The following is a 72,089-nucleotide window of genomic DNA, read 5'->3' on the forward strand; positions in this document are numbered from 1 at the left end:
AAATGGGATTCAAAGTTGTCTGGCTCCTGGTAATGGGTCTATGGCTCATATACTAGCTTAATCCTATTCAAAGTTTGGGTCCCACTGGGCGTGCCAGAAAAAGAACTGTTGCCTCTTAATTTGACCTTAAACTTGAACAGCCTTATGAGAAATTTAGTGATGGGGGACCGATTACGTGAAACTCAATGAATGACCTCTGGGTTTGAGAAGTTGGCTCTTCATATAGTTGGGGGAGAAAAGGGGAAAGAGGAAACTTTAAAGCAAATGATCTACACTAGTTAGGCGATACAGCAAAGCATTTCAAAACAATATCAATAGCATATAAAACTCAGAGATATGCAGTTTTGAATCTCATTCAACAATCTACATGCCTAGAACCATTTGAGAGTAATTCAACAAGAACTTATTAAATATAAAATGACATTTAATTATTCATCTAATATATAACAAGTCTCATGACATAGTTTAATTTGGAAAGTCTCACAGTGAATATCACAAATGTTAATGAACTAAAAAACAACACAGCAGTTAATATATTAGGCTTCAAATAAAATCACCACAAAGGCCATAGTCACAATCTAGCACACTTATCATTCACCAAATTTCATTAACATAAAGACTTCTTAATGAGCCAAAGTTTTTAAAACTCTCTAAAATTTTGAACCCTCTAAACAAGGAAAACATAAGCCATAAATAGATCCCCCCACTCAACTAACAACTCACAGCATCTACAACCTTCCATCAATCGCTTTTGACCAGAAAACCTATCTTGGAACCCTGCAAGATCATACCCAACAAAATCACTCCTGAAGTTGTTATTTCTGCCATATCATGGTGACCCCTACACCTTCCCAACAAGAAAATTGTGATACAAATCACAGCCTGATTAATGAGCTCTCATGGAGGACACACGACAGCTCAGGGGAGAACCAAAAATGAGTGCAGAGAGACCATCTGATCATGCAATGCAGAGACACCAACTATCTTTACCTTTACGTGATGGATGGTGGGGATGAGAGGAGTGCCATCTCATAAAAACCTGAGCCACGCAGCAAATCTGCATTCTCCCAAACTCTGAATGAGAAGAGGGAGTGATCAAAAGCAACGCCGAGATGACACCTAGCTCGCATAGCTAGAAAATCAAAAGGAGCGGGTGCCATTTGATCAAAATGTTGCCTATGGATGACTTCAAAATAATGTTAACTGATCTACAAAACTTTCTCCCACAAAACTTCAAGGTTGGCATGTCGGCTTCTACTGGAGCCTCAACCGAGACATGCACTATGCTTGCCTGAGAGGCTGGTGTTTAGGCACAGAATAGGTGTTGAATAGTATCAAGACAATATTCCTAGATCCCATTATTGTGTCTATAGTGCTAGGTTTCTGAGTATTAAGATAATTTAAAATAACTTATTGTGCATTTCATATGGTTATAGAATGGTTGTATTCATGACTTTTTAGTTCTCTACCATTGATAGTGTTTACATTCATGAGCTAAAACAGTGCAGAGTATTTTTTTTTCTTTGGAGACTATTATACAGGTAGAAAGAATGGATCTGCATCACTTTCCATTGACAGAACTCTTCAAAGGGAAAGAATAAAAAAAATTCTCTCAAAGTCATCTTAATAGTGATGATCTGCAACGTTGTGGTTCTTTCCATTTTCATATTCGTTGGCCTACATTCAATTTTCAAAAATAGCATACATGGTGGTGAGGTAAGTGAAGAAAGCCATATAGAGTTGAACGAATAATGAAGAAAGTAGAATTGTCATATGTTCCTCTCGATATTAAATTGTAAACTTGCAACAAAAAATACTCTTATAGGAAATCCATTACGAGGAATGTTAGTCATGAAGTGGTTTAGCCTAAAGATAGAAATGAAAAGTTATTGGGTTGCATGGAAAGCTTGAATAAGCAACATGAATTATCAATTAAGATTTTAGTCCAAATTTAAATAGATGATTGATGATTTAGATAGTTAATCAAATTATATTATAAGGATGTTCATCTTGTCATTGTGTTTAATATTAAAAAAATTTGTTATGTTTAGTTTAAGTGGAGAAGAGTCCCAATATTATAAGGATGTTCATCTTGTCATTGTGTTTAATATTAAACAAAAATTGTTATGATTAGTTTAAGTGGAGAAGGGTCCCAACTTGTTATAAATTTGAATAAAAAATCATCTAAATTAAAAACATAAAAACAAAACTGATTTGGAGATCAAGCCTTCACAACACCATGGATCAATTGAGACAAAACATGAACAATAAACAAACCAAAAGCTATTTCAAAGATAGAGAAATAGTGTTACCCCAAGGGCAACCAAAAGACTAAAACAAAATGAAACAACCTTGTGAACGTTAACATCAAACTACCTAAAGTAAGCAACAATCTACCCAAAACAAGCTGGGAACATTAGAAACTAGCTTTTGCATTTTTAACTTCCTTTTTACTTCTGTGGCCAACCATCCAACCAAAAATCTTCATAAAATTTGAAGAATGAGCACCACTAGTAGAAAACTGAGAGGCTAGTAATGAAACAGTAGGAACAAAAAATTCCCTAACAAACTATGCAAAAGGCACACCTTAGAAGAAACTTTAAAAAGAAAAACCGAAGAAAATCTAACATTAAACCTTAAGGGTTCCAATAACACCCTAAACAAGCTCTGAACAAATAAAATGAGGAGCAACGTATAAGAAAAATAACCAACAGGTTCAGCATCCAAATGAGAAAAAACCCAAACCTACATAAGCACCAACCGCATCAAAACAAATTGAAGAAATGACCTCAAGGGCCTCTACATAGGATGTAATCCACAAAGAGAGAGCAGGAGAGGCTGATAAAGGTTGAGCCTTAGAATGACATGAATAGAGAAGAGATTAAACCCCTTCTACTCCCCCCCCCCCCCCAAAAAAAAAACATCTAGATGATTAGGGGAAAGAACAAAAACTTGGGCAAAGAATACCCCCAAATAAAGATTTGCAGAGACCTTACATGGAAAGCAACATCGTAAAATAAAATATCTATGGAGAGGCATTTGGAGATTAGAGTAGAAAAGAACCTCTATTAGCCAAGTCCCTGAAAAACTCAATACACATCCCTAGTAGAAAGAAAAGGCACAAATGAATCTAATAGAAAAGGCAACAACCAACACACCCCCACTACAAATAGATACAACCTCTAGCTAGGATGTACAAACACCAATAAAATAGAATACCCTAGAAACAAATATCCAAGCCACTAAACTACCACACAAGGGTCCAAAACTCCTCTACCAAAAGCAAAGTGACTAGAAATAGAGCGATCGAGCAAAGTACCACAACCTCTCACATAGAAATAAACTATAGGAACTTGATCAAAAAAGTCTAGGACAAAGGAATAAGGCCCATGAAGGGAAACCAAAAAAGACATAACCAACAAAAATATGGGATAAATCCTAAACCATCACTACAAATAGGTTCACCACAACAATACCATCCCCACACTTGACCAAAACATCCACCGAAGACCCTAGCAAGCTAAGCCCAAAGGGAGAAGATCTGGGTCATCATTGTCATTGCCCACAACTTCCAAAATCAACTACCAAATCATATCTATACCAAAAAGACATGATACAAATAAGATACACAATCACAGTCAACCAGAAGCCAAATCGGTTGACAACATAGAACTCAAAACACCATAAAGATGAATTGGAACACTGCACAAACCAAATTAACATGTCCTCCAAGTAGCAACATGGAGAACCACATATCAGAGAACCACCAAGAATTATCCATACCAATTCTAATAAACACCCTATTGTTAGCAACAACAACTAACATGACCATGTGAACACTAGAGGACCTATAAACTTGATAGTGCAACATACATATATCATAAACATTATATCTAGAACCTATAATATCCCTTCATATGCCTCCAAAAGAATTACTAATTCATGTATGTATAAACATCTCTTCTTTAAATAAAATTACCAGACTTGGTCAAATAGATTTATTTACTATGGAGAGCGGGAGCAAAAGAGCGGGAATGATGAGGGTTTCAAATGGTTCTGATGCAGAGGATGAGGAAGATGATGGTGTCAAGGGTGATGGAGAGTTTCTTCCCCCCTTCTTCTATAGTTTCATGTCACAGTCATGGGTTGTTCTCGGTTGGGCCCTTGACGTTTTTGAGTTGGAGCAGGGGGGAGGTCTTTAGTTCTGCGAGAGATGTGGAGGAGCACTTTGAGGAAGAGTCGACTCTTTTTTGTTTGGGCTCGAGGAGAGATGGTGTGAAGGGGTGTGGTAGCTATGATGGGACCCTATACCCATCTGTGGGGTTATGCTTATCACTTTGAGAGTTTGACATTTGAGGAGGATTCCCCTTTGGAGTTGTTGCGGGTGGTCATGTGGTAGTGGTGGCGCTTGGGGGTGGAGGAACTTTTCCCATCTATTGGTGTGGTAGTAGTGTTTGGGACCCTGGAGGAGTTGGTGTTGTTGTTTCTGAAGGTCCTCCTTTCCCTTTGGGGTCTGTCAAGGAGGGCTTCATTCTGTTCTAGTTTTGGGTTTTGGGGTTGCAAGGGGCCTTGGATCTCTCTCTATCTTTCCCCCTTGTCCTATTCATATCACTTTTCTCTTAGCCTTTTATGGTGTTTCCAACCATTCCTATAGAGGCGGCCACATATTTTATGGAGGTAGAGATAGTGGGGTCTAGAGATCACCGGTTTCCTATAGAGGTGGAGATGGAGGTTGTGGTGTCTTTTGGTAGGAGTAAGGGGGAGACTGTGGTTGTCCTTTTTGTAGCAGGCCTTCTTCTAGGTTTATGCTTTTAATTTTTCTATCCCCTTTGATCCCTATTGAGGTGGTGATGCTAGGGAGTCTTTTAATTCTAGATCCAAGTGTTGTCTTTCTATTCAAGGTTTTGGTTGCCTGCTCAAATCTTTTTTGCCCAGTTGATCCTTATAGGTTTATTTTTTGGTTGTTGGGATTTATCTCGAGTTATGAAGTTATTGGTGGCTTCATCTTGGCATTTTTTGTGCCTTTTTAAGGTTGTGGTATCCTTTTAAAACCCACAGGTAGGCTAGATCCTATTTATTTTCAAAGGCCTAGCCTAGTTTCTTGTTGTCTCTTCTTTTGGTTAAGGGCTAGCTTTTCTTTTGGAGACCTGAGATCTTTGTTGTAGGTTAAGGGTATCTTGGATAACCCCTCTATGTTGGTTTTGGGAGCCATTTTAAAACCCAGTCTGAAGGTTAGGAGAGCCTTTCAAAACCCTTTGAGTCCAGATTAGGAATGTTTACATATCTATTGTAATCTGGTGTCTTTGAAGATTATGGGTGCTTGGATTTACCCATGGTATCATTTGAAGGTTAAGGGAGCCTTAGTAAAACCCTTGAGTGTTCTTAAGTGCTATAGTTTGTTTTTGTAGCTGTTTCGATGCTACCAGCATGATTTAAGTGTCTAGTTAGCTTTCTTTGTTTGGGGTGGTGTTGGTGTGATGCTGGTGTTAGTCAATTGTGTTGGTTTATGGCTATGGTCTTTTATAGATTATATCTCTAAGCATCTTGCTTCATTGGGTTCTAGATCCCGATAAAATCTAGTGGGTTTTAGGTCCCTTCAAAACCTATTGTAAGGGGTTTCAGGTCCCCTCAAAACCTATTTTCCCTTAATCAAAAACATCTCTTCTTTAAATAACGTGACACTCAATCATGATTAGGAAATAAATAAATGTTAAATCAATGAATTCAATCATCAACTAACCATGGAATTGGTTAGTTATTAAAACTAGAATTATGTTAATCAACTCTAATTGATAGATTTTCTAATAATGAAGGAATACAATTAGAGGAGCAAACAAGAGACATGACATGATATTGTGCCTCACATCATAAGCAATGTATAAAATCAAGCTCCAAACATTCTCAAGAGCATTGATGTATTTTTATCTATTTTGTATATATCTGATTGGATAGCTTGATCTAAGCATTTGACCTCAACTCAAGAATCAATTGCATAAGGAATACATTCAATAATAAAGAAGGTGCCACTATTTATGCAAGCATTCAAAGATCAACTAGATATGGCATCTTTAGCATTAAATAGATCTTCATAATTCCAATATCCTAAAGATTTAAGGGCAGAGGCCAAATATCAAAGCATATGACCACACTCTATATAATATATGTGCAACCCTATTTCCACTACCTAATAATATTATAATATTTAGAACTACATGACAACCATCATTACATATATAGGTAGATATACCAAATATAGAATTCCCACTGTTGGAAGAAATATATCAATTGCATAAGCATGTCATGTAGCAGGAATAGCATCAATTATTCATCACCACAAGTGGTAAATTAATACTAAACATACAAAGCATTCCCTATTAGTGTATACCAAACATTGACATTCATTCAATATCACTATGTGTGTGTGTGTGTTAGAACTGGCAATTTATATCTTGTGTAACATCTTTACTTGATTCTAATTGCAACTATTGGATAAAGTAAGAAATAAAAATTAGGTAATTGTCTCATCTATTTGAGATAGCTTAAAAGGGGAAATTACAAGTGGTATCAAAGCACACAATCCTATCAACCTATGAAAAAATAAAAATGGGAGAACTCAACACCAAGATGGACTAGTTTATGAAGGAGAAACACAAAACACAACAACAAATGACACATATGCTACAAGTACTATCACAAGATATGAATCGTAATAAAAAAATAGTCTATAAAGGAGAATAAAAAGACCATACTACAAATATTAGACAGGTATGATTCTAGCCTTCATTAAGGTGGATCAAAGAAACATAGAGCCAACACTAGTAGAGCTACAAAATTAATTCTACCAAGATTGTGTTGATTGTATATTGGAAACCAAAATATCTATCAAAGATATATGGATATAAGGATGGAACATCTACCAAAAAGAGATCATCATTCAGTATGGAAGAAGATAGGGAAGGCCCAACTACATCATTTTAGTGGATCAAATGAAACTATGACAAGAGAATGGGTACAAAATGTTGATACATATTTTTAATTAAACCCTATGATGAAAGAAGAAATGATTAAATTTGCAAACCCTACATCTAGAAGGATTCACACATGAATGGTACTATCAAGGCATGATAACCATAAATCATGCTCAAATCACTTCATACATGGAGTTTATAGAATGCTGAATGATTTGACAATAAAGACCCAGAGCTATACTTCAAAGAGTTAGCACTATTAAAATAAGGAGGATCTATGGAGGAATACATAAAAAACTTTCAAAGACTCTTAGTACTTGTCAACAACATATCAATAAGGAGGTTGGTTGCATTATTTATAGATGGAAAAAACTCCTCAAAGGATGGATAAGGGCTCTAAACCTAGTTACATTACAACAAGGTATGAGACCAAAGTTTACTTTAGTGGCAATTATTCACCAATGGTGAATATTTCACGTTGGCCACCTAGAAAATGGTGAATATATTGTACCGATGAGGGGTGGGCATGTTGCCCGGACTTTAAAATATTTGTCAAATGCATGACCCAATCGCCCATTGTTTTATGTAATTAATTGTATCTCTATCAAGATTTCACCAATAGAATCTGTGTTTTCCAAACAGTAAATTCAATATTCTTGCCTACACTTTATGAGGTTGTCTTAATAGATGGCCATAATTCGCCAATAGACATATAAAAATTTATTGGCCAGGAGGACCCAAGTCACTTGGAATTTTGCGAAATCATTTATCAATTCACCCCAATTTTTGCAAACTCTATTATAATTGCCAATTAATTGGATGACCCATAATCACCTCAAAAATTACATAAGACATGTTATAGTTAAGTGTGATTCACCAAATATTTGTATACCATATAAAATTCATGCTGAAATCACCAAATAAGGATTGGTATAAATATAGTCAAAGATCAGTTTTATTTCTACATAATTTGGTCGGTTCTGAGCTCTTGATTCGGATTACTAGCGAAGTTTTAGACCAGGAACAACCATTGTTGCTGACTGCATTGGCAACTACTAGTGACCTAAAGGTAAGTGATCATATTTTTAGAGTGTTATAATATTATTCTGAATACATCTCTATTTGTTTGCATTCTTGAGTTCAATATGTAGTTCTCTTAGGAACTTACCCAAAAATTTGAATTTGAAACAACTTTCTTGCACCCCCGAATCTGGATTCATTCCTTCCAAATTGCCCATAATCAACTTCATGATACAACTATCAAAACTAGCAAAGGCCACAATGGTACTAATATTCCCTATCTGATTAAATCCCCTGTCCAACTCCTATGCATGCTCGATCATCTTTTCCCGACTTCCACCAATCCTATTCTTTAGACGATCCTCCCATTTCCACATGATATCTCAAGTCTGAACCAGAGCATATCCTCTAGGGAAAACAACTATGGATGGTTGATGCTAACCAATCCCCTACCTTGGAAGTGGAGATGAATCTCCACCCTCCATGACACCTATCTTCCTTAATTTCAATAGCTTCCTAAAAGGGAAAAACCATGGTTAAAATTTGTTTCTTTTTCTTTCTTTCTTTTATTAAAAACATTCATTTATTCATATATTAAAACCTTTCATTCTTGGTAGTGCTCAAACGTGTCTCTAAGTCTATTCCAAGGACTTTTTGAAGAAATCTATGTTCCTCACAACTTCAGCCCAGAATAGAGCTTATGTCATCGATTAAAATTAATTAAGTATAGACTTAGAGTTAATTAAGTATACAATTTATAATAATTTAATTAATTTTTAGACAATGCTCAGACGTGTCTCTATTTCGGTGACTTTTTGAAGAAACCTTTGTCATTCAGAACTTTGGGCTGAAATAGAGCTTATGCCACTGATCTGTGATCATCCAATGATCATTAAGTTGATCGATTAATTTAATATTTAAATCTAACTAATGAATAAATTTATACTTTGTTTATTTCATTTTATTTGCATGTATTTTTAGTTCTTTATTGGTTAATTGTTGAATTAGTTTGTAGATATAGGGTTAGTGGTTGGATCTTTAGGGTTTACAAATAGGTCAATATTTAGCATACATAGATGTATGTACCTATTATGTGATAGTTACATATATATACATTTTTATATAATGATGTTATAGACGATTATGGATGTATTTATGATGAGTATATGTATTTATTTTAATCCATATTCTTGTGAATATGATGCTATAGATTATGACCTAACCTTTATATTGAAAATGTCACAAGATTGAGAGGGGGGTGAATTAGTCTAAACCAAATCCTAAACTTCTTTAATCACAAGTACTTATCAATTATCATTAACAAATTAAACATCAATACGAGATGAAACAAAAAAAAACCAAACACATGAAAACCATAATTTTTACCTGGAAAACCCAGTGTGGGAAAAACCATAGCAAGAATCACACTCGTAATATAAATATAATAAAAATTAAAATTAATAACTTTCATATTTTACCCCATCTTGCACTTCCTTTGATATCAACGGTCCAGATCTCTACACAATTGCACATTTAGATCAAGATGCTCTTTCACCTTAACTCCGCAGCCCCATTGCACACATGGCCCATGGGCCTTGATGACGTCAGGATCTTCTTAAGTGGACTAATAAAATTATGCATGCTAGAGGTCAAAGGACACGTCAAAAAGGGTTGGCCCAATCTATCCTCCTCATTAATTAAGTATACAATTTATAATAGTTAATTAGACAATGCTCAGACCTATCTCTATTCTGATGAATTTTTGAAGAAACCTTTGTCCTTTAGAACTTTGACCCAAAATAGAGCTTATGTTGTTAATCTGCAATCATCCAACAATCATTAATTTGATTGATTAATTAATTACAAACTTATAGTTAACTAGCACTTGCAGCTCATTGTATGGATAGACGAAAGAAATTTAAAGATAAAATGTAATATAGTTTAATGTTACAAGTGAATAAATGTAGGTAGCCTGGGAAAGGCCATCTGCAGCTGCAGATGGCCTTTGAAAATCCCTTTAGCTACCTCCTCTTATTTGAAAGTCCCTTAGCTACAAAGCGATCTGTTGTGCTGCTATAAACACAACCTTACTAAAACATTCTCCACCTAGTGTCATTAAACCTATATCTTATGTACACATAGGAAACATCTACATATAGGCATTCCATTTCTGATATTATTCTTGAACAAGTGTAGAGGGAAATATAGTAGCCTATTCATGAACTAATTGAAAAACTACTGAAAGAAAGTGTACATTCTTTCACCATGAAACCATCCTACACACTAGACAAGACAAAGCCCCGTTTCTAGTTCTACTCTCCCTAGAGATGAGAAAATTACAGAATCCTTCTTTATGACCTTGATATTCCTTTTATAATCATAAGGAATGAAAAAAGATATTGACCTTTTACAAGAATGTGTAACATGTATTGCAATATCATAAAACCTCCAGACCAATATTCATGAAAGCTTTGGTTTAGAGACATAGAAAGCTTCCATGAATGTTAACTAGCTTCTGAGCCATGCCACTATCATACAATTTTGGTTATTGATGCAAACAATACCAAGATATAAGATTCTCATTGCATTTCTTGGTAGGGGAGAACTTTGAGAGTTTTGATCAAGTAGGGATGCTTGACTCCAAAACTGTATCTCATGTGTCTTCACCCAACTTTCTCTCTGCATTCTACCCATTATAAGGGGGACATGGAAGTTGCTAGAGAGATTGAAATTATTTGCAACTATAGCCAAAGCCTACAGTTGCACTTGAGCCTTTTAATAAACCTTTGGTTATCTTTGGAAATTTTAATAACCCTCTTCCTACAAGGTAAGTCATTAATTTTCTTTACTTCATGGCATCTACAAACCTTCAGCCATATCTCCTTATGCCAGAATTTAGCTGCACCTTCTATGCACTTTATTTTAAAACCTCTGCAAGCAAAACAACACTTCCTAAAAATTTATATATATGAAATGTCTATCTTCTATATTCTAAAATGCATCATGCAAATAATGACCCTATTTCTCGATTTGTGAAGTGGCAGCAATTGACTACTAGGTCTATAGTTTGGATAATTCCATATACTAGATTAATCTATTTGAGATGTACTTTTCACCCATTCCACAAGAAATCTTTCATTCCAATAGTCCTGACACCTGTACATGACTCACAAACCTCAACACAGATTAATACTGGTAGCTTCTCATTGAATATTAAATATGTTCTATCCTCCATATTTTTCATCCTCTGACACACGCAATGTTTTGAGCTTTCTATGCAATAGGATAGCAAAGAATCCTCAATCAAGAATTCATACATGCCAAAAAGTAGATTTCTAAAAGATTTCATATAGATTTGTAGGACACTTATAGATAATATGTGATGTGTTTTCTACATTAGTGTTTTTTCTCGAATTAGTAATGGAAGAGTAGCCTTGATTATTCTACATTTTTTATGTGATTGAAAAAACATTCGCCAATGTAATTATTATTTTCCCTCAAAAATTATGAATGATTCGCCTTAATTTTTCCACATTTTCATGCAATATGAACAAAATCACCAATGTAATTATTATTTTTCCCCAAAAATAATGAAATATTCACCTTAATTTTTTTTAAAAATTCATGCAAAAGAAAAAGATTTGCCAATAAAATTAATATTTTTTCCCAAAAAGAATGAAAAATTTGACTTAATTTTCATAAAATTCTTATGCAACTGAGAAAAATTCACCAATGGAATTTTAATATTTTTCCCCTATTTAAAAAAAAATTGCCCAAAAAAAATAATATTTTCCCCCAAAATATTGAAAGATTCGCCAAGATTTTACACCTTTATCTAGGGAGGGGTTTCTTAAAGTTATCCCTATATGAGACAGCTCAAGATATGGAAACAAACACAAAATTAGAAAAGATAAAAGTTCCAGACCATGAAGAAAGTACAAACAAAGAAGAAAAAATTTGTTTTACATGCAAACAACCATGGAGACCAAATCATAATTGTTGAGGAAAATGGAAGATCCATTATATAGAAGTAAGATCCATCAACAAAGGGAAGGATAGTATCAACACTCAATCCAAAATACCTAAAGTAGCCATCCAAAATTAAAAAAGGAGAGAGTGTTATTACCGACATGTCTACACCAAATTTCAGCTCCTTTAAGGTCAAAGAGACTTTACAAGGACAAAACATTGTCATCCTGATAGATAGTGGAGCCACCCATAACTTCATTAGTTCAACATTGGTGAAAAAGAAAAACCTTGAAACTAAAATCATGAAGGGTTCAAAGTACTGGTAGAAAACGGTTACCACATGCCTTGTACAACCAGGGTACCTCCATTTAAGATTAGTATTAACAATGTCACTGTCACTGAAGACTTTTATATTGTGGACTTAGGATATGTCAATGCTATCCTCAATATCTAGTGGATGTTGAATATCAAAGAATACTCACAAAATTTTCAAACAATAAAATTCAAATTTGAAGACAATGGTCAAAAGACCATTTTCCATGGCTTAGCTAATGGAACTTCTTGAGTAGTATTAGCCTAAATAATGGAAAAGTATTTTTAGAAAGGGGGATGTGGCATGGGTAGCACAACATTTAATCTCCACCAAGGTAATGAACAACAAAACCAATTATTGAGATGATGATGATCTCCAAGTCATTCTAAACAAACATAATCTAGTTTTGGGGAAGATGCCACCAGATAGGCCACCACATTGAGGGTTTGAGCATACTATCTAACTAGAAGAAGAAGCCAAACCCATGATCACCACCCCATACAAGCATCTCAAAAGGTTTAAATATAAAAAATAAATAACTATCAAGGAACTTCTTGATATGGGGTACATAAGGCCAAGTTCAAGTCCATTTACATTGTCCATGGTTTTGGTTATGAAAAAAGATGGAACCTTCAGGATAGATATCCAATACCCACGATCAATGAGTTGTTGGATGAATTGCATGGGGCATTTTATTTCTCAAAAATTGACTTAAGGTTAGATTATCATCAAATAAGGGTGATAGAAGAAGACGTCCACAAAACCACACTCTGATGTCACTTTCATCATTATGAATTTTTAGTTATGCCCTTTGGACTCACCAATGCACCAAAGACCTTCCAATCTTGCATGAATCACATTTTTAACAAGCACTTAAGGAAATTCCTACTCATGTTCTTTGATAATATCCTCATATACTGTAAAACCTGGGAAGATCATCTAAAGCTCTTGGATGAAGTTTTGAGAATATTAGAGGCACACTCCCTATATACGAAAGAGTCCAAATGCAAATTTGGACTGACCGAGATATTATATCTAGGTCACATCATTAGTGAGAAAGGAGTTCAAGTACACCAAGAGAAGATACAAACCATCTTAGATTGGCCCTAGCCTAAAAATCTTATAGAGTTATGAGGATTCTAGGGCCTATGCAATTATTATAGGAGATTTGTCAAAGTGTTCTTTCCTATGAGAACACCATTAACTAATTTAACCATAAAAGTATCTTGCAAATGGAAAGAAGAGACACAAAATATATTTGACACATTAAAGGAATCCAAGAGAAATTTTACAATCTTAGCACTCCCCAATTTTAATCAACCCTTTGTCTTGGAATGTGATGCATCAAGAGAAGGAATAGGAGTGGTTTGTATGCAAAATGTGCATCCCATAGGTTTTGAAAGTAGAAATATAAATATAACAATGAACAATTATACTCCACCTATAACAAAGAGATGCTTTTCATCATGCACACATTAAACAAATTCTATAAATATTTAATTGATTCCAAGTTTGTGGTATGAACCAATCATAATAGCCTTAAATATTTCTTTGAGAAAAAATATCTCAATGAGAGAAAACAAAAGTGGGTCAATAAAATTCAAGCATATGACTTTGATATAGAATATATCAAGGGAAAAACAAATGTGGTTGTCGATGGACTATCTAGGAAGCCAACTATTAATTCCTTATCCATATTATCGAATGATTGAAAAATCCATCTACTAGCAAAATACTCCAAAAATACATTCACAAGAAACCTATTGGAAGGGAAAATGCAAGAAGATCAATATCAAGTCATTGATGGCCTCATATTATACAAAGGAATAATATATCTAATGCATGAATCTAAACTCAAAGGGAAGATTTTTAAAACTTTCCATGAAGCACCCATGATTGGACACCCATGTTATTTAAAAACATATAAACAAATAAGACAAAGATACTCTTGGAAGGGATTGAAAATGATGTGGTTAAATTCATAAAGGAATGTCCTACATGCCAACATAATAAGGATGAACAACCTTTCCTCTCAAATCTACTTCAACCTCTATCTATTCGTAAAGAAAAATGGGAGTGTATATCAATGGATTTCATCACTAGCCTTCCAAAGGTAATGGGTAAAGACTATATCTTTGTAGTAATGGACTGCTTAAATAAATATGTACACTTCTTTGTCATCTCATCTGAATTTAATGCACACCAAGTAGCTGAATTATTCTTTAGAAAAATGATCTAACTTCATGGACTACCTAAGAGCATAGTAAGTGACAAAAATAGTAGGTTCCTCAGCATGTTTTGAACCGAATTATTCAAGCTAGTAGGCATCGAGTGAACTCTACATACCAGATACCATCCCCAAATGGATAGACAAACAAAGATTGAACTAACAAATAGGTAGAAGGGTATCTAACCAATTATGTAGCATGACAATAGAGAACATGGATCAAATGGCTCCATTTGGGTGACTATTATTACAATACAACATACTACATGTCAATAGGAATGTCACCTTTTAAAGCCTTGTATGTATATGATGCATCATCCTACCTAGAACTGAATCTGGGAGTTAGTAAGGTACCTAAGGAAAAGAAATGGATTTAAGAAGGCCAAGATATCCTTAAAACTCTTAAAGACAATATGCAAAATCCTCAAAATCAACAAAAATTATACGCAGACAAATAAAGGATGGAGAGAAGTTTTGAGATAGGGGAATTGGTATACCTTCGGCTCCAACCATATGGGTAATCCACTCTAAAGAAAAGTATGCCAAAGAAATTAAAGCCTAGATTCTATAGCTCTTATAAGGTAATAAAAAGGATCGAACAAGTAGCTTACCAACTGGGATTACCCTTATAGAAAGATACATAACATTTTCTATGTACCTTTCCTTAAAAATATTCTCGGATAGAGAATCATAGCATCCAAATAAATACTACCATTAGATGAGGATAAGAAATTAATTTATTATAGATATGAACAAACAAACCTAAAGAAATAGAATTTTTAAAAGTTACCTCACTAAATGGAAAAATATTCCCATAGAAGATGCAACTTGGGAGAATGAACGAATTCTTGAACATCTAAGTATTGAATTGCTAAAGGAAAAGCAATCTTAAGGAGGAGAGGTTGTAATATCCCTTCATACACCTCCAATAGAATTACTGAGTCATGTGTATTAACATCTCTTCTTTAAAGAATGTGACACACAATCATGATTAGGAAATAAATAAATGTTAAATCAAGGAATTAAATCATCAACTAAACATTCCATTGGTTAGTTATTCAAACTAGAACTATGCTAATCAAATTTGATTGATTGATTTGTTAATAATGAAGGAATGTGATTAGTAGAGAAAACAAGAGACGAGGCTTGAAACTGTACCTCCTCACATCATAAGAAAACTATAAAATCAAGCTCCAAACATTCTCTACTTCTATATCTTTTGTATATATTTAATTGGATAGCTCATTCTAAGCATTTGACCTCAAGTTAAGAACTAGTTGCATAAGGAATGCATTCAATAATAGAGAAGGCACCACTATTTATGCAAGCATTCAAAAGGTCAACTAGAGACAACATCGTCAACAATAGATACATCTTCATAATTCCAATATCGTGAAGACAACAAGGTCAAAGGCCAAATATTGAAGCATATAACTACAGACTATATAATAGATACAACCCTATTTCCACTACTTGATAATATTGGGATATTCAAGTTTGTGTTACAACCATCATTGTATATATAGATAGATATATCAAATATAGGAATCCAGCTACTAGAAGCAATATATCAATTGCATATGCATATCATGTATTAGACATGGCATCAATTATTTATTACCACAAGTGGTAAATCATTAAACATACATAGAATTCCCCATCAATTTATATCAAACATTGCCATTCATTCCATATAAATTTGTACATAATCATATATATATATATATATATATATATATATATATAGAGAGAGAGAGAGAGAGAGAGAGAGAGAGAGAGAGAGAGAGAGAGAGAGAGAGAGAGAGAGAGAGAGAGAGAGCTGGCAATTGATATCTTGTATAGCATCTTTACTTGATTCTAATTGCAACTATTGGATAAAGTAAGAAATCAGAATTAAGTAATTATCTTGGCTTTCTTAGATATCCAAAAAGGGTACATTATAGAACCACACTCCATAACCTTCACTTACTAGAGGAGTGCAAAGCATTCTTTTGCAAGGGAATTAAAACTCTTTCTTGCATTAATATAGTTTCTTGGATATTGAAACTTCCACTACACCAACCTTTAAGAAACACCTAAAACTTAATATCACTACCAGATCACACAACAACATCAAAACATCCACTTTTGGACTATCTACAACATCCACACAATGGACAATCACATCAATGGCAATACAACACAACTCAAGTTTCAAACACACATTTCCACAACATTTCAATTTTTAGAGTAACTTGTTAGTTATATGCTTATAGAGAAAAATAGAACTCTAACTACTCTATTTATTAACATCCACCAAATAGTTTAGAAAGATGAGCGAGAGAGGGAAAGAGAGGGTTTAGGAGTTGAGAGAGATGCAGGGGAGGCAGAGATAAATGATGACGATGGGGAGGATGGATGCTTTGACCAATCCTCTCTATTCTTGTCCTTGTGCTTTTTGGAGGTTTCTGGATGGGTGGCTACTATGGTGGGCTACCCTTGGTATATTTTGGATGCATTGGGGTTTGTTGGACGCAATCATCCTCTCTTAATAGGCTATGGATCCTACTCAGTGGCACTCCCCTTGGTTCTGGGGGTTGATGGATGTCGTCAACCTCTTCATGATCCTTATCCCCTTGGTGTGGTCTTTCTCCCCAGTCTTGGGGGTTTGATGTTTTCAGGTTTTCCCTTGCCTCCTCACTATTTGGAGCTTTCTAGGATATAGTTTGGCCTTACATATGCCATTGGACCTTTGTGTCTAATGAGTATTTGTGGGGTGTGAGGCATGGCGCTTGTTGTTGTGGAACTTTTGTTGGCCCTCTCTTTGTTGGTGTTGTGGGGGGTTTCTTGGTCCCCAGTTTTTGCCGTAGTACTTTTGGTTGTCTTTTGTGATTTTTTGTGAGGTGGTCTCTTCCTAGTGGATGTGTGCCAAAAGGCTTCTTTTGGAATTTTTCTCAGTTGCGTGTGTGGCTGAGAGTTAGATGGTGGATTTGGTGGGTTTTCTATCCCCACTATGATTGTTGGAAACACCTTTCTTGGGGGTTTCTAATGGTTGCCTCTCCTTTTGGTGGAAATGGAAGTGTAGTATTCCTTTTTGGGTGGTGGCACTTGTGTTCTCTCTCATTCTTTTTAGGGATTTTATGGGTCCTTTCAATTGGTGTTTTATTTTTTATGTTATTCATGTTTTCAATCTTTATGGTTTTCGGTGTGGTGAGGATGTTGTCCCTCCTATCGACCAAATGGATGCTAGCAATTTTCAAGGGCTCGTTTTGGACATGATTTGTTCTTGGTTAAGGTACGGTTTGGAGGGTGTTCTATTTGTCAATTTGGCTACTATTCTTTGATGGGCTCTGTCCTGTTTGGCTTCTATGGAGGTGAAGCCTACCCCTATTAAGGTGGGCTCTATGTTGACGGCTACATTGAGGGAATGGCATTCTTGGCTCCCATTGTTCTCTTTCATGTTCCTTATTGAGGTGGGAGCATCTTTGATAGATGAGGGTATCTGCTTGTGGAGGGAGGATGATGGTCATTCTCTTAGGTATTCTCTCAATGGTTGTTGCTCGGCTATGAGATGGAGGTCAGTTTGGGATGCCTATTGTGGTATCATCTCCTCATTTTCTACTATTGTGCTTTCCTCTCTCATTGAGGTGGAGAGAGGTCTGGCAGCTAAGGGGTGGTTTTATTATTGGAACTCCTAGTTTGGATGTTATTGGATGGTTCAAGGTACCATTTCTAGACCCTGTGTGAAGGTTTGGGGAACCTAGTTAAATACCCTCTTTTGTATCCCCTCTCTTGTTTCTAGTGTAATCCACTCTTGTCTCTCTATTTGTTTTGCTTCTGGAGCAAAGGTATGGGGTCCTTTTGAAATCCCTTGAAGGTTTATGGGTCCTTTGAAAACCCTTGTTTGAATGTTGTTCTCCCTTGGAGACTATTGCCTTCCTCTTTGTGCTAAGGTTCAGGGTCCTTTCAAAGCCCTGCTTATCTCTATATGGGTTAGGGCCCTTTCCTTGCTTACCTTAATCAAAACATAAAATCTTGTGCTCAACCCTTTTTCCAATTTGTTTGAAAATACATAGCTAGAAAAGATATTTGCAATAATTATATAATTAAAATAAAACTAAATATTCAAACCCTCACCATGCTAAGCTCCAAAATTCCTCATAAGAGTAGTTACGACCGCTATACCATAAGAAAAATAAAATTCACTCTAAACCAACTAAATACTCTACAAAACTATAAGTGAATGATGCTTTATTGGAAATTATTATTGATATGCCTATCAAGACATGAATTGAATTCTAATTGCATTGTTGCTTAGCATCCATTGAACTGTAATGCTCAACCTTCAACAAATTACTATAATTTTCTTACCATCATCAACACCAAAAGTAAAGAGAATAGAAAGTCACTAAAAATACACACAACTAAAAAATATTTGCAATAATGATATGAAATAAAGTATATAAAATGATAGTAAACTTTCAAATTCGTGTCATAGAAAGCTCCAAATTCACTCTTAAGACCGTCCATAACCTCTACACCATAAGCAAAAAAGTGTGTTCTTCACTAGGAATACACCTTTTACAAAATGGAAAAGTACAACCATAAATAAACTTAAGAAAATTGCACCACATAGAGGTAAAGATCATTAACTCAAACAAAAGTCAATTTTAAATTCATGTCAATACTGTCAGAGAGCTTGAACAAATGTATCTTTTACTTGCAATCTTAACAAGTTGTATGTCATTTTAACTTGCTACATACATTCATATTTTGCATTCATATCTACATACAAATATAAGAAAATACTTTTAATTTTTTGCTTGTACAATATACATACATAAAAACATTAAAAATAATTTTATATTTTTGTATATCACAATTAATTGACTTCCACATAAATTATGTACAATATACATACATATAAATATTAGAAAATAATTTTAATTTTTACTAAATAATATTAAAAAATTAAAATTAAGAAAATATCTACACTATAATGAACCAATCACAATCAATTCAAATAAACTTCCAACCATCCAACATTATCCTTGCCATAGGCAGGGACTAATAAAAATAGAAATACTTATCTTGAAAGAATAGTGACATGAAATACTTACTTTCTTAAAATACCTAAATTTTAAACGTGTTTCTGTGACAACTCCATTAATATTTCCTCTGGGTGCGCACTTTACCCCCCTGTAGTCCACACCAAAAATAGTAGGAAAAACAACGGAAGATATGATTTGTCTTGTGTGTTGTATGCAAACAGATTTATCTGCACTTCGATTTCAAAACCGCACTTGTTCGAGTTCACATTGAATTTCCATGGTGAAATTGATGGCTTTTATTCTACTTTCAAGGACACACAAACAGAACATAGAATCACTGTTAAAAGATGTCAGTCCACGGTTAAAATATGGTGACCTGTTACGACCGTAAATTTCTCTTGAACATGGTATTGAATGCTAGAGAAACTTCGTTTATGTGGACAAAAAATTACATGAATATGTGTTTCCTTTTTCAGATGATTAATTTTTACTATGTCAGTTCTACTTATAGTGTTTTAAAATAAAAATGGCAAAGTCGAACGACAAAGGTAAACTCTGAATGTAACGTTTAGTCCGGTGACAAACAGTAGAGCAGGGTAAGAAAAATTCCTTTTACTATTAAGGGATAAGCTTTAGTCTTATAACACTTTTATTTCAAAGTTCAAATAAGAAATTTGATAGAATAATAAATTAATAACCATCTTATTGTAATTAATTAGTAAATTTTGATGTGAATATTATTGTAGAAGATAAAAATATATATATATTTTCTGTTAGTTTAATTTATTATCTTTACTTTTATAGATTATTTTTGAAATATTTATTACGACTTAATTTATATGAAACACTATATCAAATCATATTACTTACATATTTTACTAGATAGTAAATAATTATAGATCTTATAAAATTAATCTTTAAAAGAAATACAATTTACTAAAGTTTACATATCATTTATCGAGATACAATTTACTAAAGTCTATATAATGATATGTTAAAAAACATAAGCCTTTGGAACAACCAGATAATCATGAAGCTACACCATCAATTAGTTCGGGTCCTAGACCGATCTATCTCTCATCTATAGATAATGTAATATTTAAAAAGAAAAATCTAATACCAGAACCTAACATAGCTAATTGGAATCGGAATAAGTAAACCAGAACCTAACATATAATTGGAATCGGAATGAGGTTCTGAACGAACGAAAAGAGGTATTGAGTGGAGGCCACTACAGACTTGCATTCACTTCGGAAGGAGTGGTGAATTCCATGGTACCAATTGTGTTGAAAGTCGAGGATGATGATGATGGCAGGACATCAAAAGTACAGTCATTATACACAGCTACAGGGAACTTGAAAGGAACTTGAGGCAACTCAGCTCCTCTTTCCAAGACGCCCACCACTTTTGCTGGTCTGGCATTGGGATCGGGATGAGAGCATATCAATCCCACTTTCAGAAGCCGTTCCATTTCCTCACCGTTGAAATTTCCATCCAGTTTCTCATCTGCTGCATCAAGAATTCTGTGCTGGCCGTGCAAGTGCCAAACCCATTCCACCACTCTGAAATTGTGCTCAGTCAACCTCCAGTCTGCCGGTCGTCTTCCACAGGCAATTTCGAGACTCAGAGCTCCAAAGCTGAACACGTCCATCTCTCGAGTGGCCTTTCCCGTTGTTACGCATTCCGGCGCTATATACCCAATTGTACCCGCTGCCGTCGTCGTGTGTCCTCATTTTTCGCGTTCCACGATTCTTGCAAGCCCGAAATCACCCAGCTTCGCTTTGAAATTTGAATCCAGCATCACATTGCTCGCTTTTATGTCTCTGTGTAGAATGCTCTCATGGCGATCCTCATGAAGATAAACCAGAGCGGAAGCTACATCACAGGCTATGCTGTATCTTCGATCCCAATCTAGTGGAGCTTCGGGATTTTCAAAAATATATTTATCCAGACTTCCGTGTCGGAGTAACTCGTAAACCAGAAGCAAGTCACCATTTCGATGGGACCATCCCAAAAACTCCACAAGATTATGGTGAGTGAGCGTACTGTTTATACTGATTTCAGTTATGTACTCACGTTTGCCCTGCTTTGAGGATGGAGATACTCTTTTGACGGCCACAGCTTCGTTTGTGCTAGGCAAAGTGCCTCTGTAAACACATCCAAACCCACCAACACTAATCTTTTTGCTCAGCATATGGAAATTTATCTTAGAAGACAATATTATTAAAAATATTTAAAAATATGTAAAAATTTAAATTTATTAAGTTTCTAAATTTATATAAAAATATACAAATTATTCTTAAAAATCATATTAAAATATTTTAAAATTGATTCAATTATCACAAGTTTAAATTCATATAAGAATTTACAAACTATTCTAAAAAATCATATTAAAATATTTTAAAAATTAGAAACAATAATATCTTACCATTTTAAAATATTTTAAATAAATTTATATTTTTTATAAAAAACATTCTAAAATAATATATATCAATATTATTAATTATAATACTATATAATATATATTATCTATTATAAATTTTTATAATTTATTAATTATTTAAAATGTCATATACATCTTTACAAAAACATAACATATCAACACATACTCTAATACATACTCTAATAATTTTTTGGGCTGTCATATACGAACGAAAAGTAAAAAAACGACCATTACCTGCTCATCGCTCTCCTCGCCGCTGCTCTCCTTATGTGCCACCTGATTCCAAAAAAGAGAAAAGCGCATATGGCAACGAAACAGGGCAACGCGGATATCAATATGATCTTTGCAGAAGAATTCTTTTTGCGCATCTGACCTTGGCCAGTAACATTCACATCGGGAGCCGGACCTGGAGCTGGGATTGGGCCACTTCCCATGGACGCCGAAAGAAACCAACCTTGACGTTCTGGGGAAGATATTGCCGCAGATCTATATCATACCACAAGATTGGCTTTCCTGATTTAGAAGCAGCAGTAGAATTAGGGTTAAATAAAAGAAAAACTTGAAGCCGATTTACTGTGCCATCGTAGTCCACCCATGCGTCCCATTTTAATCCGTTGCTGAGAGTAGCGTTGCTGAAAAGACCGTCTAACGAGATGGTTTTCTAATGTTGTTGACATCAATTCCCACATGGTTATCACTCGGATCGAAATCATTATTCTTGAATGTGTCTATAGCTAGGAAATCGGAAATCATCACAAGCAAGTCAATATTAATCTAGCTCAATCACAAAAGCTCAAATGCAATGATCAATCTTAAAAACACTCAATAAAGACATGAAAACAAGACATTCAAGATTAAAAACTAAGCAAACCAAATGCAGATCTGAATGTCTCCTTCATGCAGCTCCATTGTCCTTCTTTCTTCTTCAAATAGCCTTTGTTTGTGGATCTCACCTTCAAGTGCATAAACCTAATGTGAAAGCAAGAATGACAAGTAGCGCAAGAATACTCAAACGTGATTGATTCGACAAAGTGATTAGTTGGGATTGAAGAAATTCATCCAATTTATAGACAAATTGGAGAAAAGATCAAATTAGCATGAAGAGATTCGAATGGAAATTGCAAATCAAGAATGTCAATTATGACAAATTATGACAATTTTTGCACTTGCTATGCAAGATTAATTGATTGATAATTTATGACAAAATTATGACACATTTCTATGTCAAAATTGATTGATTGTTAATTATGAGAAATTATGACAAATTGAAATGTCATTCCCAAGAAATTAGGAGAAAAATAGGAGAGAATTGAAATTAGATGAAATAGAAATTAGGAAATTAGAAAAAGAGGAAAATTAGGAATTAAGAAATTGATGAAAATTAGGAAATTAGGAACTAGGAGAAATTAGGTAAATTAATTAATAATTTGTCATTTATTAATTAATTCACAAAAAGAGGAATAATTAGTTAGCCAATTAAATAAACATTTAATTGTGACACAAAGACTTAGGATAAATAAATAATTTATTAATCCTAGAGGAAGAAATGACAAACAAGGTTAAATGATTAAATCACGAAACCCCAGAAGATGAATTAGCAATGCAAGGATGACAATTAGGTCGTGATGTAAGATTGATTTGATGCCGATTCGATCATGATTTTGAATTGATAAATGACCAATGCTGACGAATGATTGAGATTGATTGACAAACTGACCGAGATTGATAAAGAGACCAAATTGATAGGCGCCAATTGACGAGGAACAATGACTAATTGATCCAAATTGACATGATTGAGAAGGACGACGACGATCGATGACAAATCGATAACAAAATTGACAAGAGGACAAGGATCGATGACAAAATAGATTGCAAAATGACAAGATTGAAAATGACCACGATCGATGACAAATCAATCGCAAGATGACAAGATTGATAAGAGGACAAAACCCTAATTAGGATTGACGATGTCCAAAATGATGACAAATGAGCACGCACATTGATGCGACGGGATAAGATCGACCAAAATCATGATTGAACATTGTTGCCGACAAGACCAAATTCGAAGGCGAGACAAATGAAGAATGCAGAAGAATGACTCGATGCTCGCAAATGATAAAGACCAAGTGCGAATCATAGGAGAAATGTTAATATGACGCAAAAACCTAAAATGAGGCAATGCGCCAATGTTAAAGTATCACTCCACAAGTGTTGACCATTTTTAGGTGTCTACAGTGTCGAACTCAACGGCCACAATCTAATTCGATGAATTTCCTGGACTAGAGTTGACAATGTTCAATCTAGTAGGGGCGAGGAAGAAAGTGAGCCCATCCCCACTCGCTCTTTCATCATCCTCTTTAGTGATGAGGAATGGAAAATGGGTAGAAAAAATTGCCACAGCTCCAGAAAAGTTATCCCAGAGAGGAATTGACTCATTATAAATTGCCCATCCAAGGCTCCAGGTCAGGCCAGAGTTTAGTTGATTCCTGGTGAGCCGAATCTCAAAATCAGAAATGGAAGCATCTCCTGTCGCCGTCATATTGGTCTGGGGGGGGAAGTTAAAGGCAATGGTTCCTGCATCTTCCCCATGAATGAAAGAATTTGAAGCACTAATACAGAAGTAGTAAACGGGCTAACTGAATTTTAGGGAGACTAGCCATCTCACCCGGTCTTTTGTGCTAATGGCTAACAAGGCTAATTTAGATGTGCAGGAAGGGTCCTAAAAATGGCCACCACCAACTGGCCAAACTGCCCTTGCCTCTATGATCTATAGATTCATTTTTCTTTTTGTCCAGTGAAATACTTATTATAATCAGTGGACTAAGTAATCAACTAGTTGTGATGGAATATTGAGTTTATGTGCGGTCAACAGATTTGAGTAATGAAAGAGTATGAAACCTTCCTTCAATATTATCGTCTCTCACAAGTTCAATCTTCATGTTAATTACACAGATTTCAAATTGCGCGTTATCTTTGGTCTCTCGTTTCTCTTTATAGAATGATTATACATGAGGCTAAAGACTTGTAACCCTCATTTTTGTTCACGTTTGAGAAAGATGGATGAAGGTATGTTGTTTCACATTTCATGTTTTAGATAGCTTGTTGTTTCACATATAGACTTGTCAGACTATTAAGTAGATCTATGATAAGTAACGAGTTTGGTATAGTTAACGAGTATTGGGGCATTACAAATTCAGACAAAGTTACATTGGCACCTCATACATCATACATTATTCTCTATTGAGGATTTTGTTGGTAAATTTTAAATCATTGAGGTTGCTTTTACAAGGTTTTGGGAAGGACTCTTCTACCTTCTATTCCATTATGAATGCATTGGGAGACACCTTCATGTTTCTTTTATTCTATGTCTTTTTTGATCACTTAACATAGGAATAGGCTAGGTTGACATTGTTGGAGTCACTTTCCAGTTTCAAGACTCATGCATTGGTTCTCCAATCAGCCAAGGGAAAGGGTAAGAAGACACAAAAGCCTAAGACAGATTTCTGCATCAAGCAATGATAGTTCCTCCAAGACTAATATTCTCGAGCCTCGAGTCATATGACCGATTCAACTAATTTATTTGAGTCTCATTTAGATAGTAGTAAGTTCTCATATTGTAGTGGGTAACTATTCACAAATTTTAATTTTGGATTTAGGGACTTGAAATAATTGATGTCACACTAAGGATGTTCTCCTTGTTCTTGACATTTCTACTAATCAATTTTTTTTATTTTTTTTTTATTTTTTAAATCACACTAGGGTTAAGATAGTTGAGTTTTTGTCAAATGATATTATCATTTATGATCTCCATTATCTAGAGGTAGTTATAATTTTAGGAAGAGTTGGTAATGATTTTAGATTACACAAGTTGCATGCTTTTGATTCATCTAGTGGTTTACCATACATTTCCCATGTGTAGATCCATTGAGTGGACTTTGGCATGATTTCTTTTATCATGTTAATTGCAAGTATCTACAAATTTTATGTACATAAGAGATACTATTTGATCTTCCTAAGATTTCATGCATAAAAGATGTTTTTCAAGGTTCTGTTCTTGGAAAACAACATTAAGAGGTATTTCCCAAGTGCAAGTGCCACTATGCTTCTAACTTACTAGAGTTCTTAGAGAAAGGAATTATGTCCTCTCCCACTCCTTCATTTTAAAGAGCCAACTATCTTCTTACATTAATTGATGATTACTCTCATTATGCATGCATGTAGATTCTTAAGTAAAAGAGTGATGTCTTTGCACTTCCAATATATTTACGGTGTTTGTGGAGAAGTAATAAAGTTCTTCTATTCAATAGGCTCACATAGATAATGAGGTGAATATGTAAACTATGCATTTTAAGATTATTACATTAACCATTATATTCATCAACAATTAATACTTTTTTATATTGCTCAATAGAATGGTGTTGACAAACATAATAAATGATCACTCAAGGAAGTGGTCAATTTTATGTTTTAGTTGCATCTTAGAGATCCATTCTCTTGACCTAAGGCATTCAATTATGCTTATTATATTCACATTAGCGTTCCCCACGAGACAATTTTGAATATCATTATAGAGGAGGATTGGTCTAATATCCTTTTTAACATAATTATTTTAAAGTGGGATCAAGCTATAGATGAGGAGTATTCTTTATTAATGTAGAATCATACATGAAAATTAGTTTATCCTATGAAATATATGTTTTTTCCACTTGCATCTAGCTTCACACACTACCACTATAATTACATAGTCCATAGCCAAAGATAAGGAGTTAATATTTTGATACTAGTCATATATGTAGATGATTTGATTCTCACTAGTACTTCATCATTCGTTCTTCAAGATATAGGACATTCGTTGATGGAACACTTTGACATGATAAATATGAGGATTTTATACTTATTTCTTAGACTACAAGTTTTTCACTCTTCTAAGAATATCTCCATTCATTAGAAAGTCTATGTCATTCTTCTACTTCATCATTTCAACATGATTGATTGTAATTCAACTCCTACACAATTAATAAAATGTCACATTGATTGTCACTTACACTACATCTCATGTTGATGTTATCTTGCATAGATAGTTTATAGGTCTAGTCTATTGTATTTGAAATACGCATGCCCTAATATCACTTTTTAATTGATCTTGTCACTCAATTTTCTCATGATCCTCATGAGATCCACTAGAAGGTTGTAAATTACATTTTGAGGTATAATGTATATTAGGGGAACCACACACTTTGTCATTCTATACACAAAATGAACTTCAATGTTAGTAGGTTTCACTGATTTAGATTAGGTAGGAATGTTAACTAATGGAAGTCCACTTTTGGGTTTTTATTTTACCTTGATTGTAGTCTAGTTTCTTGTAAGAAGAAAATCACTATTGCATTATCATCCAGTAAGCTTGAGTATCAAGGTGTTGTTCTTATCAACCATGATATTTTGTGGCTTCAACAGATCATAAAATTTTTTGGTTTGTCACTTGATAGTCCTACACTTCTTTGGTGTGATAACTAAATCTTCATTGATATTATATGCAACCCACTTAAGCATTATAGTATGAAGTACATTGGGATAAACATATTTTATTTGATATCTCATCCATGAAGCCATGATGGTCATCTCTCCTTAGAGCATTACCTATTGAAGAACATGTTGTGGGCATATTCACTAAACTGTTGGCATCACTACATTGCCTATAATTACGATTGATGCATGGGGCGAATAAAGTTTCCCTTGGGGGGTCTACTTGAGTCCTCTTTCTTTCACATTTTACATTTCTCTTTTTGTATATGAATTTTTTGCCATGAGATTTCCTTTCAATTGTTAAATTTTTTTTTTCATTTGTATATGGATACCTCATTAGACCTAGTTGTTAGGACCCATTTTTGTTTTTGATAGATTAGTTTAACTTTTCCCTAAGTTTCACTTAGGGGGTGTTATTATTTAACTTTTACCTAAGTGTAAAAAGAGACCTAAATAATTATTTAGGTCTCTTTTTACACTAGCATACTTAAGCTTGCTTTGGTCATGTACATTTTTGTCTCAAGTCTTTGGATTAGGATATATGTTCTAATATAGTTTAATGCTCACTTACGATTTCACATAGGGTTTCTTATTCTTTACCAATGATGCACCATTGTATATTATATCATTTTTTTTTTTGTATCAATAGAACTTAGACTATTACAACAATTCTACTTAATTATTTATATGATGAATGTTTGATTGCGTGTGGCTTCTTAGAACCGTAGTTTTAAGACATCAACACTAATAGTACAATTCTTTAAAAGATAAGAAAGACTAATTAACTTACAAACACAACTTAGAATCAACATATACTTTAAAAAATATATAATTTACACAATAAAATTTCATGTTTACAACAAACTAACTAATAAAAATTCCCTTACAAATACTATATATTTTATATACCATAAGCAAAAAGAGTTAAAAAACAACCAAAACCTTTTCAAATTTCTTTTTTTTTTTTTAAAATAAGTCGAAAACTTCCAACCACTCAAATACTAAGGAAGAATCTCTTTGGACTATATTTTTTTAATATATAAAATGTCAAGAATAGAACTCGTTAGAAGGCTTTTTCAAAGTCCAAGTCCTAACATGTGCATTCATTGTACTGTTTATTATATTTCCCTAATCTAGAGTATCCTTTAGTACTCGACATCATATTTGCCTAATCTAGACTAACATATAAAGTAAAAAAATAGACTACCTCGTCAGAAAAGACAACAATACATTATGGGAAGCCATGGAAGGAGGTCAGAAAGAACGCTAACTACTTAGCCTCTACGCATGGTTTAGGACTCCAGCTATGATCCTGCATTATCTCAGTACAATAACCAATATGAATCGGTTCATATACTCTGTCAGGAGAGAATATCATAGAAGGACGAGAAGAAAAAGTCCCAAACAAGTCAGATGTAAGACAAAAGGACTTTAAAGTGATGATGAATCTTTGCAGTTAAAAACGCGTCCAGGCAACATGTGTGAGAGACAGGCCTTGACCCACTCTACGTTCATATGTAATTGTGAACATTATAAATAATAGCTCTGTTGGGATATCAAAACATATCTACAACTGATCCATCTGCTTTTTTATTGGGTCCATTTTTCTAAGATAATCTTGGTTTTTATTGCAAACTTTGAGCTGAAGCATGGCTACTACTCCAAGTTTCTTTTCTGTGCTAATGATACTGTTGGGTTTATGAGAAAATGTAAGTGCACAATCTGGTGGGAAGTTTTTAACTCCTGAGTACTATTTGTGGACTTGTCCAGAGGTTGAGGCCATTGTTTTTGATGGAGTGGCAAGAGCTGTAGCTCAAGATCCACGCATGGCTGCCTCTCTTCTGCGCATGCACTTCTTTGACTGCTTCTGCCTCTCTTCTGCGCATGCACTTCCATGACTGCTTTGTTCAAGTAAAAATACTTCCACCCATTTGCATGTTATACTTCCACCCACTTCCACCCACTTCCATAGGTTTCTTATAAATAAGCAGGGGAAAAGAGTGCAGGTCCTAATTTTCAATCCTTACGTGGATTTGAAGTGATAGATTCCATCAAAGCAGAGCTAGAGTTTGCCTGCCCTGGAATTGTTTCATGTTCTGACCTCCTTGCAATTGCAGCTAGAGATTCAGTGGTTTTGGTAACCTCACCATCCTTATTATGATTGATGACATTTTTATTCACAGTCCCATCATTGCTCCGGATTCTAACGAAGTATAAGCAACGAAAATTTCTTCCTTATCAGTATTTTATCTTTAGTTTATGATAGGAATTTGAATTTTGTTACATCACGGAAAAGATATTGAAAGCGAACTTTCTTTCGTTTGTTATCATTTGGTAAGATCATGTGTAAATGTAAATAATCCATTCTAAGTTTTGATTTGTTCAGGTGAACTATCTAAAGCCACACTAATTTCAATAATACAATTCACCTATTAAAGCATGCTGTTAAAACCACAATAAATATGACTAAAATTGCTACTTACATGTACAAAGTTTTGTCTTCTTATTTGCAGACAGGAGGGCCAGCATGGCTGGTACGGTTGGGAAGGAAGGACAGCAGAACTGCAAACCAAAAACTAGCAATTGATAGCTTACCTCCTCCTACCTCAAATGTTTTCACACTCATTGAAAAGTTTAAGAATGTTCGTCTCACTCTAGAAGATATGGCTACACTCTCAGGTATTAGAGATCATCTAGTTTTTACTCCGATTCTATTCATAAGAATTTCTGTTCTGAACTCATAAAACCCTAAGATCTAAGGGGTTAGAAGAGTTTTCGCAAAATGTGTAACCTAGTAATTCATCATCCTGATCTTCAATTAAATTCTGGCTATATATTTCAGGTGCTCATATAATAGGCAAAGCACGGTGTTCCTCATTCAGGGATAGACTTCAGAGTCAGCCAGATCCCACACTTGGAAATCGACTGCTTTCTTCATTGAAGCAACTCTGCGGCTCGAACAACACCAATCCTCTCACTAATCTAGATTTGAAAACTCCTATTACATTTGACAATGGGTACTATAGAAACCTTCCTTCTAGGGAAGGACTTCTGCACTCTGACCAGATACTTTATTCCACTGACGAGAGGACCAAGAACTTGGTTGAATATTACATACAAAACCCAGAGGCGTTCTTCCCTAACTTTAAGGTATCCATGATAAAGATGGGAAATATCCGGCCTCTTCTCGACAAAGATGGTGAAGTACGTCGAAATTGCCGCTTTCCTAATTAATCTCATATGGCTGTTATGAATGGTAATTGTTATTAGTTCCTGCCGCTAGGCAGGATACTTTTGCATTCACCTGGATCAATTTATTTTTTTCAGGTGACCAATCAGCTGTGACGATTTTTAAAAATTTGTGTCATGTTGTATAGTTTAAATATTTATACATATTTAAATAATTTAAATAACATTATTTATTTGCTTTCCTATTGGCTAGCAAGAGCTACAGTAGTAGTAAAAAATATATTTTGAGTTTCTAAATTCTATATAAATTAAACTTGACACGTTCGGCAATTAAAGAGCTACAGTAGTAGTAAAAAAAATATTTTGAGTTTCTAAATTCTATATAAATTAAACTTGACACGTTCGGCAATTTTTTAAATGTGTTTTTTAAAGAATTTTTTCCCTGAGCTATCGTGCATATTAAATGTTTTTAAAGTTGTTTTCCGTGCATATTAAATGTTTTAAGTCGGTTAGTACATATTAAATGTTTTAAGTCGGTTAGTACATATTAAATGTTTTAAGTCGGTTTGTGCAAATTAAATGTTTTAAGTCGGTTAGTACATATTAAATGTTTGCATCACCGATGGAGTAATAGGATGCTTTCTTGTCCATTTTTCTCTGCAACACATTCTCGACTTTCCTCCTCCTTCGTCTGTCTAGTTCTACTTCTTACATTTTCTGTTTCAGGGACTTGTATACATTTTTGACAGTTTCAGGGACATATCAAAGCGCTGGTATTTTATTAGTTTATTAAAATTAATTTGTCTGTTGTAAATTTCCTTTTAATGTACACAAGTGAATTTTCTAATGTTAGTCTGGTTTTTTTGGGTGTGCTTTGTATTTTCCTTTTCCTTTTTAAATTTTTTTTTGTGTCATCGAAATTACTGAGTTGTTTGCTTGTATGTAAAGGTTTTGCAGATAAACCTTTAGGGTTTTGCAGTGATTTGTCAACGCTGGAGCCTTGGATGCATTGTGGGGTGTGTTAAATCTTATTGTCAACCCATGAAGTTCGAACGAGTTAAATCCGGGCAATGTTTATTAGATAGGCTTTATTTTGTTTCTGGTGTCTGTAACTCTTTATACAATGTTTATTTAGAAGAAAAAAATCTTTTGAGTCTTTTTGTCAAAGCTTGAAGACTAAAATTTCCTAATTCTGATAGAAAACAGAATTATCTTTTCGTAAAAAATATTTTAAAAAATTTAAACTCATTTTTTTTGAGGGCTTCCTATAGCTAAAGCTTTTATTAATAGAAATGATTGCCGGCCCTCCACTACATAAAAATCTATTTTGTGCATTCACTCCAGAATATGGGCAGCACAATGTTCTCGACCGAGAATCTGGCAAACAACAAATTTTTAGTTTGCCTCAAAGTCTTCTCTATGATCTGTGACTAGTAATTGCGAGTTAAATCCGGGCAGTGTTTATTAGATAGGCTTTATTTTGTTTCTGGTGTCTGTAACTCTTTATACAATGTTTATTTAGAAAAAAAAAAATCTTTTGAGTCTTTTTGTCAAAGCTTGAAGACTAAAATTTCCTAATTCTGATAGAAAACAGAATTATCTTTTTGTAAAAAATATTTCAAAAAATTTTAACCCATTTTTTTTGAGGGCTTCCTATAGCTAAAGCTTTTATTAATAGAAATGATTGCAGGCCCTCCACTACATAAAAATCTGTTGTGTGCATTCACTCCAGGATATGGGCAGCACAATGTTCTCGACCGAGAATCTGGCAAACAACAAATTTTTAGTTTGCCTCAAAGTCTTCTTTATGATCTGTGACTAGTAATTGTCAACGTGTAAGTTAAACGTCATTCATATGGAAGGGGATTTATTTAAGAGGTGAAACTTGAATTGGGATTAACTGCAATTTAATCTGAATTTTCCCCATTAATTTTCTCCCAAGAACCCTAATTCTTTCACAAACAATACCTGGGTTTTTTACTTTCGTCTTCAAAGGTAGCTTGTATATCTGATTTATCTGGATGCATTTAATTTGTTACACAGACCTACACAAATCCTTGTTGTAGTCATCTGTGTCGTAAATTGTTAGTATTTTTCCATTTACCTCCTAACCCTTCTATCGTAATGTACAATGCGTGTAGAAATGCATATATTCTATTTAAAACAAAATACATACATGTTTGAATTTGAATGCATAAGTTTTTTAATTGCTGAACTCATAACTTCATATACGTGTATTTTTCCTTATAGAGTACCTATGAATTTTTCGAAATAGTACCCTACCCTAACAATTTCAAATCCTATTAAGAAATCCAAAGAGGATGGAGAGGAGAAATATTTACGCCGTTCAACTGAATGGATGGAGAAATTCAATAACATAATATACACCAAATTCCCTTGTAAATGAACTACTTAAAACATATAAATTCTTCAAAATGAAAGAAAAAACAGGAGAGCAGAGTATAAGATGTACTGACCATTTTCTGTCCATAACTCCAATCAGCCACTCCAGAACGTAGAATTCTTGCTGCTGCCTACCTCCATGCCCATTAAAAATGATGCTCCACAGAAAAAAAATACACAAAATACCAAAACAAAAAACTGCAATTCAAACCCAGAAAGCAAATGAAAACATCTGAGTATAGAAAGTAAAAATTACAAACTAAAACTCAGGAAAGAAAGACTCAAAGGCATGGCCACGCCAAAAGAAAAAATTGAACTTACAAAAGAAAATATAAACAATTCTGTAAATATAAACCTACTAGCCATGTGGCCTGAGGCATTAACACATGAATTGAATCCTGTGGGAGAAAAAAATAGGAAATCCAAAATTACACGAGGCATATAGCATATCAATTAGTTACTTAAAAATCTCTGGGCTTGTTTCAGTGTAATTCAGCCTTTGGCTGACAATTTATCATTCCAAAATATGCTGAAATTAGGTATGGCATGTGGAAGACTATTAGCTATTCCCCCTAGTTTTCATGTTAATAGATGGCTGAAAAAAATGTTTAAGTGCTCCAACATTTGAAAACTCATTCTCAAGAAATTAATAATTCTTAAGCCATCTATGGCTGTGACAAACTATTGTGCAATCAACAAAAACATCGAAACAGTAAAATATTAACACTGTACATTTTCTCAATGTTTCTTACATTATTTTTGGCTGTGACAATCTCCTGATCAAAATATATAAAATTAATCAACATTCAAACATTAAGTTCGTAACATTTACTCTATGCTAAATCAATTTTCTTTTCCAGTATTTTTCAGATTTTTTTGCTGCATCATTATCAGTTATTAATTTGGATCTCATTTGGATCTTTTCGACCTCATGTGGGCTTCCACAACCAACAAATGTTGGTAAGATTTGATTTTTTATGTTTATATCATGAGAACAATTTACAAGCTGTTTGTTACAGTTGCACATTTCTACACTGGATTTTCAAACGGTTATGTATGCTTTAAATTTTTTAAATGACTATGTTTGCTTTAAATTTTTAATTTGATATGTATCTACAGGAAAAATTCTAATAGTGCAAGTAGAAACTAATAGTACTGGCAGTGAAACTAATACAAAGAACTGTGTATCTCACAGAACTTCACTTTGAATTCCACCAAAATTCAACCTCGTGATAATTTCCAGTTTATTACTTTGTAGCCTTATGCTTTTAGTGAAGTAATGTAATAAACTTGGCTCTAACAATATAAAACAGTAGCTTATATGTAATGCTATTGAAAATTCAAAATATCTCACGGTTCTTAAAATAGAATGTTAAAGTTATAGTGACAACCTCGGTGATTGCTGATATCGTATAACCTGGTTGTATCTTCTTCAAAAGAAGCTCTTTTGCAACATCATCTGGCAAATCAAAGACTGTTCCTTCAACCTACAAAGATCAATATCGATAGATCGATATACAATGATCAATACTAATAGTTTCTGAATCTTATTTTCATAATTAACTCTGAACACTATCTAATAGAAATAACTAAATGAAAAAAACTACAAACGTAGTTATCTATTCTCTTGAATTGAATTCACAGATGCCAATCGACTTATATTATGGATAGCTAAATACAGTTAGAGACCTGTAATCATGGCTGTCTCAATGCCCCCCTCATCCTCTTGAGCAACAACAGTTCCCAGTGCAATAACAGCTAAATCCTCAATTGTCCATGTCTCAAACTCATATTTCCATGGCATCTATTGAGACGAAAACCAACTTTTGAAGAAATAGCAAGAGAGCTGTACGCATACACGCGCCCAACTGCATGTATTTGTCTTCCCAACTTAAATCTCCTACTTCTTCCCTTGGCCACGTGTTGGTCTTTCTTGACACATGGCATATATTTCCTTTCTATTTGGTTCAATATTTCCAATGTCTGTCTAATTATGAAATATATTATTCTTGATAAAATATATTAATGGACATTTATATTGTTTTGCAATATACTTGAACCTTACATTAGAATGAATTAAAAAAATTAAAGCTATAATTTCAAGAAAATGCAATGAACATAAGGAAAATAAAATTTGTTGGTTTTTTATTACTGCTTACACCTCACGTTCAATATGATTCAATTCTCTGTCTCAAGTAGTTTGGACACAGTATCAGTGAAATGCCTAGCTGCATCTTCATTTGGTATACCCCAGATATCAACTTTGGAATTTACCAATTATTGTAGGAGAAAAAACAGAAAATTGAGTAGTAATTTTTTTTTTTAAAAATTTATGTCATTTAGACTGGATAAAGCATATATGACTGATCGGTTTTTTAATAAAATATCAGTTTTTAGTCAATAGACAGATGTCTTGAATCAACAAAGTGGCCATCGCTAAGTTTATATGAGTTGTCTTCTTTAATCTAGAGTGGCTCATGCCATTTTTTTGACTGCTAATTGGATTAGCCTAAAGTTCATAATTTGTTTCAAAGAATTAATTATTTGATCTACAAAATGAGTGATAAAATGTGATAAGTTCTAATTTTGATTTTACTTATAGTGGTAATAATACAATTTTGCATTTGTTCTTAGATACTTCAAAACAAATCGTATGTTCTTTTTTATTAATTAATATTCCTTATCTTTCTCTTCAAAGGTGCTGCAAAATATGTAACTGTACACGCACATTTGCAAAGAACACAAAGAAAAAGAGATGACCTTCGCTCATTGACATACGCATTCATATTCCTTCTCCATAGAAGATTGCACCTCCAAGGTTACCAGGTATCTATAGTAAACATGTATCTTGTTTTTAGCACTTTTTTTAAAGGTTTTCCTCTATATTCATGACTCCAATTGAGTTTCTAAGTTCTGGAATTCTTTGCAAATTACAATCAAATGGAAGTATGTAACTCTTTGCTTCTACAAATTTCAAATTTATAATATCTAACTTCATCCTCCACTTTCCCTTTTGTTGTTTCAGTACACTAAAAAATATTCCTTCAACCATGTACCAGAAATGCGAGTCTTTTTAATTAAATTAATTTTTCTTTTTATTTACTATTGAACACTTGCTGAAGAAAACTTAGGAATAGACTCATTATAATTAAGGTTTAATTTTTACATTTTTATTTTATATTTTATTTTTTATACAATTAGAATTAATTACTTAATTAATTAAAAAAAAAAAGAAATAAATTAGAATTACATTTTTTATTGTAATTATTTTTGATTGAAATAATAAATTAAATCATAAGTTTAAAAACGTATTCCCCTCTTTATTGTGGCAAGTGGGTTATGTCATTGAGTTTGTACAAAAAAGTAAAAAGCCAGTTTGTAATTCATTGACTTATTTGATTTCACCTCCTCTCTTAAATTAGTAATAATTAGATTTATAAAAAAACATTATTATTTATAATTCAAATTATTTTTTATAGTATTTATTGTAATGGTGATAATTTTGTTTGTAAAGTGATTGGTTCATTTAAAACACACCACGGTTAATAAAAATCTTAATAGAAAAATCTCATGGTTTTAGGTTTTCCAACTTCTAACTTTTTTATCCCTTAAGGAATAATCTAATATATATAGTGACATCATGACTCAATCCACATAATATATATATATTTTGTAACACTCATTTTAAACAATTAAAATTAAATCTTTTCAACTACAAGAGAATTTTTTAATATTAAAAAGGAATTTTAATATATTAAATTAAAATTTGATAACACTAACTTCTCTTCTCTCCCTTCTTGTCCCTCTTTACCTATCTCTCTTTAGCTCTCCCACTCTCTCTATGTGCTTCTATCCCTTTCCCTCTATCCTTTTATCATATTGCCACATATACCTCTATTTCCCCCTCTCCCTCTCCCTCTCCCTTTATACCTATCTATCTCATCCACTCCTTATGTACTCATCTTTCTCTCTACCTTTATCTCTCCCTCTATGTCTACCTCTACCTCTTCCTCTCTATCTGTCTATCTCCTTATCTATGTCTCTCTCTTTTTCAAACAACTGTATTTTGAAATTGATGTTTCATTGTTTCTTGAATTTCAAAAATTACAATGATAAAATCTGGCATCTTAAAGTCCTTATGGCCTTAAATTTTCTTTGCAATTGTGTCATGTATTTGTAAGAAAATTCAATTTTTTCCCCTTATGTTTCCGCTTATCTTTTATAATTTGGGTTTTCCAAGCATTGATAGCATCTAACAATTCTTATACTAACATTCAAACTCCACTTTCAGGCTGGCATTTTATTCACGTAAGTAGATATTTTAGCATAAGAGCTTTGTTTAGGTCAAGAGGGCTTTTGTAATTACCCTGATTTTAGTTCCAAACTTTGTTAGTCTAATTTACCATTCTTAATAATTGTTCATTATTCACAATGCTAGAATAGTGGCAGAACTTGCAAGAAACCAAGTTGATTGGTTTCATAGGTAACCAATTAAATACTATCAAAAAAATCTATTGCATATTTTTTATATGATGGTCTGATTTTCTGTAAAATATTGAAATATTCTATTATTATTCTTCTCAATAATTATGAATACTAATATGTTTCTCCTTTTGTCATCCATAGAAAAGAAAAGTATTAATTACAAATAACAGTAACATTTAAGACAAGGAACAAGTCTACTGGATTATCAAACACCATATTACAAGGTACGCTTTTTCACTCATTTTCTATTCCTTATAGTTAGCAGTCTATAGTTTGCTTTCATGTTCCAAAATCAAATTTTAAGCAAACAACTGTATTTTGAAATTAATGCTTCATTGTTTCTTGAATTTGAAAAATTGCTATCATAAAATCTAGCATGTTAAAGTCCAATATACCTTGATATCAAATCTAGTTACGTAACAATATAAAAAGAAGATTGCTTTCCTGGCAATCATATCCTAGTGGCAGTGTCAATTTTATCAACTAGGAGAAGACATCGCACGTACGGAGAATTCTCATAAAATAAAATAGGAATTATATTATATGAAAAATTAGTTAGCGAACAATAAAAAAAAAAGATCAGTTTGCCTACGATTATATGATTCTAACAATATTGATTTTGTCAACTAGGAGAAGATATCATGAAAAGGAAAACAGTCTCCTAGTAACAAACAAACAAAATTTACAGCTTCTAGCCACATATACATCATACTTACAAGGTCTCATTTGTCTAAGACAACAATTGTGCATTTATCAAAAAAAATGAAGAGATCAAGAGAGCAACTAGACAAACAAAAAATAGAAATTATTGACGTAGACAACTACAAGATTACAAGCAAACCTCAAATTGTCAGCATTGACAATATACTACAAAAAGAAGGTCTATATAGAATAACTGCATTTACATACAATATTGGAGATTGCCTGTTTGACTCATTATCATACCTACTAAACCATCAATACACATCAACACAACTGCGGACGGAACCATTGATTACTTCTTAAGTTGCCTTGCAAAAGGTGAAATAGAAGCAATCAACTCATTTAACCGTGAACTAAATCCTCAAACTCTATATGAATTACACAAAATACAAGATCCCAAGACATACTTTCGAAGAATGCGATTAACAGCAAAACCAACTAGAATTGGCCAAGAGAATGGATTATGGGGAGACATATTTTGTATACAATGGCTATCCAAGTGGCTAAATATACAAATATGTCTTTGGTCAATGTCCATAGGAAAAAAGTACTACCATTCCAACCCATCACCAAATAGACAATCGTATTCCATCCTCTTCCATGATGCAAATCCACTTGCAGGACATTTTGAACCACTTTTAAGATTACAAACACAAAATCTGCAATTCCAACAAACCATAACGCTGAGAGATGTCAAAAAATCTATCAAAACTAATACAAAGGATGAATTAATAAAATTTACAAAAAGGCAAAGGCCAGAAAATAGTAACATGAGCACAAAAAACAAAAGCCCAGGCAATATCAACACAGATACACCTAAAGAATACAACGGACAAAAAACAAACTCCCAGCCAATATTTTCATTGCGCCAATTGAAGAAATTGATTAGAAGTGCCAAAGAACATGAAACAATGGACCTAGTAGAACCACAAAAAGTTGAACATATAGATACAATCCTGAATTCTGAAGATCAACAACAAATGCAAAACAACCATACACCAATATGTTCAAGTTCAAAAAAGAGGAGAACACTATCGCCAATAGAAATTTTCCAAACTGCAATCCTAGACACACCAAAACATGCATGTTCAATTTGCCAACTACTATGTTTCAAAAAAGACATTAGAATTTTCACAGAAAAGAAAAAACATACATACAACAAACTACTCAAATCCAATAATGTTGTATTAACAAATTCAATTTGTTGCAAATGCCATATTGCATTAAAACAATCAATTACACCTAAGTATGCTACACCACATAATATGCGAACAAATAAACCATTGCAGTATGTACAAATATTAACACAACTAGAAGAACGCCTTGTCTCACTTAGAATTGCATTTGCCCAAATTTGGGAACTAGGATACAAAAGATCTCAAATGGGATTAACAGGCTCTATCATCAATGTTCCAGTTAACATGAACATTATACAAAAAGCATTGCCACAATCAGTTAGCAATACATCAACAATTGCTGTATCTCTAAAAAGACGCTTGGAATATAAAAATGCATTCCAAACAGGAATGGTGCGACCAAATATGGTTATGCAAGCTCTTGACCAATTAACAAAAACTACATTGTACATAATGGAAAATGTTGAAATAAACAATGATTGGAAACAAGCTCTACAAAGCAACAGTGAAAATGAAAACAATGTTGAAATTAGTGCAACTGAAATTGAGTCAGAAAGTGACTTAGAACAAGAAAATCCATCTGAAACTTTGATACATGGATTCACTGAGTCTGCATGTATACATAGAATGCAGGATAAAATCATAGAAATTGCACCCACACAAGATAATTACCCTATTGGAATCTTTAAAGACAAATATGCTGAAGAAATGAACTTTCCTACACTTTTCTTCGGCAACCCGCGTGATGATGACATTGTCAAAAGATTTAGCTACCAAAAAATTGCACAATGGGAATTGTCAAATTCACAAAGACATTTCGCATACCATACAACCAACCTATTTTTCAAAACCATCAAAATACTTATACAACAAGTATTGTCTACCATGTCAATTAGAATCCGAAAAGGCCAATTGAAAGGTAGAAAGCTACTAGCAAAAGACGTCAAACATAAACCAAACCTAGAAAAATTGTTGAAATCAGATATTGGCTATGTTGACTTCAAAAGAATAAGAATATCACTTGACTACATACACCAACTAAAGAAAAATGTATTTGCAATGATACGCCAATTAGGACCACCAACTTTTTTCCTCACTTTCACTAGTGCTGAACAAAATTGGAATGCTTTGACAAGCACACTTCAAGAACTCCACAACATGCATCAATCAACATTACAACAACAAGAAGCTTACAACATAAATCAAATAGATAAATTTCAACTCATCAAAAGAGATCCAGTCACTTGTGCACGCTACTATAGACATAGAATAAATGCACTAAAAAAGTTAATAAGTACAGATGACTCTTTCTTTGGAAATGTATTGGACTACTTCTCTGTAACTGAATTCCAAAATCGAGGCAATGAGCATGACCATTTTTTGATATGGGTAAAAGATGCACCAATTTATGGAAAACATAGCAATTCAAGTATTATAGAGTTCGTTGACAAGTACATTACATGTGCAACTGAACACCTAGAACCTAGCATAGCCATACTACACAAGCATCATCATACAAAGCAATGTAGGAGATCAAAAAATGGAGCTTGTAGATACAATTTTCCACTCCCACCAGTACAAAAAACTATGATACTAGAACCACTAATAGAAAAGAACGAAACAATAATATCAATCGCCAACAATATTCTTTCAAAATTGCAAACAACAAACTATAACATTTCATTCACCTTCCAAATGTTCTTAAATGAACTAGACATTACCGAAGATGAGTACATAATTGCTTTGAGGTCTACAATCCATAGACCCACTCTCTTCTTACAAAGGAAGCCATCAGAAACATGGAACAATAGCTTTGGGAGAAAAATCCCACAGCTCTGGAAAGCAAATACAGATGCACAATTTGTGCTTAATGCATATGCTGCAGCAATGTACTATAGCTCATACATGGCAAAAGTTGATAAGTCAATGACACAAGAATTCAAAAGAATATGCAAAGAGCACCAACAAGACAATATTGATGCAATAAAAATGATAAGCAAACTTGGAAACACCTTGCTCAACCTACAACAAATGTCATCACAACAAGCTGCTCACATTGTTCTATCACTTCCATTGAATTATAGCTCAAGAAAATGCATATTTATTGACACACGATCTGACAACAACCGCACATTTATATTGAAACCTGTCGAACTATTAAATAAGGAACCAGATGAGTCAGAAAATGTAATCTGTAACTCTTTAATTGACTACTACATAAAACGACCTCAAGCAATTGCACACATTTGTCTTGCAGAATTCGTCTCAAAGTACAACAAAAAAGGCAACAAAATCAATGCAAAGACTAAACCAAATGTTATACGCTTTATCAATTTCAACAAACATACTGATTTAGAGAATCATTGTAGAGAACAATTACTACTCTACGTGCCTTTCATAATAAACGAACATACATTGAAACAAAATGTCAATACATGGGAAGATGCCTATTTACTTCATGAAAAAACAATTCAAAGAAACCGTACAAAGTTTACATACAATATAAATGCTACATGGGGTGACACTGAAAAAGCTATTCATGAAATTAACTATGAAGACAATAACACTCATACCCAATCCTCCATAGGTCAAACAAGTAAACAAAATGAACAATATGACATGCATGAAGATATGCAAACCGTACATTGCAACAAAATTAATAACATAGCCCCCAATGCATTCAAAATTTCTCAACACCCACAAATTATGGACAACAATGACTATTACAAATTGAGGCAAATGTTAAACAAAGAACAACAAACAATTGTCAAGGACATTATAATGAAAAAATTAAAAAACATCAAAGCTCCATTGCACTTGTTCTTGACAGGAGGAGCTGGAACTGGAAAGACTTTTACTGCAAAGGCCATTTACCAAGCACTTCTTCGCATCTACAATAACTCAATTGACAATGACCCAGAGAAACCAAAGAGCCTAATAACTGCATTCACAAGAAAAGCAGCATACAATATAGGTGGAACAACATTACATTCAACATTTCAAATACCTTTCAACAAGTCAGAATTTGTTCCATTAAACACTAAAACACTAGATGCAATGTCTAAGCATTACTATCAATTACATGTACTTCTTATAGATGAAATATCACTAGTAGGATCAATATTTTTACGCTACATTGACAAACGATTACGTGATATAATGCAAACGCCTACCGTATACTTTGGAAATCTTGATACGATTTTTTGTGGTGACCTTTATCAAGCACAACTTGTACTTGACTCTGTTGTATTTGAAAATGCCCCAACTTCAACAGAACTAATGCCTTACAATTTTTGGAAAGACAACATAAAATGCTACTCATTAAAAACAACAATGCGGCAAAAAGACGCCAAGTTCATCTCAGTCCTCAACAAAATTAGAATAGGTCAACAAACAGATGATGATTTACAGTATCTAAACTACTTTTGCTTCTGCCCACCACCCATTGACCCAACATTCCCTTTTTTATTTTATAGGAGAAAGGACGTTGATATCCATAATAATAATATGCTATCTATCATACCTGGCGAATTAATAGTATTAAATGCAATCGATGAACAAGAGGAAAACAACAATGCGATCTGTCTATATAACCATACAACCGCTCTACCAACTCAAATAAACTTAAAACCAAATATCCTCGTAGAAATCTTCGCAGGAAACTACAACACACAAGACAGCCTGGTAAATGGATCAGATGGAATATTTAAAGCATACACAAAACACCAGGATTTCGATATTATTTGGATAAAATTTAATGACTCAAAAATTGGACAACAGCAAAAGAAAAAACTAGCACATTGCTATGTCCAGCACATTGATAAAGATTGGGTGCCCATACTCAGAGTTGCTAAGCCCATACAGAAAATATTGACAAACACAAAAATTGTTATTCGAAAACAGTTCCCAATACAAATAGCATGTGCACGAACCATACATCGATCACAAGGACTCACAATGCAAGGCCTAGCTTTTGACCCAACTGGCATAAAACAACATGGTTTAACATACACAACACTTTCGCGAACAAGATCTATTGAATCTTTATTTCTTCTCAAACCTCTAAATCCAACAAATTTCAAAGTCAAACAAAAGATATGCCTAGAAATGTCTCGCCTTGAATCAGATGCACAATGGCAATTTGAAAATGAGATCACATGTTCAAATAACACATCACAAATGCTTCTATGCACATTAAACACTCGTAGCTTAAAAGCCCATATAAATGACATTGTCAATGACTATGATATAATGTCATCTGACATCTTGTGTTTACAAGAACTACACATGAATCCCTCTCAAACCAGCAATGTCTTTGAACAGTTTCATAGTCATACTATACATAACATACATGGCATATCAACCTTAACTAAAAAACATTTGTTACTGTCTAGAACAAAAGAACACAAAACAACAAATGTTGAGGCCATAACAGTCACAATACTTCAACCTAACAATGAAATCAATATCTGTAATATTTATGCAAAACCCAATGCTCCAATACTAGAAATTACCACAATCATCAATGAAGTAGTCACATATGCAAACACAGTAAATCCTTTATACATTGTAGGAGATTTCAATATTGGCATGTGCAATAAAAACAAAACTACAAAAATCCTTCTACATCAAATGCAACTACACAAATTGCAATTTCTATTAAACGAAGCACACAGTCTAAACAAACCATTAATAGATCACATTTGGTCCAATTCTGCTGCAAATATATGTTCTATATACAAATCAGAAGCCTATTGGACTGATCACCTTGCTACTTTCATAAATATTCATCATACCCAACACAATAATATCACCTAATACTATAATAAACATGTCACCAACCACAGCCACAACCCGCCCAACTAGCAAACATTATACAAAAAAAATATAGTCTTATATAGTCCAATCCAAAATTATAATTATAATATTATAACACAACTATTTGTACACTTTTTTAGCAGCAAAGCAATGGACCTGAGCACAAGCCCTACAAAACAAGCTCAGTTGAAGCAAGAACAGCCAAAGCAACAACAAACACCAAAAAGGTAAGCACATAGCCTCATTTCTATTCAACAAATATTTATACCCAATTTCCCAGTATTAAAAACATCTGATTTTATTTGCTATAGATCAAAAACAAAAACACAAAATTCTATGTCAATTGAAGATCTGAATGCAAGAAAAGCCGGAAACATGTTTGAAGGTGATGTTCTTGTAGTCTATAAAGCAACACTAGACAAAGTGAACAAAACACGCGAGGTTTTACGTGCAGATCTAACAGATTTGAAGGCAGAAATGACAATTACATTGAATGTACCCAGTAATCTTGTCCAACAATATGAAAACAAGATTATTCCAGGATCAGGAATATCTATAACAGGATTTCAAATCGCTGCAAAAACAGACTATGATCGCGGAGATTGCGATTGTATATTGATTTTAAAAGAATCATCTGTGGTGGAGACCAAACCAAGTATCTGTAAGCAATACAACTTCATTCCAGGTACAACTATCAAACAGTTACTCACAAGCACAAACGAATATGCCACTGGAACAATTGGTGCATTGGTTGTTGCAACAAAGAAAAAAGTTTTCCAATACATGATTGAAATCAAAGATGGCTTCAGCGACATGGACAAGGCAACGGTACGAAACTATCCTCATTCTTCCTCACATAATCTTCTTAATTTTTTACTCTCTTTTCAACAAAACTAATTTTCTTACTGGTAAACAGCTACTATTACATCCAAATTTTGCACACCACTACTTAACAATTGAAGAGAAACTCAAAAGAAATGAAATCCCAGCAATGCTGTTTAGAAACGTTGTTAAAAGAACAGATTTAAAAAACACACTTCGGACAGGTTTATCAACAACTATATGCAGATTGAATGATAAAAGAACAATTGACAGACTCAATGCACTACTACATACAACATTTCAGGTACTTATTTCCACACAATTCTACTCTTCAATTTATAATAATATTTTTTCCTCTTGCTAACAGTTAAACTTATCTTGTAGGTTCATGGGATCTTAAAAGTAATAAATCCTTTTTCCAATCCATTTCATGCATATTGCCCCAAATGCAACTACAAGTTCGACGACTACGGAATGCTTGAAGAAGAAACTACCCATTGCACAATATGTGATAAAGATATCAATTACAAATACTCTCTCCATCTCAGCGCAACTATCACACCTGACAGCAATCAAGCTATCCATTGTTCTATTGAACAACCAATAATCCAACAGCTTCTGCCTGCTCTTGAAAACATGACCTATGAAGACTACATCAAAGATAAATCAGCAATAATATTTATGCTAAGAGACTTTACAATCACAGGTTCTTTCAGATTGAACCAAAACAATACCATCACCGAAGCCAAACACATTGATGAATAGCCGACAATTGCTGCACAAAGGTAAATACAATACTTTTACACCTCTTCTATTTCATATATCTCTATACATTATGACATTTAATATAATACTAATTTTGTGACACCGATCCAAATACAAAATCTGCAGGGACATCATCATCTAAAGCAAAAGAATGATGCATTCTACTCACCATGGCCATATCGTCTTTGAATTATTGTTTTCAAAATTATAATCTAGCCTAGTTTTATATACAAAGAACAGTAAAAAGTCATGTCTTTTGTCTCAATCGAAGAAACATATATGCATAATTACTTTAAAGTCACTAATCGGCTCAAACAACTATTATGTTTTGAATAGTGCTACTATCAACACCTCTATATGTATTTTGCACTTATGTCTTATCAAAACTAAATCATTCCAGCTCTGTTATATCTATCATAATCATTGTTCAATACTTCACATTCCTTGGCACACAATAAGCACCTTATAGGTCACATTATTAGACATTTTGGCTATTTTCTCAGGCTCTCATGTCAATTCATACTTCATGAAGTTTTGCTTTCCCATAAATACTAGCTTACCTATGTGGACAACTATTTCTGTTATTTATAATCTTTGATTACTGTTTAAATTCCTATAGTTTCAATATTTATACAATTTTTTAAAACTTCAAGATTCTTTATCCACAAATAATAATATTCAAAACAAAAATAAAAAGCTATTTCTTTTTGCATTGTACAAAAGACATTTGAACACAACTATCATGTTTCATAATACTTCTTAACCAATTTTATTCATGTATTCATATAAAAAATCTTACCATGGTATACATTTTATAATAAGTCTATATCCATGCATTTTTTTCATTGCATACTAGATGCACATATCATAAATTGCTATGTCTTTTCCTTTTACAATTCTTCTCACCTGCATTCACTACCCACAATATTACTTGCATTTACAAGTATACAATAAATAAATTATTCAACTTAATAAAACCCTTGCAACAATCCATTGTCTTTCAATTTTGTCAAAATAAATCATATTTCTTCCTACTGCATTGTTAATCTGTATCAACAACAAAGCAACATTTTGGGTTTAAGCAATTGCGAGCAATATATAGAGATTTGTGCACTCTATTCAATTAGTTGCCCTACAGCAAGGAGCAGGAGAAATAAGTACTTTCAGCAACCAACTGATCTTCCTAATCTTCCAGTATCTATACAAAAACAACTTCAAGCAAACTATATGCAAGTGAGTTTACAAACACAAAACATAACCACCTTTCTTATAATAGCTTTCCTTCTGTTTGTATCACCTCTGATCAGTTAGTTTGCATGTCTAAAGCCCAGGAATGTCTCAAGAATATGGTTCACATGATTCATGCTTCAACATCTGACCAAACTGAGTTTTCTGAACCTGTGTTAATCCAACAAAAACTGGAAATCAACACCAAACAGGCGGATCCATCAGCTCAAGCAACTGAATCATCATACAACTACGACTGGACTCAGGGTCAGGTTTCCCTTTGTTTTTGTTTTATGGATTTTTGTTGCAATGTTTGATTGCAAGGAATTTGCCAATGGAAATTATAAGTTCTTGTCATTTATCAAGTAACGTTGTTGCCGTTCTCTTTTCAAATTCAAAGCAATATTGCTCTCAATTTCATTATAATACCACAAACAAACAATATCCCATGTCTTGCAAATGCATACTGAAATTATTCAGAACTTCTTTGAACCTAAATTGTTTCCTCTGCAGATATTTTCAAATGACACTAATAGGAATATAGCACAATGGAAGTGTGCGAGTTGCATGTTGTACTGGTAAGACCATTTGTCAAGCACTTAAACAACTAATGCATTGTACTATGTGCATAAATCGTCTATGTGGGATTGGGTCTTTTATGTAATCAATCTTTGCATTCGTTATAGCGCACAAGCCATTCATGGCTGAACACCATTTCATTGGCTATCACATATTGACTGTTTATAGTTAAACAACATTTTGTTGGCTAAATTGTATTGGATTATAATCATTGGATGCCATATCGCAGGCTACAATTCTTGGTCAATATGCGAATTTTCCAATGCCAATGCGACATTCAGCCATATGGATAATGCAAACACCAGCCCAAAGGTATAGTTTACAGGAACCGTATCAATGTATTGTTCATTTTATTCTTTGAAAAACTAGAGAGTAAGGCTAAATGGCGATCTCCTTGAAATTGATAAATCTATTTTCTTTAGTTTTCCTTGGATTAAGGCCAATGGCTGTTGATTTTCATTTATTATATTAATGATTTGATTTTGCTATTTTGGGCTAACTGTCACTTGGGGGAAACATTATTATCGCTCTGTTTGGTGTCTTTAAGTCTGTATACCGTATTTGAAAGCTGGTAGGATATAGAGTTTAACGTATTTCATTTCTGTTTAAGGTGTTATGGGTGTTGTCAAAGTTAATAGTTTTTCTCTCTCACTAAAGCATGTCTATGTATACTACTCATATTTGCTTGGTCAGAAATCCTTTGGCTGCACACACACATATTGGTATGTCAATTGTCTATGATTATCTAGACTCTAGAGACTGGTAGCAACTGATTTAATAGCCTTTGTGTTCCACAACTTTAATTATTCACTTGATAGGGCTATATATAATCACAACGCACATCTATGCATGCTTGTGTTTCATCGTGAGCATATATTAATAGATGCCCATCATTTTGTATGTGTGTTCTAGTGAAAAGGATGCAAATGTGCCCATATGCATTTTCTGTCTTCTCAGCCTTTAACATAATGTAGAATCATTCTTGGAACCAGTCTAGAAAGCTGAGACTCAGGAGACTCAGAATAATTCACAGTTCACTATTACATGACCCACTCAATTTAATTTAACAATTCTGTAAATATAAACCTACTAGCCATGTGGCCTGAGGCATTAACACATGAATTGAATCCTGTGGGAGAAAAAAATAGGAAATCCAAAATTACACGAGGCATATAGCATATCAATTAGTTACTTAAAAATCTCTGGGCTTGTTTCAGTGTAATTCAGCCTTTGGCTGACAATTTATCATTCCAAAATATGCTGAAATTAGGTATGGCATGTGTGCAATTTTTTCTATAAGTTACAGCTACCCACCCTTCAAACGGTTATGTATGCTTTAAATTTTTTAAATGACTATGTTTGCTTTAAATTTTTAATTCGATATGTATCTACAAGAAAAATTCTAATAGTGCAAGTAGAAACTAATAGTACTGGCAGTGAAACTAATACAAAGAACTGTGTATCTCACAGAACTTCACTTTGAATTGCACCAAAATTCAACCTCGTGATAATTTCCAGTTTATTACTTTGTAGCCTTATGCTTTTAGTGAAGTAATGTAATAAACTTGGCTCTAACAATATAAAACAGTAGCTTATATGTAATGCTATTGAAAATTCAAAATATCTCACGGTTCTTAAAATAGAATGTTAAAGTTATAGTGACAACCTCGGTGATTGCTGATATCGTATAACCTGGTTGTATCTTCTTCAAAAGAAGCTCTTTTGCAACATCATCTGGCAAATCAAAGACTGTTCCTTCAACCTACAAAGATCAATATCGATAGATCGATATACAATGATCAATACTAATAGTTTCAGCACTCCACTCTTGGACAGAAGCATAATATATAACTTAAAAAATATTCCCTTTAAAGAGACGGTAAGTACTGAGTAACCTATTTATAATTGCAAAAATGACAAAATACGATGCAACCGAGTTTCAATATAAAAAATATTGAAACTATATTTTGAAATCACCAAGGTTTAAGTTTAATGCTTCATTGTGTTGACGTGCAAAATCCTCTTTGCAACATAACTTGAATTTCATTACTGTATATGTATTCTATCAATTGTTTGAGATAATCTTTTACAATATTTTATCTGTTTCATAGCTGTACTCAGTGTTTAAGTTTTAAGTCTTAATTTGGTCTCTATGCAAAATCAATTCCCAGCAAAGTTAGTTGCAGAATCAGTACAGTGTTCAATTTTGAAAGCTGGTAGCTTCTAGGGTTTACGAAAATGTGGTTATGGCGATTGGGACAGGGATATAGTTCTTCATTCTACACTGTATTTTCCTCTTAACTATGCTAGTATTAAGTAAACCTAAATAATTGTCATCCTTGAAATATTGAGCATTGATTTTCTGACAGGTAAATGGCTGTGCTGGAAACATCAGGAGAACACTTGCAGAAACAGTACTCTCTGCTGGTCCTCAGCTTGTTCCTCTGTCTCTCACTAGTCCTTGTCTTCAGAATCAAAAGATCCACATAGGGGATGCAAAAGTTCATGTACGCAGTCCATCAGAAAAAGATGATCAGATGAATTGTATTTCTTGAGAATTTGAAATACAGACAATGGATCATTTCGTGCTTACAAGTTTCCCTTTTTCTTTGTATGTCACAGTCTATTATAGGATTTTGAACTGGAACATTGGATATAGTTTCACGTGTTACAAAAGCTATAATTTATACACAATAATGTTAATATGTAATTTAGAATATATATCTTAATTTTATTTATTGATTTTTTTAATTTTAATATTCAATTGTATTACATTGCATTGAAGATATATTATCACAGAATATAAAACGAAGTAATAATAACACTTTCATTTAACTTCTTGTATTGTTCAATAAATTTTGAAATAATTAATTGTCTGCATTGTTCCTTGAATTTGAAATACATTTTAAATTTTCTATCTTGCAAACTTTCTTCTTTGAAATATGCAAGCAACAGTTTCTTCTTTGCCTCCCCTAATTATAACTAATCAAGCATTTCACACTCAAACTCTCGCATCAAGAAAGCAATTCATCATTTTTTCTAGGTACTATTTTTTTTATATGTTAGATTGAAAATGAATTTTAATCCTAATGATGACTTTAACATGCACTTAATAAAAACTATCTTACTTTACTTTTAATCTTCTATCATGAATTCTACTCAGTTTAAGCAATGACTTATAAAACAGACAAAGTATTCAGAAAATTATAATGATTTGTATTTCTCAACTCAATGCATATTATTGTTTTGCTTAAATTTAGGTTTAAGACATAAAAATATACCCACTTGTTCCAAATCTCATGATTTGGCTCATATTGCCATTTTCTCTATTTTTTCCATTGAATATTTGACCTTAGATGGTTACAGAATCGACAGTACATTCTAACTAGTAGCACTAAAGATTATATTAGCTGAGAGCCTGACACCATTACCTAAAGAATCTAATCACTCTTGATGACCATACAAACATTAACAACTCTTTATTTTTCCTATGCAATGTAACTAAAACACTCCTTTCTTTTTTTTATCATTGTTGACAGTACTCTTTTAAGTTGTATTCACCTATTCTGATCATTTGTAGACACTAACATTATTATTTTGCTTTCAATCTCAAATCATACTCCTCCATTTGGACTACATCTTCTGCACTCACTTAAATGATAAAGCACTTCCATGGCATTGGCCAGTATTGAACTTAAGACATCCATCCCCATAAAATAAATCTTTAATAGGTTCAGGGAAATCATATATCGGGTGGAGATGATAATTATAGATCTAATTAGTCCATATGTATTTTACTAAATACTAAACCAGTCTCTACTTACTTTCATACTCATTTTTAATTTAACAATTTTCATGGTTACTTCAAGACCCAAACTAGGCTAAAAATCCCTTAGCTCCCTCTCTTACATTATATTACTTCTTAAATCTGTTAGCTCCCTCTCTTACATTATATTACTTCCTAAATCTGCGCACTCCGTAGATTGTCCTTCCTTCATTTGACGGCATGAATAGCAATTATTTAATGAAATTTTGGTACAACTCTTTAAGATATATTTTGTTTTCTATACTTTTTCATTTTTAAATTCATATTAGGCAACTAATCATGTTGGAGAGTTATTAATTTAGATACCTTAAATATTTTATAGATTTTAAACTTAATCCTAACCCTAATTATATTATCTTTACCTTCACAATTACAATTACAATTAGTGTTAAACAAGTCTTGCTTTAACAAGTGTTTGTTTACGGCTAGAGTTAAATTAGGGTTAGGGCTAGGACTAGGGAATTAGGGTTATGGTTATGGTTATGGATCTATGATAAAAAGTTGACATAAGGTAATGATTATGGTTAAAAGAGGGTGCATTTAGGGTTATAGTGCAATTAGATATAAATATAAATAATTGTGAATACATACAATGTTTTTTTTTTATAAAGTGTTCAAGAAGAATGTAAAATATAATTATAAGAATAATATAAACATATAATGATATAATAATAAAAATATAATCAACAACAATAATATGATAGTTAAAATATCACTATATAGTAATATAGTAATAATATATTAACATTATTAACAATATAAGATTAATAGTAACAATATTATTATATAAATTACAATATGATAATACAGTGATGATTAATGACAATAATAAAGTATTTTTCTATCATGTGTAATTAGAGATAATAAAATTCAAATATTAATTAATTAAATTTTTAATATCTTAACCATTTAAACATTATTATTTTTAAATTAAAAATAGATAAATTTAACAATATGTTCCATGAAAATGTTGATAGTTTTAATTTGATTAAAATTTAACTAATTATATTAGTGAATAGAATTTATTTATTTTATTATATGAAAAATGAAGAAAATTTATACAAGAGTTTTAATAGTGAAAGAATAGAAGAATAATTAGAAATACATTTTAAGTGAAATTAAACTCAATGTAAAATCAAATTTAATGTATATTATATAGTAGTGAAATTATTATTTTTTATTTTTATATGACCAATTCAATAAAATTAAATTATTTTTATTTTTAAACTTAGAAATATAAGTGTAAGCTAAGTTGGAATTTAAGTTTTTTTATAATTATCATTAAAATAGAAAATAAAAATTTAATAAATACAAATATTTGTTTATTTTAAGAAATTTAAAATTTTAAAACAATTGAGAATTTACTTTTTACATTTTTAATAGGTTTTATTTTAATTTTTAACTTTTTAAATTTCGTTTTATTTGTAAGTTTTAATGTAAGAGTTAATATTTTAGCATTAAAATTTTTAATATAATTTTATTTTATTTAATTAGGTCCAACTTTCTATTAGTTATAATTTTCTAAAAACGAATTTATCTTTCAACTATTGAGTTTACAAATTGCAAAATGATGGCAATAACACTATAATTTTTTACTAATTCACTATTATTTTAGTTTAATATCAAAATATATCAATTCACAATGCAATATCAAACTACTAATCTCACCTAATCTTAACTCTAAATACATATCCTAACACTATCTAACACTATTACTAACTCTAAATACATATGTAACACTATTGGCAGGAACTTGACGCTTTGCGTCCTTGTTCATTGTGACTTGTACTACAAAAATAAAAGTATTAGCCTCCGGATGTGCAGGAAATACAAATACTTTTGTGTGTGTGAGAAAAAAGTTTATGATACATATGTAGCATTAGATATTTTTTTTAACATATATAACTGCACATTATAAGTTTTTATCATCCTAGGTATGTTTTAAGACCTGATATAAATAAAATATGGTTTTCAAATTGTAGATTTTATTTCCTAAATTAAGTTACATTATTTTTCATAATATTAATCTATAAGTTGGTATATTGTTCACAATATATGAATGAGTTGTACTTTGTGTTCCATATTATAATTGAAATAATTAATTGATATATGTAAAATGGATAAGGCTTACAATTATGTACAGATCTTAGATTTAAGTTAGTGATAGAGATGTCGTATTAGATATTATTTTTTAACATAAAAAATTGCATGCTATAAGTTTTTATTACCTTAGGGTATGCTTTAAGTGAGTCGATATAAATAAAATATGGTTTTCAAATTGTAGATTTGTTTCTCCTAAATTAAGTTACTTTCTTTTCATATAATGAATCATATATTGACCTATAATAGCTACATATGCTCGGTATCCTCTCCCTATACTAATTAGGAAAGCTTGTAATTTTAATTTTTTTTAAATGAATGGTTTTGTTTACTCTTGAGTTAATTTTAATTTTTGAAGAATTTAAATTGTGATGATATTTTATTTTTGATATTGATAAAACTAATATTAATGGTTGGTTAAATCAATGCATTAATGAATCAAATGACATAGTATGATAATTAGTTGTAAATTGAAGTTCATATGGTCAAGTTGTGAGACTCTTAACAATGTTGTGCTATTACTTGTTCTATTACTAGGTGGGGCCATTAATCTATCATACAATGTGTTAGCATAAAAAATTGTTAAAAATCACTATGCATGGTACATAATGTTTATTCAAATGATAAAATTGATGTAATGTCAATACATAAATGTTTTCATTATAGTTGAATAACTTGAGTGTTGAAACCAATGAGGAAACAAAATTTATAATTTCTAATAGAAATATTAGATAAGTGAAGACAGAATATTTTGTATTAATTGTAAGAATAAAAATACCAACATGCCTTCAAGTTGTAGAAATGTAATTTGTCATATAATCTCTCACAATTTTAAGAATAATAAAGTTATATGATTTTTTACTACCAAATTTTATTAGGTTATTGTAATGGTGAAAAATACATTCTTGATACATTTTCTCATATTGTTTTATATGTAGTTTGGAGTTGAGTCTTGATATAGTTATATAAATATTTGTATATTTTGTGTATGATTAGCTCACATAATTAACAGAGTGATTATACATATCCATATGGTCACTGCTTATTCTTATGTTTATGTGCATTCATTATTAGTCCAATTATCTAATCTATGATTTTGATCATTAATCTTGACATTATATGCATTTATTTTTCATATCCTCGAGCTTTTTTGCATTCTCATAATGGATCATATAGTGTGATCTAAAATATTGATAAAAACTTCACACAATCTAATCCAACAAATAACAGTAACGTCCTAATAACGTCCTAATGGATTGTGAAAATATGATAACACTAATCAATAATCCAATCGTAATCCATAACTCAATTCTATTAGACACATATCCAAAATGATTATCTAATCCAAATTTTTCCTCACAACCATAATCTTTGTCTATCTAAATGCAGGAAAATAAAATATGTAAAGTAGCCACTTATTTAGTTAAAGTTCCAAATTTGGTCTACGATACAATGCTTAAGGAAATTATTATTTTGGATAGAATCTTTTGAGACTCTAAATTAGTAGCAACCATATCAGGCAGAATGGACATCCCTACAACTCACCCTTCAAAACATATAAAGTTCATAAGTAAAAGTAATAAAATTCTATTTTTTGATATTTTGGCCTGTGAACTAGAAATTTTGGGTTCATCCCTATAGGAAAAGATTCCCTAAGAGTCAAAGAATTGTAGATCAAAAGCTCTATAGTTTCATTTTTATCTAAGGAATTAATTAAAAAAATGATTCCCTTTTTTTGTTTCACACAAAGGCTTGGAAGGAGCGTGATTCCTTTGAAATATTTTCTTTCAAAAATTGTTTTTCTCCACAAAAGATCAATTGAAAGCAAAGATGCATGTCACTTCTATGCAAATTTTTAGTTCCAGAATTTCTAATAATTTTCCTACCGCACTATTAGTCAAGGCATGCATTCTTTCCCGTAGTGCATCTCCTAAAACAAAATAGTGTTGTTGCAACTTTTCGGTACATGTTGGATTAGATGATCCATGTGTGATTGCTAAACAAACTTTTGAGAAATTTTAAAAGGTGATTTCCTGGAGCTGTGACATTGGTCAAATATTTAAAAACGGTGATTAAATGGGACCTGAAGGGAGATACAAGAAGATCCACATGGCAACATAGTGCTTCACCAAAATGAAGACATTTCTAATAAGACATAAGCATTGTGCCACTGGTTGAATCAACATTCTTTTGTAATTGCTTTGATTAATGCAGAATCAAAGAATAAATAAAAGTCAATTTTTATAGTTCAAAATGATGCATGTAATTTTGTTTCCCATCTAATCATGGGGTAACGCTCAGTTATCTAATCTTAATCCCAAGATAATTATCATGATTATGTATGATTCTATATGATGGTAATTGATAGTAAAAGGGTTATGAGTTTCGGATTCTAGTGAGCCTTAATGGTTCTCACGAAGTAATATGAATATTACATATTCTTGTGCATATGTGGCCTCATGTACTTCTTTCTCTCTTCAACAATGAAGAACCTTAGTGTTCTATGCTCATTGTTTCTAACTACTATTTTAATAAGTTTGGCCTGTGTAACTCTTCAACATAATTACATTAGTCAGTGCTTTTAAATCATGTGTTACACTTTCAAAATTTCCTAAATTGTGTTATTATTGTTGAATGATTACATTATGTTTTTCCTTTAATCGAAACATATCAACTTTCAATGTGCATTACCATAGTGTTGGATATTTTTATTTATTTTGAAGCTTTCTTTCCTCTTTTGGCCAAAATTTAAAATCAAAGAAAGAGCTACCTTCTTTAAATTTTGGAGGTTATTTTATGAATCAACTCCCACATTCATAAGATTTTCCATTGTTGGTATTTGAGTAAAAAGTTGACCATCAACAAGAAATAAGTATTAAATTCATCCCTAAGTTGATTACTTCCACAATATGTGTGTTCCATTTTGCAATTGCTAGATATGGTCTAACAAAATTAATGTGAAATGCCAGTGTACTCCCTAGATGCAATATTAGGTGACCTCCCTTAGTTTTGGCACTTTGTAACTTAGTGCATTTTATAATGCAATTAGATCTTATGCATGGGAAATGGCATAATATTATTTTTTGCAAAAATGGTACTCAATTTTGAGCTACTGATCAAAAGCGCAATCGATTTTCTATAAAATTGGCATATTAAATAATCTACACTAGTAATAAAAAATACTTATGAAAAGATCGGAACTAGCCTTCCAACCACTCATTGTAATCGATACAGAAATAGATTCTCAACAACTATTAATACTTGAAAAATGACACTCTTTTTACAACTTAGGCAAAAAGAGAAACTACCCCCATTTACAAGCTTTTATTTAAAATAACCAAATGGTGGAAATAGCTATTCAGCCACTAGGATGCACCATGGCACCATGGTCGGATGCTACAGAACTGAAGTTTTAATTTCTCATTGGTGAGGACTGTTGTTATTCATTTGCTATTCAGCCATCAGGATGCACCATGGTTGGATACTACATAACTGAAGTTTTAATTTCTCATCAGTGAGGACTATTGTCATTCATTTACAATGATGGTACAGTGAACAAGTTGCAAATGATCTTCATTGATGAAAAGTCTAAATTTTAATTATGTAACATCCAACCATGAATGTCATGATGCATTATTAGATAGCCGTTTCCCAAATGATTATCATAAAATTGACTATTGGTTAAGAAAAATGACCATTTACAAAGAAATACCATATTTGTAAATTAATGCAACAATAATTCAACTTGGAAGTCGCCTGGTCAAAGAGCGGTGCAGGTGAATAATGCCATTGCAAAAGTTGGCGCCAAGATGGGAGTCCATTTGGAGTAGATGTTGACCAGATCTTTGGGCGACTTTAGTGTTCGTGAGCAGCTGTGTGACCGCCTTGCAAGGCCACATGTGGGAGGAAGACTCACTAGAAAGAAAACCATTGGAAGAATAGTAGATTACCTTGCCACTCCTAGCAATGAATCTATCAAGGATGGCTCGGTAGTGAAGAGTGCCGCCTATGGCTATGAAGGCACTGCCAAATGTGTGGAAGACTCTGGGTGTTGTGTTGCTGGTGTAGAGGAGATTTTGAGATGTTAATACAAATTTTCCTTCGTTCACTTTAGGCCAGGAAAATAACTTTGCGCAGGTGTATGGGGCCGCCGAAAAGAGACAGTAAGGGCCACGTTGTGCTGTTGTTGGTAATAACCAAAAGAGTCGTTGATAGTGTAGAAAATTTTCTTCTAGAAATTTTTCCTCAAACCAATAAAATGTTGCGTGAGGGATAGAATACCACAAAAGGATGAAACAAGTAGCACATAAACTTGGAGTCGGAAGGCGTTGTAAATGGTTGAATGTGCTTGCCAACAAATGGGCCCAAAGGAGCATTGACCAGAGTCATAGTTTGTATTAGTAGTAACTTGAAATAAAGTATTGAATAGGGAAGCTATGAGGCATGATCTGCTGGAGATTAATGTGAGCAATGAAGGCTGCTTGCTGAGATGTAAAATAGTAGAAATATATATTTATTTATGATTACACAGGAAAAACAATTAAGTTTTATTTAGAACTGTGACTTGAACTTAATTGATTTATGTGCCTTCACATAATGGAGTTGATTTTATAAAATATGTACATATCATTTCTTTAAAAGATATATTTTTTATTTCTATTTACTTTCTTATTGTAGTAAGTGAACTTGTATTTCAACCACTTTATCTTTTATTTTAGACTCAATAAACGCTGTATCTGTATCTATATACATGTACTAGCTTTACGGATTCTTTATTATTATATTTTTAGCAGCCACATGTAAAGGATCTAATCTGTCAAATTCATTCAGGGGTCAAACCTAGTCCAAACATGCCTCTGAGGGTTTGAACCTCAGTGGATGGCTTTCTATATTTCATACCATCATCCTCACCAAATATGCCGAACCAACTGAACTACAACCCTTTGACAATTTAAATATTCTAAATTTGTACAATTCATAAAATACTACATCCAAACTACTACATAAATGAAGGCACTAACACACAATAATGAAGATCTCCTTATCACAAAACAAACAATTATGCAAAAATTTCAAATTGCCTTTATGAAGGTGTGTCATATTCACCAATAAACCAACTACAACATCAAATACATAGAAAGTTAAAAAAAAAACTGCTAAATTTATAAGCGCAATACACATTCCAAAGTCAGAAAAGGAAACTGCTGAATGAATAAACCCAATAGACATTACACAGTTTGTCAAAGGTAAAAGGCTATGAGCCTCTGAGCCTAATGAAAACACTTTCTCCCCTCTCTACCACCAACTTAAAATTTATAAGCTGGTATCAACAACTCCAATTTAAAATATATTCATTTATCTTCATCCTTTCAGCACATTTTCTCAACTCGGGGAGGTCAGCCTCAGAATTAAAACAGCAACCTAAAAGAGAGCGCCTTCTGCCTACATGGAAGGAGAACGTGCTGAGGGCTCACGTTCTACCCAAGTTCGAGATTAGGCCGATGGAGAATATAACCAACAGCAAACCCAAAAAGTTTTGTCTCCCCATTACTGAGAAAAAGGCCTGTCTCAACTGACCCAAACACTGACTAAGAATCCTACACCACATCCGGACAAAAGCCAAGCACAGCAAGGATTCCTTTTTATTGAAATTGGAACCATATTTCCCATTTTCACCAGCGATCAAGAACCAATACTTATCTTCAACTTCTACTTTAAAAACATTTACATTGCTGCCCCAAAAGAGATTGATACCCTCCTCATAACCAAACAAATGCATATGCTTTATAAAGCCATGGTTAACAGTTTGAACCAATGCCACATGGCCCTTTTGAACCAGCTCCCAGAAGCCAATATAGATCTGGAAATTATGTTGACTCATTCTATATGTGCAACTCACCCGGTTCCAAAGAACATCCAATAGCTTAAGCTCAAACTCAACCATATCATTTCCTTCCTGCAATTTGGTTATATTGATCCTGAAAAGACTTAATTGGAATTCAAAAGTATTTTTCCTTGTATCAACTTCAAGAAATTTTTCCTGACTAATGAAAGTAGTATATGGGCAACTTAAAACAGTGTTGTCTGTTGTGTAAAATACCTTAGCCGAAATGATTTTGACCTTACAATCGGTTATTGAACATGGCAAATACCTAATATCAAAGTTGCTCAGAGCGTAAAAAGTAGAGTACCTCAAAAAGGGAGAGAGCTTAGATAATACTAGCTGTACAATCCTGACGAACATCAAGTATGCCTTCTCAAGAGCTGGAACCCATATATTGTACGTTAAGTCCAAAATGATTAACGATACTGTGACTATTGATGCCAGATGCTCATTGCCTTTAGCAGTCAAGTACAAGGGGATACCACCCAATACTCTTGATAGCCAATATGTGTCCTTTACTAGTGGCATGTGTTCTATCAAACACCCACTAACTGTTTTTCTGAAGCACATTTTGAAAGCTTTACTTGGTAAACACATTCTAATCGCTTCATCAGCTGAGCACAGATTCCAGATTCCCCAAACCCCATTAATCATCTTATCCTCCTTAACAATAGGAAGATTTCTTTGCTCGGCACAGATCAACAATCTTACCTGGCTTGCCTTTTCCCTTCCAGCAATATAATGGCAATTGTTATACCAGAAGTCTACTGATGAATCACCTAAAGGGCGTTCACAAACAAAACGTTTGTTTTCTTCGCAGAACATATTGGCATCAGCTGTGTCATTATAATCCGTTGACAGTAAGACGAAATGATCACTGTCAAACTTTTTCATTCCAAGAATCTTATAAATAACTGAACTGAACAATGCCCATGGTACCCTCAGTGCTGCAGCCGGTCGTATGGCTTGCCATATGAAAATGCCCAGCTGCAACCATTGAAAACCGGCACTACTGAGGAGCCCAAAGAAGACGGCCATGAATTTGTGGAATTGAGTGTGAGTTAGGGACAGAGCTACTACGAAGGTTTATTGTAGAAACCACAAGAAAAAATTAGCTGGTATGTATTTTCCAATGGATTAGGTTACCTTCAAATAGAACAACTCCTCCCTACCGAGTTATTGGCTTAGCTGAAAATAAATTAGAATTTCATTATTGAATTTTAATAAGTAGACGAGTTTGAATAAATCAATGCAGTGACAGTCTTTCAAATCAAATATGTTCTTGGTATCTTCAAACCAACTAAAACCCTTAATTTAATAGTACTCTAGATTCTCACATCTAGTTGGCCTTTGTCTTAAATATTCTTCAAATTTATTACAACAATTTTCTTCCAAAGATATGCAAAAAAAGTGCTCACAGACCACAATCTCAATAAATCCTATTTTCCTATTTTTAGTGTTACAATTTATAATTTTAGTATAAACATATGTATAGTCTTGAGAATAACACTTTCTTATCATAATAGTTTTTTTGTTTGCTTTATATCCGTAATTTCCTGAAAAGTGCATATTTGTAATTTTTATTTACGTCATTTTTTTTGACTGAGTTAGGTATTTGATCTTAACTCTACACAAACCAAATGAACATGTCCTCCAAGCCACACCACTAGAAAACATATATAAGAAAACCGCCAAGCATTCTCTGAACCAATTCTAACAGTCCACCAATGTCAGAAACAACAAAAACAACAAGTAACTCTACCATCTGAGCAACAAAGGACCCGCGTACTTGATAGTGCAACATACACAAATCATAAACATTATATCAATAATTGCACTCTATAATCTTCACATACCGAAGAAAAGTGAAGCATTCTTCCACTGGATACTAAAAACTCTTTCTTGTATAAATATTATCTCCCACATATTGAAACTTCCACTACACCGTCCTTCTAGACGCACCTCAAACTTTCTCAATGTCACTATAACAGTATCAAAAGTTTGACTTTCATACCAATTGCAGCATCCATACAACACATGGTGACATTAATGACAACACCAAACAGGTTTACATTAATGACAACATCACACAACAATTCAAGTTATCCATCAAACAAAAAAAAATATTAGTTCCACCCTTAAGAATGGATATGTATAGGCTATCTAATTGACAACCTCTTATAGATAATTTTTAGTACTATGATTTTTCTATGATATCTAGTCCTTGAAGTGACTAATAAAAGAACTAGTAAAGAAGTCATTTAATTTTTGAGAGGACAAGGTTAAATTATAGTAGAAATTAGCTCTAGAAATAGTTCTAATATAATATATGTGAGGAACCTCCTAAACATGCTAGCAAATGAAAAATATAAAAAATAATATACTAGAATAGTAAAAACAAGAGTCATATTTCATTCAAGCACTAATATTGTATGGTAGTAACTTTCAGACAAATAAATTTAAAATATAATTCATGAATACCTATTATACTATTAAAATTCTCTATGAATTAATAATTATAATTATTAAAAGTATTACCTCCAAATAATTTGAGATAAGTTAACTTGATAAAATGGATGATTTACAAGTAATATGTGTTCACTAATTTTATTAATTCTGATTTAATATAAAAGTAATTATTTTGTCCTTATACTTCATGTATTCTAAACATTATTTTTCTTGTGTACTGTTTTTCGCCTTATAACTTGAATATACCTTAACTCTAACACATTTTCTAGACTATTTTAAAAAATTTGCTTTCCCTCTATGACTTTTTACTAAATCATTATATGCAAAATAGACCTATTATAAAATCATCTCCCAAATTTCTATTTTTTCGATAAGAAATAAAAAATAACATATAACCTATATTCGTAATCATTACTTCTTTCTACCCATTATTTTGTGGTTGACATGTCAAACCAAGTTTCAAATATGCCTTCATTTCTTTCAAAATGTCCACCAAAAGTAAACAAAAACTTAACATTTTTGTCTTTGCATCACTCTTTCACATTCGTATATACCTAGATTTAAAACAAAGTTACCCTCATTTATGATGGTGCCTAGTATTGACTCAAGTTCTTTAATAAATATCATGCCTAACTTTGTTTAAAAAAAATAGCTTGACTCCTTCCAAATTCAATTGGAAGGTGGCCTAGATAGATAAGGTATATGTTAATGTGATTAATACATATAGTTGGGATCTAACCCAAGGATTCATACAAGTTGTGTATCTCAAATTCCTTAAACATATTGTTATGTTGAGACTAGCTTAAAATTATTAATGAAAACTTGGTAACTAATTTATCTCCTATGTGGCTTCTTGGTTCATCTATACCAATGAATGTTTTTGATTAAGGGTAAACAGGTTTTGGGGGGACCAGAAACCCCGTAAATAGGTTTTGAGGCGACCCGAAACCCCATAGGTTTTGAAGGGACCCAAAACCCTCAGATTTTACCAGGATCTAGAAACCACATAAGATTGCTGCAAAAGGATAATAATATCAGTGAACCAATTAAAGTTAGATAGAGCACAAGACAAGGATAAAACACTTCACATTGAGTATAAAATACTAATAAAGTTTAATATGTTGAACTTGAGCTTGGTGCTTCTATAACTGAAGTTGAGAAGAAATCCAACAACATAATACCTACTTGAGAATACAAGAAAAGAATAATGCAATTTATAATTTGTGGAACTTAAAATTACAAGAGTCAAAGTTTGATGAATTGGATGACTCTAATTAATCAATATTGTAGAGAAACTATTTCTTGTGGATTTCAAAATATGATTCTCTTATATCAACATTATTGTTGAATATGAGGCCCTAAGGAATAAATAATGTTTTTACATTAAACATGTTATTTTTCTGGTATGCTCGATTAACCATGGGCAATAACTCTTATTACTCCTTTCTCATTTCTGAGTCATCGAATGACATCCACCATGGCTACTCCCAAAGGGTGGAATAGAGTTAATCACAAATGCACATAACATGATGATATCCATCATGGCTACACCAACGAATGAAAAGAATATAAACACAAGTGCCCATCACGGAGTCACTCAAAGTGAAGTTGTCATCTCATCATGATGGTCATAAGTGATGTTGTCATGGTCTCTCTCACTTGACATCCACCGTGGCTACTCCCATAGGGTGGGTTCATCATGGCTACTCCCATGAATGGAAATACAAATGAACACAACCACCATGGCTACTCCCATGAATAGTGGAAGAATAGATATCACGTCACTATGACATCAACCATTATGGCTTATCCATAGAGATCACCTCACGTGATATCCACCATTATGGCTTATCCATAGATATCACCTCACAAGATATCAACCATTATTGTGAGATCGTCACCTCACAATGATGGTATTATGCACAAGTGTTCATCATTTTGAGATCGTCACCTCACAATGATATTCACCATGGCTCATCCAGAGGGTAAACACACAAGTACAAGAAAATCACCACGAACTCTCTCACGTGGTGTTTTCATGGTGTTACACACATGACATCCACCATGAACCATATAAGAGGGCGGAGATAAGGGCTTACACCTCAAGTCTCTCTCAAGGAGAAATGCACTCACAAGAGTTTACACTTTAAATTTCTCTCTCAAAGAGAAGAATGCATTAGTATAAAATATAAATATATATAAATGATGTTGAGACTCAATCTCAGCTAGGGCTTCATTCTTCACCATACCAAGCTTATCTCTAAAGTACACAAACTTTCATTATCATAATGGATAATTGTAGGCTCTAAGGATTGCACAAACAATCCTACAAGAAGCTTCTGAAGCTACACTTCTTCTCGTGTTCCCACACATGTTGCAATATACTTAGCCTCCATAGAGCTTAGCGCCACTGAAGAATGTTTCCTATTACATCAAGAAGTCACGGTCAAACCCAAACTAGAACAGCAACCAGAGGTGTTCTTCCTATCAGGGACACACCCTGTCCAATCGGAATCAATATATCTATTTGAGTTGACACATGAACTGACTAAGTGCACTCACATTTGTGTATACATAGATCCTTAAGCCAACATCCCAAATCTCTTCAAAAAATGATGTGACTCCCTCTCAACCTGATATCAACCTTCTAACCTCCTTGTCCAAGGTTTCTTTTAAAGTTGAAATGGCAGGCTTCCTCTGAATATGAAATGTTAGGGTTCCTCTAACTATTGATTCTTCCTCTTCGAAGAGATGTATCTAGCCACCAACTTAATTTCATGGCAGTATCCTATGATGCTTCCTCAGAGGGTGTATCAAGATCATCCACCCTTGAATGCAATCTATGTCCTCATCATTAATCAAACTCTTTGTATTTTGTTTATAATTAATATAAACACTTTCTTTGTTTTGACAAGTCATCGAATTAAAATAAATGGCAATTCTTTTGAGAGTCTTCTTATCAAAAACGTGGTTTTACACAAGATCTCATCCTTTCATATTTAATTACACTTCCTTGTAATCAAACAAAATACTTCTGAATAAATCGGTTTCTTTCAAGGAATCACACTCTTCCATTTTTTATTTGACTTTTAATTAACATGAACTAATCAGGGTCTTTACATCCTTAATCTTTATCATTGTTCATGAAGTCGCAAAAGTAGAATTCCTCGATAATCTCCTAATTCATTGTGGACTCCTTCGCTCATAGATATATTTGTTCATCTATACATCTACCTTCCACAAAGTCCCAAAATAAAATCCAATGACATATGAAGGAATTTGTATCATATAAGTGTTGCCTTAATATAACTCATGTAAATAGTTGCTCATAGCTTGTCTCTATAATCGACTTTGTTGGTCTGTCATGCTTAGCCCATGATGTCAAAAATATTTTCCAATGAAGTCGGCAATATCTTCAGACTTATAAACTTCTATATCATTGATTCCTTCATTATACAAGGTCGTTGTGATTCAGGCAAGTATTAGAAGACACAGAGAACAACCTATCCATCAAAACCTTACTCCTTCAATGGTTTTTTTTCCCTTTTTGTCAGTGTTTGTAATATTTTCACCGTTGTCAGATATATTTGAAAAATGGAGTCGATCATTTGTTTTTAGATCGTTGTCACTATCACATTGTCCAACATATGAACCGATTACGATCCTTAGTTTTATGCTATCTTAATGGATTAGTGATTACCTTGGCCTTGTTTCACAGATCTATCCTTGCCTTAGGTGATATTAATGCTTAATGAATTTGCCACTCCTTTCTCAGGTTTCGTAGCCACTTTGATACCATGTTATTTTTCTAGTATGCTCGATTAACCATGGGCAATAACTCTTATTACCCTCTTAATAATAGACGATATATTCGTCTCCCCTGAGCACTCTAATTTATATTGATCTGCATATTTTGTTATATTGCTATGTCCTTCGTTGAATGAGATCACACATCTCATTATGTATATGTGAGAGATGTCTATACACCAAGGGTCACCACTCTTCCAAGTGGCACCAATTATTACATTATTAATATAATATAATAATTATTGAATTATCATATAATATAATAATTATACATTATAATTGTCATATAGTTATATTATCACATAATAATATAAATATAATCACAACCTTTGTGATATCAATGTCGGCTTGTAGATTCTGACCACAGCTACAATGAAATCAACAAAACATAGGGTCAATTATCTGCAAGTGTTTAGTGATTTAGAATTAGTGGTCCATTATTTATGAAACTAATATTATTTCAATGATGGGAATCTATCAATCAATTATAATCAAACATGGAATCTCATTTGTTATCATAAACTTTCATTAGTTATTTTTTTCTTGATTAAAGAATCAGATAAAAACTGCATTGGTAGAGAAATAAAGTATTCTAAAACTATGGTAAATTCTAAGAATAAGTAACTCCTATTAGGGTTTCTTTCTACTCCATCTATTTTATACGATATCAAGAACCTTCAAGTTTTCAATTAGGATCGACATATAGATGACTTGATCTCAACTTATAATATATTTGAGTCTCAAATAATAGATGTAGAATAATTTGAATATTTGAAATTTGGTGAGGATGGTGTTGTCAATCTAAAAATAAAATAACTTTCGAAGGTATGGTCATTGTAGGGAATTTCTAAGATGAATATTTAAGATCATAAAATGGAATCAAATTATTAGTGGTCCTAAACCTCCTAATAAAATATTTAATTGATAAATAAAGTGGGAGAATAAAACAAGCTCTTAGATATCACACAAATTTATTAGCATGGATATATGGTGTTGTTAAAGTGTATGAAGTATCTATCATTACACATATTACTCATTTAAATCTTAGCTCCAATCCTCTTCATGAATGACCAAGGAATATTAATACTCTCTTGTATCCTCTTACCTTCTAAGAAGTACAAAATTTGATGCCAAACAAGTAACCAAGTTGATTAAAATGAATTACAAAATTTGATGTTGACCCAAATAATCGTTTCACTTAAAAATTCTTCCTAGGTTGTCAACCTAGTTCTTCTTTCTTGAAAGAATGATATCTCTATTTTTTTATTTAATTAGATTAAATGATGAGAAACTTTTCAAAGCTAACCACTTATTGGCGCATCACATAAATCCTGTCTAGTGCCCGGTTGGGAATATATTAGAGGTTCTTCTCATATGCTCACATATATGTGGAATCTCACCACCATATATTAATATTGTCTAAGGACCAGCATTGGAGCCTAAATACTCCTCATTTCACCAAATCCTTTATGCGGATTCAAGCTTATAAATAAATAAAAACTCATTTAATGATAAATAAAAACACATAGCATAGGGTTTCTAAATCAAAAGGAAATCAAATTCCTTTCAAAGAGAAAGATTAATAAAAACATGAGAAACATATTTAGTGTGATTATGGCTATAACCACTCTTTAATCACTAAGATCCGTCTAGGGTGAGATTAGAAAATATGGTGTACATTTATAGATGATCGTAAATTGGTAATGTTTATTATAAAAATTAACATTAAAAGAACTCGTATACCACTTGCAATGAACCTACAAAATAAAATAAAATGAATTAAAGTTTGTAAAAATGAGATATATAACTTGTTCTTCAGATCTTCACAACACAACTTTGAAGCGGATCTTTAATTAGGAACATATACTCTATTTATAACCATCTAATATTCTTTCCATTTAGATATTTATTGTAATTTATAGATTTTTTACAACTTGGCCAGCTACTACCATCCTAAGATGACTTATAGAGAAAATACATCTACCTTTATTTAAAATTACCAAGTAAATTACAAGACATATGGACCAAACTAATATCGGTCAACATAGAATAGAATAAGGTTCATAACACATCTCTTTTTGATATTACATATTTCTAGCTATCAAGGTAATTTTTTACTTAAATAATGATATCCTCTTTCTCCATAAGTTTGTGTGAAACTTGTAGATGACCTGTTTTTTATTTCACTTGATTGAACCTCCTTTACGCATCCATGAATTTTCTAAAGGTGGGGTAGAGGAATATGTATATACAAATTTATTTTGGAAAGCATTTGATTGGTGATTATGTTGTAGAATGGTGAAAGAATAGATCTTACATAGTGTTGTCTTGTGGCTTATAAAAAATTGGGACTATTTTTTCAATGTGATTGATATGGTTTTAATCTATTTGTTTAAATTATTGTATGAATTCGTTGAAGGCAAGTGTCTAATGTTTTGTTTATCATTTTCTTTAATGTGTTCATGAATAATAGATTATCTTTTGTGAATCTTTCTTATATTTCTAACAATATTTTTTGGGTTGAGAAATTTATTTATTTAATTAATCAATTAGATGGTTGTAAAACCTTTCTAAAGTCTTTGCAAGGTATATACAAAAAGCCTATATATTTATTCATGGATTATTCAGAAGAATTTATAGCTTGCTTATATAGATCCTAGCTTGTATATTTATGTAAAGCCTAGTCTTTTTTATCATTTTCTTCTAGATAATGTTGTATTTGTTTGCACACACATCATCCATTATTTTTAAGATTCTAACTTTGTAGCTCATATATGATCTATAATATGGTTAAACTATCATCACATTATCATAGTTATTGAATTAAAATATTCTTATTTTATTCATGCTAAAATAAATTCACAATTTTGAATTTAGGTCATAACCACAATCTTAATTTGTACATGCATAAGCTTGATCTTTAATGATCATTATATTTTTTTCTATAGATTTTTAGATAACTAAGTGACAAGACAATGGTATATTTTTCACTCTTATGATTTTTTCTCAATTTTTTTGTATTCAAAATTATTTTGACAAATAAAATATTGGACACATGCACATAAATTCTAGAATGATTGCTAGGTGATTCACATACACTAAAATGGGTCTAATTAGAAATGTTGGACTATTGCTTTGATTTTAAAATTGGAGTGTAAAAGTAAATAATTGTTCTTGTGATAATCAATGTGTGTGTGTACACACACATATAGCAACTCAATTGAATGCATATATAAAAGAAAACTTAATCAGAAATGGAAGTGCAAATTTAGTGCTAAAAGATGGATCAAAATGAGTGCACAAATATGAAAATCTAAAACTAATGTTGAAACTCAGTTGCTGGCCTAAAAAGTTTTACATTATAAGTTACCCATGGGAGACAAAATAAAATGTATTATAGTTTAGCCAATTATTTGCCCCTTTGTAGGGGTACTGAATCTATGAAGCATATATTTTGGGGATGCCCTTTCATTAAAAAACAATGGAACGTTGTCTTTAATAGCTTCTCTAGTGCTATTTTTCTCCATAAGTAGAGCTAGAAAGAAGCTCTTTTTGGTTTTGGTTTGCTTGATGATGTTATAGCTGATTCTATTAGACAAGTTATTTTGACACATATTTGGAAAGCCATGTGTACTGCAGTGTTTTCAAGCAATTATTTTCAGGAAACTGGTATTCTAAAGCTTTTCAAGTTGCCTTTTTGTTGTCACAACTTCTAGATTTATCCAAAAAGAATGTTTTAGCCATGACACAACTTCAACTAATTCAAGATCAGGTGAATAAACTTCAGAATAGCTGCAATGTGAACCTGTGAAAAGTGTTCTGTCATGTTTGTTCATTGTAATGCATGTTGGCATGTTATATTTTTTCTTACTTTTAAGTGTTCTATAATATCTCTTCAAGCACTACCCAATTTTTGACCCATTGTATTTGTTTCTTAATTTGTAAGATAGATCTACTACTCGTGTGATCTAGTTTAATGTATTCTTTCTTTTAGCGATAACTAAGATAGTTGTTATTCCTTTTAATTCTATTTTGTTTCAATATCAAAACAAAACAAAAAGCTTTTATTTCACAAAGAGTACTTTACATGTGAATCAAATAAAATCCAAAAATAGAAAGTTAATTCAACAGTAGTTAATTTAAATATTTGAATTCAGTATATTTAATACATTGAAGTCGGTGAAGAAATTGTTGCCCGACAACGACTTGACACTTGCAAATGCAACACTTCTTAATATTATTTCACTCGACGAGTGGGGGAAAAATACTTATATTTGTTTTAATATTAACGGAATGTTATTTTAATATTTTGACCATCACGTCGACCTAAAATATTAACTAATTGTCAGCCCAAGAATCTTTCAAAGAAAATCAGTATTATTTTTTATAATTAAGTAAATTTTAATATAGAAAAGAAAAGAATAATGCAAAATCTTGTGTCAAATTAAAAATTCAAAAAGTCCAAGTTCACTGAATTGGCACTCAAATAATTAAACAATCGTATTGGACAATTCTTTCTAGTTGATATAAAGAATGTTGTTGAATATGAAGCTTTAATAAATACATATTTTTTTCCATAAAAAAATGTTAAGTATTCACATGTGGTCCACTAGATGTGAAACTAATATTATTGTTAGGATAGGCATCCATCAATTCATTGCAACCACACAAGAAATCTCACAGTCATTATTTCTTGAATAAAGAGTCAGATACAAATGTATTGGTAGTAATATAAATTATTCTAAAACATATGGTAATTTTAAAGTATGAGTAATTTCTAGTGGGGTTTCTTTTTATTCTATCTATTTTAGACAATATCAACATATGGTAATTTTTAAGTATGTATGTTAAATATTGATTTATTTGTAAACTCTAATGATTCAATCATTAACTCTAGATCTACAATCTAATTTAACAAACAATCACTAAAGAATTACCATCCATGTAAATAAAACACAAATATACCTTCACACACATGGTAGGCTTGTCTCCATTGTCCTCTTATCCTCCAAGATTTTGTAATGATGATGGTTGCTCTTAGTTATATAGCACATGCACAAGAGGTCATAAAAGAATGAAGTGTGGTTTCTTGATGAGGTAAGGATATGGTGCAAAGATGATTAAAGGTTATGATGATATATAATCTTAGAGAAATTTTTGCATTATATAAGTATGATAAGGATTGTAGGTTGATTAAAATGGAAGGAAGATACTTCTTTAATAGAAATCTCTAAGAGAATCAAGGGCTTAGATTAAGAGGTTAAAAGGTGAATGATCATTGATCACATAGATTAAAGAAAATCAACAAGACTAGAAAGTAGGTAAAGATGAAGGAAGGATATTAAGAAGTGGTTGACTTTGGAGAAAACACAAATGTGAGTGAAGAGACAATTGACACATGTCACATGCCTACAAATTTAGATTATGTGTACAAGTTGGACAACTGAAATTAAAGAAGAAATGGTAATGAATTAATTAAATAAATAATAAATATTTTTTTAAATTAGAATGAAGAGGTTTAGTGAATTAATTAACCAAAAAAAAAAATTTAATTAATTAATAGTGGAAGAGGCTAATAAATTAAATAAATAAATAAAATTATTGATTTAATAGAGGACATTAGGATAAAATAATTTTAAATAAATAATAATTATTTATTTAATTAGGGAAGGTCAACTTTAGGTGTCTACAATAAGTATAAGTAATTTCTAGTGGGGTTTCTTTTTATGCGATCTATTTTAGCTATCTATTCTAAATAATATAAAAAACCTTCAAGTCTTTAATGAGGTCAACATATTAAATAAATTTATCTCAAATTATTTTATATTTGTCTCAACACATAGATTTAGAATAATTTGAATATTTGAAATTTCGTGAGGATAGTGTTGTCAATCTAACAACCAAAATTATTTTGAAAGGTATGATCACCATTTGAGATAGATATTTAAGATTATAAAATGGAATCAAATTATTACTAGTCTTGAAAATTTCCTAATAAGAAAATTGTGTATTGACAAAGAAAATTGGGGAATAACACAAGCTCTCAAAAATCAGAAAAATGTTATCACATGGATATATGATGTTTATAAAGTGTATGAAATATCTATCATTGTACATAGTATTCCATTCAAACTTAAATCCAATTTTTTTCATGAATGGCCAAAGCATATTAATACTATCTTGGAGCCTCTTATCTTCAAATAAGTACACAATTTGATACCAAACAAGTACACAAGTTTATAAAATTGAAGTTCAAAATTTGATGTCAACCCAAACCATATTTTCACTTAAAAAATCCACCTAGGATGTCAACCTAGTACTTATTTTCTAGAAAGAATGATATTTTCTTTGTATGTTTAATTTTAAAAAATTTACATGTTG

General features: G+C 32.5%; 4 protein-coding genes and 2 long non-coding RNA genes across 6 annotated transcripts; 4 read left to right on the top strand and 2 right to left on the bottom strand.

Annotated features, from left to right (window-relative positions):
- Nucleotides 1-24,227: 24,227 nt before the first annotated feature.
- Nucleotides 24,228-24,509, bottom strand: LOC131052694 (lectin 9-like). Its single transcript, XM_057987274.2, has one exon. The coding sequence runs from the start codon at nt 24,507-24,509 to the stop codon at nt 24,228-24,230; it is 282 nt and encodes a 93-aa protein (XP_057843257.2).
- A 517-nt stretch (nt 24,510-25,026) lies between these two features.
- LOC131876216 (peroxidase 40-like) lies at nt 25,027-30,928 on the top strand. The gene is made up of 5 exons (XM_059221070.1): nt 25,027-25,036; nt 29,267-29,341; nt 29,488-29,633; nt 30,010-30,175; nt 30,339-30,928. Exons 1-5 carry the CDS (start codon nt 25,027-25,029, stop codon nt 30,728-30,730), a joined length of 789 nt encoding a protein of 262 aa, XP_059077053.1. The 3' UTR covers nt 30,731-30,928.
- Nucleotides 30,929-37,717: 6,789 nt separating this feature from the next.
- Nucleotides 37,718-45,415, top strand: LOC131052672 (uncharacterized). The gene is made up of 3 exons (XM_057987246.2): nt 37,718-37,797; nt 44,370-45,057; nt 45,146-45,415. The coding sequence occupies exons 2-3, from the start codon at nt 44,566-44,568 to the stop codon at nt 45,413-45,415; spliced, it is 762 nt and encodes a 253-aa protein (XP_057843229.1). The 5' UTR covers nt 37,718-37,797; nt 44,370-44,565.
- LOC131876217 (uncharacterized) lies at nt 39,541-44,460 on the top strand. The gene is made up of 2 exons (XM_059221071.1): nt 39,541-43,547; nt 44,370-44,460. The coding sequence occupies exons 1-2, from the start codon at nt 39,541-39,543 to the stop codon at nt 44,458-44,460; spliced, it is 4,098 nt and encodes a 1,365-aa protein (XP_059077054.1).
- On the bottom strand, nt 45,388-49,384 carry LOC131052673 (uncharacterized). The gene is made up of 2 exons (XR_009107490.2): nt 49,289-49,384; nt 45,388-45,701 (listed from the first exon to the last, which is right to left on the bottom strand). It is a non-coding gene; the product is annotated as an uncharacterized LOC131052673 (long non-coding RNA).
- Nucleotides 47,258-50,185, top strand: LOC131052674 (uncharacterized). The gene is made up of 4 exons (XR_009107491.2): nt 47,258-47,310; nt 47,557-47,621; nt 47,852-47,934; nt 49,992-50,185. It is a non-coding gene; the product is annotated as an uncharacterized LOC131052674 (long non-coding RNA).
- Nucleotides 50,186-72,089: the final 21,904 nt, after the last annotated feature.

The sequence above is a fragment of the Cryptomeria japonica genome, chromosome 5 (assembly GCF_030272615.1).
Source record: "Cryptomeria japonica chromosome 5, Sugi_1.0, whole genome shotgun sequence".
Lineage (NCBI taxonomy): Eukaryota > Viridiplantae > Streptophyta > Pinopsida > Cupressales > Cupressaceae > Cryptomeria > Cryptomeria japonica.

What these genes read in the sequence shown, in the direction of transcription:
- LOC131876217 (XM_059221071.1), top strand. Translation starts at nt 39,541, where the DNA reads ATGCGAACAAATAAACCATTGCAGTATGTACAAATATTAACACAACTA. An exon ending in CTTGAATCAGATGCACAATG is followed by an intron (nt 43,548 to 44,369) that starts GCAATTTGAAAA and finishes ACACTTTTTTAG; the next exon opens with CAGCAAAGCAATGGACCTGA.
- LOC131052672 (XM_057987246.2), top strand. Translation starts at nt 44,566, where the DNA reads ATGTCAATTGAAGATCTGAATGCAAGAAAAGCCGGAAACATGTTTGAA. An exon ending in GCGACATGGACAAGGCAACG is followed by an intron (nt 45,058 to 45,145) that starts GTACGAAACTAT and finishes ACTGGTAAACAG; the next exon opens with CTACTATTACATCCAAATTT.
- LOC131876216 (XM_059221070.1), top strand. An exon ending in CATGGCTGCCTCTCTTCTGC is followed by an intron (nt 29,342 to 29,487) that starts GCATGCACTTCT and finishes ATAAATAAGCAG; the next exon opens with GGGAAAAGAGTGCAGGTCCT. An exon ending in CTAGAGATTCAGTGGTTTTG is followed by an intron (nt 29,634 to 30,009) that starts GTAACCTCACCA and finishes TCTTATTTGCAG; the next exon opens with ACAGGAGGGCCAGCATGGCT.
- LOC131052694 (XM_057987274.2), bottom strand. Translation starts at nt 24,509, where the DNA reads ATGACGGCGACAGGAGATGCTTCCATTTCTGATTTTGAGATTCGGCTC.